The sequence below is a fragment of the Cinclus cinclus genome, chromosome 1 (genome assembly GCF_963662255.1).
Source record: "Cinclus cinclus chromosome 1, bCinCin1.1, whole genome shotgun sequence".
Lineage (NCBI taxonomy): Eukaryota > Metazoa > Chordata > Aves > Passeriformes > Cinclidae > Cinclus > Cinclus cinclus.
In genome coordinates, this window is record NC_085046.1 from 112822633 (window position 1) to 112894721 (window position 72089).

At 38.1% G+C, this 72089-nt stretch overlaps 2 protein-coding genes across 8 annotated transcripts; one reads left to right on the forward strand and one right to left on the reverse strand.

The window, feature by feature from the left end:
- Positions 1 to 1901: 1901 nt before the first annotated feature.
- Positions 1902 to 46738, reverse strand: LOC134041933 (transcription elongation factor A protein 1). Of its 6 annotated transcripts, XM_062489003.1 has the most exons (17): positions 46670 to 46738; positions 46224 to 46255; positions 43125 to 43190; positions 41559 to 41606; positions 40660 to 40730; positions 39990 to 40063; positions 39171 to 39272; positions 38387 to 38563; positions 22184 to 22246; positions 17651 to 17756; positions 9808 to 9895; positions 8651 to 8799; positions 6782 to 6838; positions 5741 to 5895; positions 4253 to 4399; positions 3264 to 3335; positions 1902 to 2211 (listed from the first exon to the last, which is right to left on the reverse strand). In XM_062489003.1, exons 1-17 carry the CDS (start codon positions 46736 to 46738, stop codon positions 2203 to 2205), a joined length of 1485 nt encoding a protein of 494 aa, XP_062344987.1. In that variant the 3' UTR covers positions 1902 to 2202. The 6 variants fall into 6 exon arrangements, with proteins under 6 accessions (XP_062344987.1, XP_062344995.1, XP_062345009.1 ...); XM_062489011.1 differs by lacking the exons at positions 1902 to 2211; positions 38387 to 38563; positions 39171 to 39272; ... (4 more) ...; positions 46224 to 46255; positions 46670 to 46738 and adding an exon at positions 28087 to 28176 and having other exon boundaries at positions 3159 to 3335; XM_062489025.1 differs by lacking the exons at positions 1902 to 2211; positions 3264 to 3335; positions 4253 to 4399; ... (4 more) ...; positions 17651 to 17756; positions 22184 to 22246 and adding an exon at positions 36193 to 37005 and having other exon boundaries at positions 38387 to 38521.
- A 2928-nt stretch (positions 46739 to 49666) lies between these two features.
- MRPL15 (mitochondrial ribosomal protein L15) lies at positions 49667 to 57910 on the forward strand. Of its 2 annotated transcripts, XM_062501740.1 has the most exons (6): positions 49667 to 49769; positions 50679 to 50836; positions 53193 to 53358; positions 53819 to 53942; positions 55231 to 55611; positions 57020 to 57910. In XM_062501740.1, the coding sequence occupies exons 1-5, from the start codon at positions 49671 to 49673 to the stop codon at positions 55566 to 55568; spliced, it is 885 nt and encodes a 294-aa protein (XP_062357724.1). In that variant the 5' UTR covers positions 49667 to 49670; the 3' UTR covers positions 55569 to 55611; positions 57020 to 57910. The 2 variants fall into 2 exon arrangements, with proteins under 2 accessions (XP_062357724.1, XP_062357715.1); XM_062501731.1 differs by lacking the exon at positions 57020 to 57910 and having other exon boundaries at positions 55231 to 56994.
- The last annotated feature ends 14179 nt before the right edge of the window (positions 57911 to 72089 follow it).

Sequence of the window (72089 nt, forward strand, 5' to 3'; positions counted from 1 at the left end):
TGGATCTAGTTGTTGCACTCCATCTTTCACTGGGCAAAAGAAACAGTTCTTTTTACCATGGGGCAGAAGAGAGAAGGATGAAGGCTGCTACTCAGCCATCAAGTATCATCAGGTGAAATCACATTTTATTTCAACTCCTACTTGGATACACTTGCATCACAGGAAGTGCTACCACCTTTCTGGTTCTTTTAATAAACTCCAGATATAATCTGGTGACTACAGGAAAAAACCTACTACATATTCTCAAAACATATTTCTTCTAAGTGTCACATTCAAGCACAAAGATTAAAGGACACACAGTGTGAGGAAGGTTATTCAAACCAACCAGTGCCTGCCCTGCATAATATATGCTGTGAACAGCTGTGGAAATTCAGGTCTACTTGGCATCCAATTTGCTGTCATTTTTAACACAAATTTTTGGACTTGTTCTTTTAGAAAGGTCCCCAAACAAAACACTCTAATTGATAGTAAACATCTGTAATTGGTTTGTTGTCCTCAACAACTTGAAAAAAATTATTTTACATCTTTTAATAACTCTCAGGATGCAATCCTGCCAATGGACTTACAGGCTAAAAATTAACCCACACTGCTAGTAGAAAAAATATCTTCTAAAGGGCATTACTATAAGTTAAAATGTTTATATGTTAAAAGCTATGCAAGAAAACTTAAAAGCCAGGCAATTTTCTGCCTAAAAAAATAGTCTGTAGCAAAACTTCTTCTATTTTAGTAATTCTTCCCTTCACCAGCAAAGCCACGCTTCCTTGCATAAGCTGACTGGAAAAGCTTGCTGTATAAAGTATTAACCAAACACTCATTGTCTCTCAAAGTACAAGTGACTTCACACTACTTCCAACTCGTTTGTCATGGTTGCCATCATCACACAAAAAAAACATTCAACATAGAAAAACTTGGTTTTCCTTTACATTCAAGGAATTTATTCTGCAGGAGCTGTGCATACTCTTCCCATCCCCTCATGAATAATTTATACAGTGCCAAAATAGACCTCCTCAGCCCCAAACTCCAACAAATTAAGAAATATAAAATTAGATATAATGAAAGAATTTAATCTTTTCTACAGATGTTGACATGTTTTTCCTTGAAAACACATTTGTAAATATTTCTAAACATGCACTGTTAAAAAGCAAACTCTAAAAAAGCAGCTTTTACATAATTTCTCGTACGGAAAAGATTGTAACTTTAATAATTTATTCCCACTTGCAGCTCTGTGATTGACACTGGATACCCTACATCTCAAAAATAATTTCATGAACAAAATCAATGCCATTTAAATGAAGGGAGTATAGTAATACCTCCCCAGCCAGTTTAATGTAATGAATTGTTTAGCTGGTGTTATTAGGATAGCCTACAACACAATGCCTTTGCTTATTTACAAAGTCTAAACCCAAGCTGGTAGCCAAGCACATTAAGCAAGACTGAACACTCAAATCAGATTTAATCACTATTTTAAGACATTCTTAGAAATAATGCCTACTGATAGAACATAAAATACATGCTTTGGGCAATAAAATATATTGTATTGATCAAAGCTGGTTACATAAACAAGCTTAACCAACCATTGCAAAAGAGTTCATCATGTCCACTAATAAATATTCAAACCCCATGATTGCAAATTTAGTCCTAGTCCAGAAGGAGCACATACAAACTAGAGAGTTAATTAAATTGTGTTTTAGTTAACAACTGACTTTAATGTTATGAGGAACTTATATACCTTTTCTGCTTGCAAAGCAAAGTGAACACAGTAGAGAGAAGCAAACTTCATTCTTACAACTGAGCAAATGCTGAGAGGCAAAATGCACACAGGAGGAGCGTGTATATTTCAGACCACAAAAAATAAAGTACATTATTCACATAGTTAGAAAAAAACAAGACAATTACCAAAATGTTTAACTGGTAAAAGTTTAATGTCAACTTACTTATAAAAATGAAAAAATATTTTAAAATTCACCATACAATTGAGCAACCTGGCCCTACTGACTACCAGCTATAGGAAGGCATTTAAGGAAATGATGGTTGTGCCAAAACAAAGGCTAACTTGAGGCATGTATGCTGCTTTGAAATAAAAAGAAAAGAAAAACCAAAAAGCCCTCTCATTTGCAGGAAGCTAGATGCTTAGCCTAGTTTTTAAAGCTAATTACAAAATCCTCGTTCATACTGGTCCAGATGTCTTGACAATTTCTTCTTCTAACAGAACTGTCAAAAGAAAAGAATTTTTTATGAGATCTTCACACAGCTTAGTTCTAAATCTTTGCAAGAAGAAACAGAAATACAACACCATACATAGGATATGGAAATTACTAATTAAAGAATTTGCTTATATTTCAACCATTCCTTCAGGCATCTGTATACAGACACTTCTGTAACTGCTACCTTACAAAAGGTTTAAGGACAAATGTACTTTTTCCGACACTGCAAACAATTCCATCAAACAATTTCTAAGCTTTCTATATTATTTAGAGCACATATTTGAACAATATGCACCAATAAATTTTGTAAAACAAGATGCATAAAATACTTTTTTAAGCAGCAGTCTTAATGCATACCGTGGCACGGCCCTGCAGAGCTGCAGTGTTCTTAACATAGAAAAATAACAGAATGAGTTTATCACGCTTCCTATGGCATGCGATCACACCTTAAACTGTAAATTTACAAGCCTTCCTTTCAGTGTTTCTCTGTTTTATTGAACTACCAGTGTTTCTCAGAAGCTTTATAAATTCCTGTTTCCCAAACTTAAAAAAAAAAAAGATTCAATCAAGTTATCACTGCCCTACACTTCCTGGCACAGGAATACAGCAGCAGTCATCTTTTTTATTGCTTCTTCTTTTCAGAATAGCAAAAAACCAGAAAAAACAGTAACAACAAAAGGTCTAAAAAAGGCCTGTTACACTCACCTAGGCAGAGATTAAAAGCAGTTAAAAAACTTCGGGTGAAAAATGAGAAAACACAGTGACTAGCTTGTCACCACTTCATATGGCAAAGCAGCATTGTGACTAAATGTCGCAAGGACTGCACCCTGACTTCTCTCCCCCTTTGCCACCAATCTACACGAGAGAGGTCACACTTTCAGTCAAAAATACATTTCTAATTTAAAGATATTTTACAATCTCAACATGTAATATCATTAATGGGTTAAGAAGTAACTAAAAGTCAACAGAAAGTGGTTTGCCACATTTACTGTAAACCCAAATTAACCACAGAGGCTGGCTGCCTGCTATCAAATACGCAGAGCAGTCTAACAGTCTTACCTTCCATCTGTTTCCACATTCATTACAGACAACAAACGTTGTCATGGGTTCATCAGCACTGCGGGTTTGAACCTTTGGCAAAGGCAAGAGCCAGAGCAGAAAAGGAAAATTAGTATCTGCAATTTTTGTTAGTGTGTGTTCAATGTAACTGTTTTAATCAAAGTTAAACATTAAGGAAACAAATTTGCATAAAAATACAAATTAACTTTAGGTATCAACTGAAACTGGGCTTTTTGTCTCGCTATAAAGCCATTATAAACTTGGACTTTGAGAGATTTAGTAGCACTAAAATACCAATTTCTGCATTGAAACTGTGTACGTACTTCTAGGAGCAGACTCTGCACTAAAAGTACAATGCCCAGTACAGCTTCACATACATTTACCAATGCAAAGGCTTCAAAGTCTCATGACTGAAAAACACCTTGCCATTTAAAACATCTGATAAACAATATAAAATAAAAATGCAGCTGATCCTACGATGAAAATTACATTCCCTGAAGCACTGTTAAGCAAATTAAAGCACCCTTTCTGCAGTTGTAGGAATGACTGCAAATCAAGGTCTAGTGTTAGTTAAATGGTACATTACATACGTTAAAAAAATACATGTGTATATACACACATAAAATTTCTTCTATTTAGTCCCTCTGTAAAAATAAGCTTACACACATTAAAACAGTGTCTCTCCTCCACATAAAACTCTTATGAATATGACGTATTAAGAATTAGCAAAATTTCAACATTGCAAATAAACTGAAGTTTCAGTCTATACAGAAACTCAGCTTGGATCTACATAAAATTTTTGGCAAATAAATACAACAAACTTGCTTTAATTAAGCACAACTAAGTAGATCCAGCTATCTTCATGTTTTGTAATTTGTCAGCATTTTGCTAAAAGTTCATTTTGCAATTTCAGTGTTTTTTCTCTGACAATCCTTACATAGGACTTAAGGTTTGAAAAAGGAAAATGAAGAGCCTGAGTAACCACGCACCTGGGTGTATGTACAGTTCTTCTTTTTGCACTTGCCACATGTAAACAGATCAGTTTGAGTACCTCCTGTTTTAGCCATCTGGTGCTCTCTGATAGCTTCTTTGGTCAGATTTTTGCGCATTTCTTTCAGCTCATCACTTGCCATTTCCTGTAAAGGACAAAGAGCAGACGGAGTTTACTAGAGAGTTTTAGCTTTAAAACAAGTTATCAGTGTGTGAGCCAATACAATTTTTTATTTAGAATCCATGAGCAACAGCTCTGTTGAAGGGCAATGTAATTCCACACATTTTTAATTTTACAAGACTTAAGTTGGGCTATTTCACAGCACAGAAGCTACAAGAACTTAAAAATGTTCTCTTTTTTACACAGATAGGAAAAAAAGTACAACAGTAAACATCTAGAAACATTTCTATGCAAACAGACTTCTGAAGTTCAGAAATGTAAGCGAGGCAAGGTGGAAGACTTAAAATTCCTCTGAAGAGGCAAAAAAGATGCTCTCCCTAGGTCAGATATTTGGATAATTATCTCATTGACCTACATAACATTTGTTATAGGAAAAGATTTACATTATTTTGACTACTTCCAGATTTGTCCTGATAAACACAGTACAGCTGTAACTTCCCATGTCACCAGAAATCATATAAACTTAGTTTCTAAACACTAACCAAAGTGTTCAGAATCACCCATTTTCCTTTTTCTTTAAAATAGTTTTAGTGCACAAGATCTCCACAAGGTCAAGTGCGCACTGCAAAACCAACTAGTTACATTTTTTCAATACAGTTTTATTTGCCATCCCATGTAGATGTGGAATGAAAATCTTGTTATCAATGTTGTTTCACTTCAGAAGTAATCTTAACACTAAGGGGGTTTTAGCCATTGACATTTTAATCCAAAACATTAATCAAACAAAGAATGTGCCCTGGACAGGGCAAAATATATGTTTGTGCACATGTACATAAATATGTAGAACAAAGAAAATCAAAATACATACTGAAGGTACAATTTGCTTTTTTTACGCATTCTTTCACTGGCCTCTGTTTGCACTAACCTTTATGTAAAGCTATAGCAAAAAAAAAAAAAAACAACAACAAAAAAGAATCACCACAACTTTCTTCTGAACACGATTTGCATTAGTTGACCATAAGTAATTTCTCTCAGTCTCCAAGACACTTCTTTATACCTCATTTGAGGGGGCAGAATCTAATACATAGAAGCAGAACTACAGAACTCAAACAAAATGAGCTTTCATTTTTCTCTCCCATAACACCTAATTTTTCATTTGACTTTCTAGATCTATTTTGACTTGTGAAGACACTTTCATGCCCTTTCATACCCCAACACAGCCCTGTAACTCAGATTCTGCAAGCCACAAAAATGCCACAGTCTTTTAGAAGTATGGCAGCTTACATAAATTACTTTTATGGCTAATAAATACAGGCCAGGATGGAAGTCCAAGAGGGAAATAGTTCAAGACCTGTGCTTTACTTACCTCTGCTGTCATTTTAGCAAATTTGTCAGGAGGAATGTTTCCACATAATACATTTTTCCTTAGGTTAGGGTTCTTTGCATCCTTGAGATTTGCTATCCTACTTCGTACCCTATTTTTGTATTTCATATCAGTGTTTTTTAATTCTTGAAAAATAGGTGCTTTGGATTTAAGGAACAAAACATGGATAAGTAAAACAGAGTAAAACATTAACAAGCAAAACAGAGCATTAGGAAGGATTCATTCTGGGGGGGCAAGTTCTAAACCAATGAACTTCTCCACTGACCATCATGTCTTCCCCCCTATCCCAACCAACAGGTACCTTCCTGTTCAACACAGCAGAATTCCCAACCTTCTGCAGCCTAATCAGAGTTTAGCAGTAATAATTTTAGTTAGGGTCAGTGAAATATGAATTTTTGAGTACTAGGACCTCAACTGTAAATGTGAAAAGTCCCCCATAAGTTTATGTTCAGTTTCTTGACCTCATCCTGAGAATTAATTCATTTCTGAACCAAATATTCAAACAATGACAGCTCACTAACACAGGTTTTTTTTTGCTAAAAAAAAAAGAAGCCCAGACCTCTGTTCTGGAACTATTCAAACACTGCTACCAGAACCACCCTTTTTAGAACTGCAAATTCACTTAGAAATAAAGTTGCAGAAAATTAAATAAAGACATTAGAAAATTATTAAGATGGTTAACAAGAAAATATTTTTAAATAGCATAGAAAAGCCCAGCATTTTATATATGAATGTTTCAGTAAGATATAATATTGCTGCTACAAGGAAAACTTATTGAGCTGAAAAATAACCCCACACAATCAGTTACATGCATTCCTACATATTTTAAGGCAAATCATTTAGGATGGGTTGGTTTTTTAAACACTAAATTTATGTACTGATGTGTTGAACACAGTTGCCACTTTTGTTTTATATGAAATAAAAAAACACTCAATATATAGGTCAAGTTAAATAATTTGAAAATTACAGCATTTTTTAAAGATACTCCTATTCTGGAGAACACAGATATACAACAAAGGATATCTTCTTCAATCTGAGAACCCAGCTCTTCTTCATCAGCACCAATAGCGATGTAATCATCTGAGGAAAAAAATTGTAAAATATTAGCAACCTGACACTGTGTTCTATATCCCTGAGATCCCTATAGTTCCAGAACTCTGAAACTCAGAAAATTATATGACACCTGTAGCAAATCTCCTTTTTGTATATGCAATTTAAATTTACTGTGTACTTAACCTTTCAAAATTTATTACTTGGAAGAACACAAATAAGTGAAAGACGCAGAAGTTAAAAAGAGTTAAACGCATTTAAAAACCAAAACCTTCGGACATCTAGTTGTAAACACAAATAGAAACAAAAAAACATTGCTGTACAGAAAAATCTAAAATATTCCAATAGGCTTGGCATCTCTCCCATGTCCACAGCCTGTGCACAGAACAGATTATTGTAAAAGGGAAACATTTTATATTGTGTTTAATCAATTGTTTTAGTCCACACAATACAAGAATAAACAAATTATTGTTTTGCATGCAAGGAAGAGCAAGATTTCATTAGAAACATTGTAATTAAATAACAAACTATCTTATTGGACTTTTTAAAATGCAAAGCAGAGATGTGTCATGAAATATGTCAATTAGAAGAAATAGACCACAGAAGTCTTGAAGGCAAGACAAAACTGTCTCCAGATAACTGTTTACTGTTTCTGACCAAAATGCTTCCTCACAAAGACATTGACCTTTCCAAGACAGCTTAAGAACATTAAGAAATTACATACAGTGTCTGCCTCCTCATTTCAATATGGGTGTATTTCAGTGAGTAATCCAAACATCAACTTTCACCTCATGCCAAAGGCCATAAAACAAGAAAATAACCTCGTTTTTTCAACTCATGGACCACCAGTTTACATATGCTGTAGAAAGCAACATAGCAAAAACGTTTTTGGAAAACTATCTAATATGAAGACTACATAGAATTATGAATAGTAAGATGCTGTATGTGATTGTCTGGTCCCAAAAGAAGTCTATGAACTATATACCCAGATGACCACAAATTCATGGTCTTTAGTCAGCCTTGCTCATTGTCTATACCTGAATATATATGAATTAAATGAAAGAATAAAAAATTGAAGAGAGTAAACATGGATGATTCAGAAGTCTGCTTACACTGGGCCAAGTTACGCTAAGCTAAGAGAAGAAAAACAGAAGCTGGGTCATAATTTTGATACTGAGAAGGATGCATCAGAAAAAAATCAGGTAATTCTGAAAAGTCCAGATTTCAGTTTGCTCCTTACCTAGCAAATCATTCCATTTGTCAGTTTAAAGACACCCAAGTGTATATGAGAGATAAAAAGAAAAAAAGCCCAGAACAGTCAAAGAATTTACAGACACCCAAAATGCATGAGGTTAAGAGCAATGCAAGACTCTCTTATTGCAGGTTATCTTGATGAAATGTCAAGAATATATCAAAACAGAAAGGCAGCCTTCAATAACAAAAATCTGAAGGTTCCCAGGACCTCTTCTGTAAGAAAGGCAGCCTTGTATATAGTCACACCCTCTCAGTCAAAAAGTCTGAGACAACAAAAAAGAGCAGCCTCCACAAGAAGATTCAAATGAAGCATTAAGGAGGCAGTAACATTCCTGAAAAGAAGTTCCCCTGTTGGCAAGATATCAGATGAACTGAGCGACAAAATGTCCTCAATTAGCAGCAAGGAAAATGCATTTTGTAACATTCCCATGCTGTCAAGGTTGCTCATTACTTGCACCTTGGGTGAACTGGTTAATGGGTCTACACACACAATTTTTTCTACCCACTAGGGCACAAAATAGATCAGGAAAGACAGAAATAGAGAAGAAGGAAATAGTTAAACTTGAAAACATAGTCTATAAAGCTCACCTCCTGTTCTGAGAGCTGCAGAGAGCATTTCTCTACATTTCACTCGTACAGAGTCTGAAGTGCTTGGAGCCCGGGGAAAAGATGGGATGAAAGAATTTGAGGGAGCACTACCCTCCTCCTTTCTGCTGCTGGAATTGCTACTTGAACTGCTAAAAAAAGGCAAAATGAAAACCAATATTAATGTTTTTTTCCCCCTTCTTCAAATAACTCTGTTTCTGGGCAAAATATGGGTCTTTTGCTACATCCATTTGATGGTATTCCAAAATAAGAACACAGGCCACCGTTTAAAAGGTATTTATAGCTCTAGAATCAATACAATCTTTAAAGTGTCTTTATACTATTCACTAGGGTATTCCACACAATAGAGACACAGCAGGTATTTCATTCCATTATGTGGCACATAAGCTTTAATTCTCAGTTCTTTACATTAACACGAAATCTTTTTTTCCTCCCACGGAACTTTAAGAAACAGTGACAATATATCACACCAACATTCACTCTGCAGCGAATGCCTTGCATTCAATCTGCTTACTGTATTGAAGGGGTGCCATGGTCACAAAACCTCTCCACAAATTATGTAGTTTTACAAACTGTAAACCAAGTTTTCAGCTTCCATCTGGACATATAGTTAGAGGTTAAACTTCAATTTTAAAATGGCTGCTGAAAAGAGACCACTAAACTCAAAAATGTATAGAAGAAATGGGCTTGGAAGCACTCTTTTGTAAATGTCCTTCAGCTCCTGTAGTGACATTAATGTAGGCTCCTTTTTCTGGTAACATATTTTGTGTTTAGCAAAAAAAGTGCAGAATGTTTATTAAACATAAAAACTAACACGCAAAAGAACCATATGCAATTACCAGAAAGCAGAGACTGAAAGTTGTTTTACAGTTCTCAAAACTGGGTTCTAGTACAGAGACAGGACAGAGTATTTGACAGACCCAGCAGATGGAATAAACAATAAACTTGTCTGGCCATATCTTCACCTAGGTCTTTCCTTTTTTTTCATGTCAACAGCAGCACAGTTTACTTCCCCAATAACACTGTTTCTTGTACAACTCTGTCTTTCAGAAAAGAACATGGCAGCTGTCTAATATGACAAATTCGGACCAAATAGTTTAATGTTAATTTATACTGAAATTATTTGCACAGCCATTAACCTCTCTTCTCTGGCTTCAGGGCTGTTTTGTGAGGAAGAAGCAGGCTCCTTTTTCTTTTCTTCAGAATCTTTATCAGTTGAAGGTCCATCTGGAAATACAAAACATGAGAAAATCTCTTCTACCCAGAAATAGTAACTGATTTAAAGCAATGGTAAAATAGAATGATTTCTCCTGAACCAGTTGGAAATGCTATCAGCTCCCACACTCATTGACCTTCTCTTGCAGTACAGCCTTCCACTTCCCAACTCCTTCCCAATACAGGAAATGCAAAACATGACAACACTTCAGATCCTTCAAGTCAAATCCAGCATCTGCTTAAACTGGCAGTGAAGACATGATGGAAACACAGACTTTTATGATTTATTTTTTCCAACACTCCTGCATTAGGTAGACAGTAACTTTCTAGGTATTGCATCACATCTCTGGAATTTGTCTTCCATGCTTTATACACTTAAGTTCCTACTACATACATGCCATCATTTTTAATTTAATTGTGGAAGACACCATGGTTAGCAAAGTAATTTTTGCATTTTTGAAGGAGTTCTCCAGACACACAGGATTTCCTATGATAGCTCTTAAATTATTTGCCTCAGTATTTAAATATATTACAGTCTGCCGTTCCCATACAGGTTATGTTTCACTATGATTTTATAAAAAACAATGACAAAAGTCTTTATGGAAAAGAGCAATCACAACATTTAACTCTAGCACAGCAAGAATGCATACACCCTTCTACTGTAAAGAGGATTTCAGAATGGCTAAATTGAGAGCCTGCTTTGATTTGTTCTCTAGTAAGGCTGGCTCTCTACTGCCTACAGAGAAAGCCTAGTGAGATTGCCAACGCTGATTGACAGATTTCATGAATTCCTCTTTCCAAGCCCTTATAAAGCTGCTATTACACTTCTAAATTCATACACTGTATTATTGAAATAAGTATATATTACAAAATTTAAAATTAATTTTAAAAAGAACAAGAAAAGGAGGGAAATCTGCTAAGGCTCAGTCTTGCAAACAAAGATGTCCTGAACTAAGTATGTCAATGCTTGTTCAAGCATCTAAAAGTATCCTTATTTCCAGAGGGACTCCATCCCTGTGCTTTTTAGGGGATCCTGGTTGTATGTAACACACAAATTTGGGTCTCTTCAAACACCAAGCTTTTAAATTTTACTTTTATAGAGTAGAAAATAACTGTACTGGCTTTCTTGTTATAGGAACAATAAGTGGAACATGAGTTTGATCCTTTCCTTAACCTGTGGGTTAAGGAATTTATCCAGTCGAATACCACTTGATTAGAAAATCATCCTAACAGAAGAGCAGAGACAGCAGTACTGGATCAGACCAGGCACCAATCTACTATCCTGTCTCCAGCTGCACCTATAAAGAGATGCACACGAAACAGTACAGGAACCAGAAAAGCTTAAGAAGATACTTCCCCAGAGTATTCCCCCAGCCTTCAAGAGCTCACCCATTGTTTGCAATATTGTATTCAATCCTTGATAAATTTTGTTTAAGGAAAAAAAAAAGATAATTAAACACAGATGATGCACTCAGGCTGACTGTCTTTATTAAGCTGCAGATGTTATTAAAAATATCCTAATAAAGATACCAATTTAACACCTTTTAGAAAAAATAATTTCACTAAGAAAGCCAACAGGACTATAAACTGAATGGATCACGAGTCCTCTGCTATGACAACTGAAGTGCACTAAGAGAAAGAAAACAACTCCCATTTTTAACATGCATACTTACTCTCTCTATGGCAACAACTGATTACATGATATAATCTTCAAAGACGTTCCAAATATGCATGCAATCTCATTTCACTTCATAATGTTTTAAGTACATGCTCATTTTTGTCAGGGGCTTTAAGACAAACCAGTAGATCAAACAGGTTGTGCAAAGCAGGAGCTCTGCTTCAGCCCATTCACCTACACATTTTTTTCTGACATGCAAGTTGTCAAATTCAGGTCTGATCTGTGTATCCCCTGCTTATGATGCACCATACACACCACAGTGGCATAGTTGGCATCCAGTGTTTTATCAAAGACTTCCATTTAGCCCAGCACCATTTTACCAAGGGCAGGCACCTGCCAACACCCCAATGGCTTCTATCCCCTGTGGAGGGCAGGGTATACACAAGGCACACGGATAAAAGCACAGCTCCTCCTATAGCTGCAAACCAGTCTATGCAAGGATGTCTCAAACCAAGGTCAGACTTGAGCAGCTGAGACTGGACATCTTCAGCAAGTATGTTTTCTAAACTACAATTTCTTTAATCACTTAAGAGTTTAGATATTTTTGCTTAATCTAGTTTCAGAAAGCTGAAAACAAATTTAATATTATCCCAAGTGTTTAAGTCACTCTTATGGATCATAAATTGGAAAGCACTAGAAGAGGTGCTTTCCATCTTTAAACTCACATAGAAATAAGGATGTCTTGTTTTCCTGAAATACTGTACTGACAAAAGAGGAGAGTGCAATTAACAGCCTGCTAGGCAGCATTTCATCTATCCACTGGGGAAAGAAAAATTATCCTTGATAAATTGAAAGTCCCTTCTAATTCGCTTATTTTTCATTCAATGACCAGACTCTAATAGAAAGGAACAATGACATGTAATGGGAATTATGAACAACCAGAAATTCTAACAAAGTGAGGAGGAAAAAAATGGCCCTTCTGTGAAATGTCTTTAAAAACTCCTGTGTGATTCACCTCAGGAAGTCTATAGAAGATTATAAATATTTATATAATACAAACTACAAGTTGTGCAGTTTCTTTTTGCAACTCCATACAGCTATTCAAACTTACCATTTTTTCCTTCAGAAATAAATGGATACTGTCACCAATTTTAGGACTGAAAACTGTAACTTCGCAGTTTTAGCTACTTCATCTTCAGGCAGCCATAAAAAATATCTCAATGTTTTGGGTTTTTATAAGAGAAGTTAATTTATGTTAATTTATATTAACAGCTCTTCTTTAAAATACAAATAATATGGTAGTAACAAGAATAGACTATTATTAGCCATTGGAATAAAACATTCAAAGTTTATCAACTGCACTGCAGCTTCTACCTGGGACTGGCAATTAATTTGAAAGATACTTGGAGCTTCTCCAGTGAAAAATCTCTCCAGGGTCAAATAAGACATAACAGTAGTTTGCGTTATCAAACCAAAAATTTTAATGTAATAAGATACAGCCAGATAACAATTAATCTGAATGTTAGAAGCCATTAATAGTTTTCTCCTATATTTTTCTAACTATATTGCAAGCCAATGCTAGACATCTGCTAGTTACAAGAAAAAATTAGAAAATATAAAATGCAGTGTTATTAATTTATAAATCTAACTTAAAATTAAGAAAAATATTAAAGTAAAAAAAAAAATTCCAGAAACATTCATGAAAGGTGGCAGTTATTACCTGGAAGCACATGAAAATTTAATTTAGTGGGATATCTTGTGTTGCCTACTCAGGAATCACCACCAGAACTTGGGAAGTTTTCTGAGTATTCAGTTTAAATAAGTTAAAGGAAACAGATAAGAGAACAGGTATCAAATTACATAGTAATTAATTTAACAATGACCTTCATACTCAATAATTGTTTAAGCTCATTTTCCAGACTCTGACCAAATAATCTTGAGATGCACAAGCAGCTACACTTGTCAGCAATTCCTCTACAAGACGTAGTGAAGCACGAAGGTAAGATCAGTAAAGTCTCTGCAGCAGTAGCACTGGGAGGAGGAATATCTAAAAATCCATAAATAAACAAACAATGTTTGCTATTTTTAAAGACTTTTGTATTACCAGTGACAAAAGACCATGACACATGGACTTATTCACTCTATGTGTTTTTCTCTTACATAGTATAACACATTGCATCTTCTTATCTCTCCACTGATTAGCTTAACAAATTACAGACCTACTAACAGTACATGAACAGTTCCAAATATACACTTGACAGTAGGTGATTTCTACAGCTCATACTCGATATGAAAATGAAACTACTGAAATTATTTTTGCACTTGATTCTGCTTAATGTCTTATCAAGTCATGTACTCTTCTTATCAATAGGAAATAATACTTGTAAATGCTATCAGACTCTAATTTAAGAACTTGTCTTGCCAGGAACTTTTTTTCTTTTTGAATGAAGAGAGTAGGTTTTGAGATGCCCTTGAACAACTTCACTTATGACAGTATTAACCTACCTGTAAGATAGTCCTAGACTGCACCTGCTGGCTCCAGGAGAATCAAATCCAGGTTTGAAATAACAAAGGATTTTGTGAGCAAAGTAATCTTTTAAAAATATTTATGTGATGCCTGACTGGTGTTATTAACACTTCAACACTCTTTTAAAATAAAATTACTCAGGCATGCTCTTCTTTGAAATAGGCATTTCAAAATGTTTGTGGCCTCACTTTTAGTTTTCAATACTGGCAACAGATGATCACTTAATGTTAAGAATATTGTGTCGTGATTCTGCATTTTTAGTTCAGTATATAAAGTTACTGAAGGAAAGTTTACTTAGAGGTCTGGACATTCTTTCTCACTGTATACTCTCCCGTTCAGCAAGTAATTATTTATTATGAGGGTTATATTCCTTAAGGAATTTTTGTTGCCTTTCTAACATAGGAAACACTCCTGACAACCTAAACAAGTGTGCATAGATTCATTATCTGCACAGCATACTCTGTATACTCAGCTACTCAGCAAAACAGTCATTATTTGTAAATCCCATGTTATAACTGAGCAGCAGTTTATTCTGAGAGCTGAATTTAGCTCCTTATGCAAATTGTGTCCATGTCTGCTGTGTAGCTTAACTTTCAGAAAGTATCTGAACGGGACCTTGCACTGTGGCTCACCCAGTGAGTCACTTCAGACAATGGTCACAGGCCCACTGCTGCACAGCTTATGACCCCTCCAAAAAACCACTGGTAACATGGGAAGGCTCGAGTCAAGCCACAAAGATCTGGTGATTCACAGCTCACTTTGATTTGTTCTCATGTTTCCCATGCATTCCTAAAAACTAAATTCTGATAGCATTGAACTGAAACATTACATGCAGCCTGAACAGTCAACAATTCTTGCCTAAATTCAAAATGTCATTTATAAAAATAACTCACAAAGACTTCAGAGCTCTGAGTACAATGCTTGGTACGATTAACAGCTGTCCGCTTCTGCTGCCATCTCTGCTCCATACCATTTTACATGCACTATAAACAGCATAATGGAAACTGATTTCTCAAGCAGCTCAACATAGGGTATTTCGTATTCTTCCAAGAAAGTCAAAACTAATGATAAAACAGAATAAGAGTACTTTGTAAGATTCCCACCCATACTTATACCCTATCTTTCACAGTTATGAAACTTTACGTTCTAATGAGTTACTGAGCAGAGATAAAAGAGGCAAGACATTTGCCTTACTATGCTTTATTATCAGATCCACACTGCAACCAAGGAAAATTTAACTACCCAAATTTTGACTATAAGCAGTGCTGTATTTTCACAATTAATTTGATTTTATGTAGTAAGTGCATTGTCACAACTATACTGGAGCTGGCACAATAATGTACACACAATAATAACTGTTCCACAACAAAAACTAGCACATGAACAAAGGTCACATACCCACTGCCTCAAGAAGTATTCAGGTCTGATAAATACCAAGTATTTCTTATTTGCTTTCCAGTTCCTTACATGTCTGACTTCACCTCATGCAAAAAAGCCTTAGGCAGAGTCTCCCAACTGTGTTAAAAGAATCTGAATCTAGCAAACTACAAAAGGGGAAGGTCCACCTTGCCCCAGATATCTGTTACTGCTACAATCCCTGTGCAGGAAACAGTAACTGCAAAAAGGCCAGACTGAAAAGTGACAGTTGAAATTGAAGCCAGAAGAAATGAACAAAACAATTTGTTTCCAAATGGTCAGTTCCCAGCTCTGGTCTTCTGGACAGCCACTCCAGCACTAGTTGTAACACAGGAGGGAGCAAAGAGGCACCTGTGCAGAAGGCAAGTCAGGACTGCTCCTTTGCACAGCAGCCTACACCCAGATTGACCTGCTGTGACCTTCAGGCACTGCATCCTTACCCAGATTTTGACAGCATAGAAACCCTCCAGGAAGGAGTAACACTCCCCATGTTTCACAGTGTTGGAATACTTAAACACTAGTAAACTTTAAGTAATGACATATTAACATAATTTTGACTGACTTAAGGTGTTACAAAATTAAGACAATTATTTTAATGTCTTAACAAACAAGTGGCAAATCCCTTTGTCACAGCAATAACCAGGCAGATCTCCCACTCCCCAAAGAGAGGAGCATCTGAGCACACTCCCAATGAGAATTCTGCTGGAAATGAGAGTATCTCCTCTACTATGCTGTCTAAGCTAAGCTGCGGTATTAAAAATTTGAACTTCCAAGAAAAAAAATCAACTCTCAGCAAATGCTGATAGGATTTTGTTTTTGAAACTTAGACTAGTAACCGTTAATAACTTGAAAGTTAAATCACTCAATCCAGCAGCTACTTTTAGAAGTCTTTAGAGTAACCGACGCTAATATGCAAGTCAATTACTCCACTTATATACCTTACCACTTTTATATACTGATATAATAAAGTTGGACTTCTACATTTAAGTTTAAAAATAAAAAGTACATTATTTTCACTATTTACGAGTTAACTCTGATCAGATCCTACACTAAGATCCTGTATATGCATTTTTATTATAAAGGTCATAATGAATTTTAAGGTATTTTATCAGCATGTCTAGTATTATCTAATTTTAACTACTCAGACTAACATTATTCGTAGGTAGGTTAAAAGTCTTTTAGGTAGTTCAAAAAAGTTTGCTCTAGAGGCTGCTGTTTCTAGAGCATCAAAGTTTATGGTTCTCACAAATTGTCCATTTCTACAAACAGAGTATTTTCTACATAATTTACAAGACAGTAATAAAGTATCTGATAAAACACTTCACAATTGATAAAAATGAGGCTGAGTTCAAATGATAGGGGACTCACACTTTCCTAATAATTGGCATATTTTTCCAGACAGAATGGCAAATATTTAAATCATAACGTAAACTGTTTAATGTTTTCTATTTTAAAATTTTAAGCTTCAAGAATCTTAATTTACCTAAACTTACATACAAAGAAACAGAGTGCACCACAGTATATGAAAAAAAAAATCTGGACACATTTTGAGATTTAAGTGTTTTTCAGCTATATTAAGTACTACCAAATACTCTTGAACAAAACACTAGCAGAAAGGTTTTAAGGGTATTAATTGCTTTAAGGGAAATTAAACAAAAAGTATTAAGTCAATTAGTGAGCTGTTTAAAATTTTGAAGATTTTAGAAAGTACAGCTCTGTTTCTCACTACCAGCAGGTTCTTCTAGTAGATTTTAGCATAATTTTTACTGTTTTTTTCTCTTCAGAAATCACTTCATAACCAAACTTCAAAGCCTGCACACATGAGATTTTGCACCAGTTCTTCTGAGTACTTGTTATATTTGACAAAGAAAATGGTCAAGAAGAGGTATGTTAGTGTACAGTGCTGCCGTACAGTCACTCCAGCTCAACTGCAGGCAATGAGACTTCAGAAATGAATCACGTCAGAGAAGCTGATTTCCTACTGCCTGCCAGCCCCAGTAAAATATATTAACTCTTTCTCTGCATACAGTCTCATAGTAATAGCCTGGTGACAGTCAAAGAGTAAAAAACCAATTACACCAGTGCAGGAAATTTCAACATTCATACAAAAGCACAAATATGCCTAAAGCAAGGCAGTGTCAATGATGAGCACCAAGGCTACACAGAATTAAAACATGCAAGAGCAGGGACTTTTCTGCTACCATACCTAACAGCTTCTTCCAAGACTTGATAAGAGATTTTGCTAAAGATGTAACCTCTTCATCTGTACTTTGCTTGCGTATTGCATTCACTGACATTCCAATTCTGGTAGACTGCAAAAGAAATAGAAATACACATTATCACAAGTGACATAAAGACAATTTAATTTGTACTTGGACATTAATTTTTACAGTATCTTTCTTCCGTTTTCTTTTGTGGTGGGTTTGTTTCCTTTTTTCTGAGTATCATGAGTATCAGGACAAAATATTACAAGTCTTTATAAATATTATTTTAACAACATGGACATTTTAAAAAGAAATACAACAGTACTACCATCTGTTTTTATCACAAAAAGTTTGGGGAGGGGTGGGCAGCGATGGTGGGTACAAGGATTAAGGACTGTATTTATATTTCAGCGCTATAAGAAGCTTGCTAACTTCTTGACTGACATCATACTCTTAGAATTCCCATTTAGTGGCGGTGGTAGAAAAAGCTGCAATACCAGCTGGGAGCAAGCATGTTTTAGGTATCTAAAAATGTTGGTGATACCAAGATTCTTTAGAATCCTTAGCACAGAGAGTTCTGACTTTAGATAGAAGCAGAACTCTCTGTGTTTAAGATTTTAAAGAATGAGCTATCCTATCTTTCTTCTGAAAAGGCTGAGACTGTGACAAGCTTTAAGCCTTTGCCACTACTGCCACCTACAGAGTGAATATGAGAGCAAGTTACAATTCACACCTTTCAAGACTCAGAAGATGAGTACATAAATTTAGCTCAACAGTAACATTTTAGCAGATTTATGGCTAATGTGTTCATGTAACAAAGGAGAAAATTTCCACCCTTTTAGTGTCACAAGAAGAGAAAAGCATTTAACAATACAAATAAGGATTTTATTATCTTTCTGCATTTTAACTGATGACTAAATTCTTTTATTTGTTGTTAAGATGCTCAGTTTTGTTGCATTACCATTTACAGGACCCACTAAATATAAATTACTCTACTTTTACAATAGATCATCATAAACTTCCTTCTTCTTAAAAGAAAAACTGAAATCTTTGTGACTTGCTAAAAGTGGAAATTATTTGTTCCTGTAAATTACTTCTTACAACCCAAACAACACTTTCTGAGGCACCATGGATGTGCTAAATGACTGGAAACATACTGAAATAGTCCATAGCTATTTCAGCCAAGGAAACACATCAAATAGCCTCAGGCCTGAACATCACCTCTAAACATGTATTTTGGATTAAAGAAAACTGATGGTTACTCACCTGTAACTAAAGTGTTGTTCCAAGACGGACTCTGCTCACTCACATTAATGGTACTGGCCATTTCTCTTGATATTTTGAACACTTAAATCTCAACATTATGTTCAGACAATAAAGAATAACATGTCCTTGAAAATCCATAAAATACCATATCTGGATGAGAAAAATGTATCTACCAAAAAACCTAACCCTCCATTAATACCAGGGCACAACAGCCTATGCTCATTAGCAAAGGGAAAACACACAAACCTACAGACTAACTTAAGTAAGTGAAACCCATAAACTCAAGTAAAACTCAAAACTAACTAGAAAGATTTCTTCTTCTGCTCATGCAAGAGAGACAATTTATGGAAACTGTCCGGACTGCCAGCTCTTAAAGCAGTACATAAAAACAACTCATTTGTTTGCTCTTAGAGAGCACAGGATCAGGTCCACCTGAAGAGAGGGAGTAATGATCTATTAATTCAGCTGCCTGCTAAATTAATATGTGCCTGCTAACTGGCAGAGATAGTCACACAAGATCAATGTTATATTCTCTAAATGACTATGTTTTAGTTACAAAGCAGTATTTGAAATTTCCTTAGTCTTCCTGTCTGTAGAGCTGTTCTTGTGATTGCCATTTTTAAGGGAAAAACCACAGTCTTTTCATTCTTCCCACTTTAAATTCTAGAGCACTTTTCATCTGCTTCCAGAGTAAAGACAGTCAAAGACAGCATAAGACAGCTGATTTCACCCTGAAGCATTGCAGCTTTCACCAGCAGCCCTCAGTAGATGCGAGCAGCAGTGAACATAAGTAACCTATGACTGAACCCAAAGTAAAGCACACGGTGGCACCAGGTGCTCTCTAAACCAGACCAAATGCAAAAATGTAAGGAATGCAGCTGGGGAGGAAGAGCAACCACCAAAGCAAGCAGAGGTGCTACCAACTTTAAACTGTAAGGGTATGAGGATAGAGAATTGGTGAGCACTCGGACCAAAGCAGAGCCAAACCAACCACTGAAGAACAACTCCCTCTGGGTACCCAGGTCTCACAGCTTGCCTGCCAGTGAACTGGCCTGAAGCCATTAACACGGGCTGCACACCACAGCCTAGTTCTACACATGTGTCTGTAATTTCCTGCAAAATCTGCTTGTTAAAATAAAGCCTGACTGTCTCACTCACTGTTTAGCTGTGCACTAACCACAATTAGCACCAGGGACATGATGCCTTTAATGCTGTGAAGCTGCAGAACAGATTTGCAAGTCAGACCACTGGATAAATCATGTGAGGAAGCCTACTGGCTCCCTGCCTAGCTGAGCAAGGATCAGCTTGCTTACATAAAACGCATCAAATGTAACACAGTGGTATTACTTAGTAATCACTTCAGCTTTCTGTGAAAATAAATGTGGCATGAAAGACACAGGACATCAGCACAAGCCCAGACTACTAATATGCACCTTCCTTTTGCACATACCTGTAAAACTAATCAGAGGACCCCATAATTTCAGGTTGAAGTACCAGTGGTATTACATGAAAAATCATCACTTCTCTTATTACATAGGAATAACAGAGCTAGCAGAGCTTTTCCCAATGTAGCTAGCTTTCAAAACTTCTTAAAAATGGGTATGGAAGTATGCTTTTCACTTATTTTCTGCATTTCATCAATTCAAACACATTTGTCAGAATTCTTGATCTACACAGAAGAAGACAGTGCCTCCACTATCTCATGACCATCAACCTTCTTGACAATGGCACACAAATGATCCACCACCAGAGCAATGACTACAACTGCCTCACATTTCAACACTCACTGAGTCCACCATTGCTTAAGCAAATTTGGGAGGCCAACAAAGAAAGTTTATGTGAGACTTTACATACTTATCAAACTCTCAAGGTAAAAAAAAAGGTAAATTTGTGTCCAAATATGTTGCTAAATGCAAAAACAGTGGAATTGTTTTGAATACAGTGATAGATATTTATTAAAAGCTTCCTAACTAAGGTACAGTCAATGTACTATGCAAGAATATCCCAAAGTACTTGAATTTCCAGAGCACTTGCAGAGAGACTTTTAATTCCAAAGGCAAAAGAACATTATGACACTTAATGCAAAACATAATTTGCATTAAGACCTGCACAAAGAAACTCCAAAGAATGTTGTTAACCAGAGGGGTTTTCTGGGTTTTGTTCTAGTTTTGCATAGGGTATTTTTTTCTGGGGTTTTATTTTCTTTTTAAAGAAGAAGGTTGGACATAGGGGGTCAAAGTATCAGAGTTGTACCAGCATTCATGCATGAAAATGACACCTTAAAATTCCTCTTTTCTGTCAGAAATAGTATTAGTAACAACTTATTAAGTACATTCTGCAAGTATATAGGATGCATGAATCAAAAATGTAATTGCTTCTGGCACCTTTAAAATTTGAACTTTGTAGCTAATTCTTTATGTGACCATTAATTGCCCCTTAGAAAAAAGTTACTTTTCAGTCTTCTCCAGTTTAAGTGGCTACTACAGTAAGCCAGGTGTCAGATTTAACTCTGACATTCAAAAATTTTCACAGATAGGAAATATCTGGCTAGTTTGGAAAAAACATTGCTCACTGATGAATTACATGACAAGCTCTGAAACTTGACATATAAGGAAAGTTGACCAAGTTTATTTTTTGAATTAATTTACAAATAATTTATGAAATATTGTTAAAGATGTAAATCTAACAACATCAGGAGAGTATGCATGCAACTGGGACAGACTGTACCCCTCCATCACTCCAGCCCAGAAGAGTAAAAGAAGGGTATGATTACCTTAAGAAATGCATTACCCAGAGTAAGGGAGTGGGGAATGTGGAGTGTGTGTCAAATACAACTTGTCTAAAAGGTTTCTCCTCCCTTACAAGGCAAAACCAGAACTAACTACATAAGAAAAGATAGTATCAGCTGTAATCAGGTGCATTCTCCTTCAGGAGGAAGGAAACACAGCGCATTTGTGTTACAGTAAAAATGTAAGATTCTACATCCAGTAAATTTGTAAGCAGCTCTTCTCCTTTCTCCATCACAAAATTCACTACTCTCAATTTAATCAGAAAGGTAAGCTTTAATAGTTTGCTACTGGAAGAAAATACTTAAGGTAAGAGTGCTAAATCAGGTGAAGTGAAACTAGATTACCATGTAGCAAAACCAATGCTTTCAAGGACTTTGGACCTAGGAATCTAATAGTGTAACCTTCTTTCAAATCTGCTGGCTCCACCTTTTTTGTTAGGAAGTTAACATATGCAACAAAACAACAGTAAGAAAATCATACCTGTAGTAACTCAAGGGTCATGGGAATATTCTTAAGCTCCTTCAACAAATCAAGAGCTCCAGCCTAAAAAAAGATAAGAAAATAAAGTCAACTTAGTAGCAATCGGGAACTTCAAATATAATGTCAACAACATAATCTTATCTGCCTTCAGGGTCACACAGTGGGTTCAAACCACCAGTTCTCAACTTACCCACAGAACGACAACAAGAAATGCTCCACTTCACAAACTCCAAGCATTAACAGGCCTTAACTTGGAAATCAAAGTATTCACTCAAAGACTAGGGGAGTTTTACCACATGTAACTCAAATGACAGTCAAAGCATTCTGCCAATTACTCATTAACCAACACACATCTTCAAGGGTGTTTCGCTTAATAGCATCAGAAACAATCCAGACAATAGTAGCAATTTTCAGTTCAGAACAACCACATCAGTTTTAGAACAAGAACCTGGAGCTGAGAAGCTCTGTGCAGTTCATCAATAATGCATATATATACATATATATATGTCTAAAAAACATACACAGACATCATTCTTAACCGTATTTGTGGTGATGTGGTAAAGCTGTACTTCACAGGTTTTTCCTTTTCCCCTGCCTAAGACCACTAGGAAAGGTACTAACTAATTCTGTGTAAGCAGCTTTCTAGATAGATTATTCAAGTTCAGAGATTGTACTATTAGATGTTAACAAAGTCTATACCCAGCTACTCTAACAATTCACTCCTTAGCAATACAGGCCTTACTTTAAAAAAGTTTGCATAAATGTGAGCTCTGTAATTCTCTTTAACCTCTCCTTTAACCTTGATGATTTACCAACTCTACTTCAGCAAAGTTCTGTGCATGTGGGCTGTCAGCCTACACAAACCTTCCAAAGGCTGAGATGATTTGGCTGTTATTCAAGTGCATGTGGTGTTGAACCTGAAAGCTATGTACAGAAGGGAGGCAACAACTGCCTGTGCATCCAAGAGGCCATTCAGTTCACTTAGGCTCAGTTCATAACCTTTTCTTTTCTTTTTTTTTTTTTTTAATTCATGAGGTTTGGAAATAAATCCCACAAGATTTCCATTTGCAAATCTGCAGAATTTGATTTACTTTTCTTTCCTTACCTCTCAACTCAACCTATTTTATTTTGCTTTTTGTTCAAATTCTCCCTAATCAACTTCTAATATAACACCTGTTGCAAGGAAACTTAAAATATTCTGCTACATCTGCTATCTTACACTTTACCACTAAAGATAAAATAACCACCAGGAGGTTGAGAAAGATGGAAGTGGAACTCTGGTGTCACATCCAAAAATCCTCTGCTTTGGACACCTTCAAATGTCTGCTGCAACCTTTGTTTTCCAAACACTGCTGACCCAAATAAACCTCCAAACCCAAACAGTTCACCAAACCCCACCTTACACAAATTCAATTAACATATAAAGTTAATATTTTACTATTTTGCCATGATAGCAAAAGTCTCATTTAACTTTTATTCATGATATACAAAACTTCTCCAGTCTTAACCACAGAATTTTAGCAGCAATGATGCAAGACTGAGAAATGTCACAATGTTTTCAGGTGCTAAATTGAGTTGGCATACTAAACCATATATTTCTCTCAATAGCCATAAGCGTGGTTTCTTCTATGCAAACACAGATCCAAATAAAGCAGGTTAATTATCTTCACTGCTACAAAACAAAATTAAATTCAAGAAAATTTTCTTAGCCAAAACAAAACTAATAACAGAAGTCAATGTGCCATTTTAAAAAATATTATCTGATAATACCTCCAAACCAATTAAGTTATTAGCACACTGTACACAGCAAGTAATTTCAAAATAAACACATCTTTATGTAGTCTGCAAATTTAGTATGGAAGTAACACTGTAATGCAAAGTAGCACTCTCGTCATCTCATTTCAGAAATACAGTTTAGTCAAAATTTCTTTGCCTGTTATACCCCTTCCCAACTGCAAATTTGAAAACAAATTTAGTATCCCCAGAGTAAATGTTTTCCAATGCTAGAAACTTGCAACACAGCAGGTTAACAAACCATGCAACTATTAAAAAAAGCACAACATAAAACAAACAAACAAAAAACAAAAAAACAAAAACCCCATAATCCAACAAAATGCCAAAAACAAAAAGCAAAAGCAAAAAAGCCAAACCCAACCAAAAAAAACAACAGGTTAACAGATGTCATCTATATTTTATGCTGTTTTCTGTACCAAATTACCAAAACTGATAATGCACTAATCCTTTCTAAGCCTTCATTTCTCTAATCAATTATACTGAGTACCAAGAATTAGATGCTTTAAAATTAAATTTAAATTGGTTTTAAACTCATACCAGCTAAAGAGTTTTTCATAACCACTTTTCTTAGCATAAAGTCAAATGCTCTCTGTATCTCAAAATTAGTGTGGAAGTTGCACAGTATAATATGCAATTACTTTTCTCCTAATGTAAGACTTCTATGTTCAACACCCCGCCTCCCCCCAACCATTAAGACCATTGCTATAAATCCTCTTTTAGAGGCATTTCTATAATTTTAGAGAAAATGAAAGACAATACTCCATTCTGGCTGACTGGCTTTCAATTTACCTTGTCACTTAAATTAACAGAAGTCAGCTTCATACAGATCCTGTAGATTGCTCCTCTCAGCTTCTTTCAGTTGGTCAGATCACAACTGCTCAGAATGGTACTCTATAGTCATATTTTAAAGCTGAGCTTCAGGCAACAGAAATTGGAGTACATTTTTGAAGACAGCAGAGCTATCCAGCTATAAATTTGTTATACTTAAATACATTTAATAACATAGACAATTTTATTTTCTTCTCTAAACTTACTCAAGCATTCTTGATTTTTTTTTAATCCATTGGTGCAACCTTTGTTTTCATACCTATTAATTACAGCAGCTTAATGAGAGAAAGGCGTACTTACATACAACAGAAGCTCAAAGGAAGGCACTACAGGTTTTAATCCAATCACAGTTCTGAAGGAGTAGTATCTATTTCAATTTGAAGCAACAGCAGAAATACATATTGCACAGTGCATTAAATTCTAAATCATATTATTTTCTCCTTCAAAACAAAATAACTACATGTATCATTTCAGTAAAATAGTTATGAAATCTGCACAGCTACAATTAAATCCTTAGTCAAGGCAAATCACCAAGTCTGACTCAGAAAGAGTGTCTGCATGGCCTGCCCTTTTAACTCATCAAAAGAAATGCCACAGAGTGCTTTGCCACAAGCTGGAGTCACCTTTTGTATGAGATGAAACATTTCTTGTCATCTGACTCTTGACAACTTCAGAGTGAGCAAGTATCTATCAAAGCTTTTTCCTCTTTCTTTTATTATTAATGCATCTCATCAAATCATTCTCATTCAAAGACACAGACCAAGTATCTGTTCTTGGTGAGTAAAAATGGAGAAAGGAACACAAGAGATTGTCAGGAGCATCATTATTCAGTGGCTACTTGTGTAAGCATGCATTTCTCAATTCTTCTTCACCTCTGTGAGACAATAAAGTACCTCTTCACAGGGACTACCTTAATAATTTTGCTAAAGTTAGCATTTTAACTGCAGGGCAGAATTAGGTAGGAAATCACTTTGTGCAATTAAAGAAATACTTTGTAAATGACAAAGACTAGTAAGAAAAACACAGAGACATCTGGTTTGAAAACTAATGTACATCTCTCCTTAGATACAGCTAAGGTTTTTATCATGCAACACATTTGTGTTTTGTCAGATCTGTCAGATCTCCACTCTTGGCCACAGTGGCAGCTCACTGAGAAGAGAACAACCTAACAATGGAGCCACTTATTGTAGTAAGGAACCAGAGTTAAGCTCTGTTTCAACACAGTACAAAAGCCCAACACCTGTGGTGCTCTCACTCCTCGGACAGAGGTGAAAATGAAGGTCCAGCTTCAGCTCCAGCCAGGCATAGCCTGGCCCAGCTGGGCCCGATGTGTTCAGCCATGTCAGACCTATGCTGACCCCAAGGAAGTCACCACACCTCTCCCCAGAGCTCTGAAAGTTAATTATGTTAAACATGCCTAAGTGTACACATGCCATGAGTGAGAACACATATTCCCACCTACAATTAGGAATTTCATCCATACTCCTAAGCCTCTGAGATCACAGAGAAATACCAGTGGTAACCTGCAGCATGCCTGGTATGGCTACTCTCCAGGATCAACAATCGTTCTCATATTACCTGAGAGCTGTCCTTTTCTTTCTGTTATCAGAAGTTTTACAAATAAAATTGAGCTGGCTGTCCTTTATCATTCTCATGACTGTGATATTTAAACATTTCAGTCAGTAAGTTTTCACCCTTTCAACACCCTGTAGGAAAGAGCCACTATTTCAGCATTAGAGAAAATGAGACAGCAAATGCTTTTGTGCATAAATACATGGAGAACAGAAATAAAAACAAAGAGAGAAAATTAATGGAATTAATAAATGCCAGTTATAAAATATTATTTCCTCTAAACAAGGGTCTTGCTGCTACAATGTATCATTTGAAAGTTCAAACATATCAGAGCTAAAATATGCCATATTACAGAACCTCAAGGATTGAAGCATGGCTTGAACTTACAGTGAATTTGTTTGTATTCTGAACTAAACAAATCTCATTGGTTTAATACAATCAGTATTTCTATAAATATGCAAATATTATTAATAATGCTCTTTATACTGTCCAGTATTAAGCAATAACAAAACTATTTCTAAAAGTGGAATTCCACAGTGTTGAGTTCTGAACTATTAATGTTACTAGGCTTTTAATGCACTATCATAACACATAGAAAAAAACCCTTAACTTTATGTACACAATACTACCTTTCAGGAAGAACAACAATCACATATACACAAGCACAAATTTCCAGAGAATAACAATGTGCCCACCCGATAAAGAAGCACTTAACAGAATTTACAACTAACTGACATGTTATTTTATGTATAACCATGATCAGTTATCTGGCTGTTGCTCTACACTCTGATTTTACTTACTTTGATGTGTTTGTAGGCACTGTCTAAACACCATTATGTTATCTGAGATCCGTATGAAGGGCATACATGACAACAACACTTGAGTTAAGCCAATTGAATCCTACCTAACTATATTTTTCCTCCATTTTGAGGCACAAGTTATTTTCCAGATTAATAAATACAATTAGAAGTGTTTAAGATTAAGAGGAGGAAAGAGAAGAGGGGAAAGAGGGGCAAGAGGGGAAAAAAGAGGGAAAAGGGGGAAAAGAAGGAAAATAGGAGAAAGAAGGAAAAGAGAGGGAAGAGAGAGGGAAAAAGAGAAGGAAAAAAAGAGAAGGAAAAAAGAGAAGGAAAAAAGAGGAAAAACTCACACTCCCCAGCAGTTTGTGAAGTTTACCCACTCAACTCTGGCCTTGCCACAGCTGGGTTGGGTTCTTCACTCGTATCTTACTTTTGACACGCCACCTAGAACTCCAGCTTTCACACCTAAAGGCGACACCGCCACGTACAGCGGGCCACCTCCGCAGGCGCTCTCCTCGCGGTGACAGGTTTTGCCCCTCGCAAGGCCAACACCGCGGTTTCAGCGCGCAGGAAGCGGAGGGCGCAGCCGCTCCCAGCTCGGGCCGGCGACCGGGCGGGAACCTCCTCTCGGCCGAAGGCGCCGGAGCGAGGGCGGCGGGGCCGCCCCGCCGGGGACCAGAACCGGCTGCCGGCCCCTCTCCTCCGGCGGGGCCGGGGGGAGGCGCCGCAGCCCCGCGGGGCGGCGAGGGAAGCGCCGAGGCCGCCGGGCAGCGCGGGGAAACGCGGCGGCGGGAAGGGACAGGCCCCGCGCCCGCGGGAAGGAGGGAGCGCGGGGCCGGCCGGGGCCGCGCCGGGACCCGCGGCACCGCCGCCGACCCGCCTCCCGCCCCCTCCCCTCCCGGCGCTCACCGCGTTCTTCTTCTGCACCATCTTGTCCATCTTCTTGGCGATGCGGATGATCTCGTCCTCCGTGGCCATGGCGGCGGCGGCCCGGGCGGCGCCAGGCAGCGCGCGTCGAGCGCCGGCCGCAGGAGCCAGGCAGCGCTGCCGCTCGCCGAGAGCAGGGGCGGGGCCGCAGCCGCTGGCGGGCCGCGCTCGCCCCACAAACTGCCCCAAACCCGGCAAAAGTTCAGCGAGATGACTGACCTCTGACAGCCTTCCCTGGGCACCGCACCCAGTCTGACCGAGTTCAAGAAGCGTTTGGACAACGCTCTTCAGGCCCGTGGTGTCATTCTTGGGGTGTCCTGCTCGGGGCCAGGAGTGGGACTCCGTGATCCTTTTGGATCCTTTCCAAATCAGGATAGTCTGTGATTCTGTCACCCTCTTACCCTCTCCATCTCCCCGCAGTGCTGCTAACGCTGCCTCCTCTCCGCACCCGCTAACACGGTGCGAACCACTGCGCCCGGAATCCCCTTCCTTCTTTCCTTCGGCTGGCAGGAGGATCAGAATTACTGCAGAAACTTGATTTTTATTAGCGTCAAACGGATGGGGGAAAGCCCCTGTCCCCTCTAACAGAAAACGCTTTTATACATACATTTTTTTAAGAGGCTTAAGATTAACTTTTATATAAAATGGAGTGAGGTTTTCAAATTGCAACTTCAGAGTGGAGTTTGGAAGGTGCAAGTTCCGAGGTGGTACCAGGGAGCTGGAGATAAACTTGGGCATTGGCCAAGCACCACACTGTGAGGTGCTACTGGACTTCTAACTCTTAGATCTAGTTTAAATCTTGTGTGCGTTCCAGTGGGACATATCACATTTATAAAGTTTGACATACGAATATTACACATCACGACCAATGGAATTCTTTTAATCAGCTGAGTTAGATGCCTTCTGACTGTGATTTTTTGATTGAGAACAGCATCATGAAACCATTTTTGCTGTAAAATAGGAATGTTTACTTCACAAAAACAGTAGGCACATCTGAAGGTTACAGGAAGATTATCCCTTCCTAAGATCCACAAAGGTGCTTATAAAGCCACTCAAATCCATTATTAGTAAGAAGCTGAATGCTGTGGATGCCCCAGCTGTGAACCAAGGACTGTAAAATAAGGACATTTTGGAGAATAGGCAAGGCAGACCTTTTCCTCCAACAACACCCAAGGAAGCCATTATAGCAAGAACTATCAACACACTTGTCTGTCATGCCCTGGGCAGCAAGACTGTCCTGTGTTTTGAAGCTAAATAGAGACAAGTGGGTTTTGGGCACTTCTACATTCTGCTCAATGGATACAATGGTCAACTCTAAGGCCTGCACATATTAGAAGCAATTAATATTATTTGGGATTAGGATCTTCCCCCAGGTTAGATGTGGGCCATGAACTGGATAAGTATACAGAAATTTGCTGCTTTTTTTGTTTGTTCCGCCCAACAGGGGGTAAAAACACCTGCTGAAGAAAAACACAAGAACAAAGAAAAATTTTTTTTAAGGAAAATAATGCCTTTTCATTCTGGACCAGATTTTGGAGAGACAGAAATAAAATAATGCTGCTTCTCACATTTAATTGATCGTGCCAGTTCAGGTTTAATTCCATCTTGTCTAGATTTAGTTACCTAGTACCTGTAATAATCAAACATTGGTATTTAACCTGATGCTAACCTCAAATGAAGTTTAGTATCGTTGCTCCCCACAATTACATCAAATCAATGATAAAAACAAACACACAGGGTGTTGGCAGCTCAGAGCTATTGCTAAGTACAGGATCAACAAGCTTGTTCATGTTCTACAGTAGGTGCAAGCTAGGTCAGGGACAACACAATCACAAAACTAGAAATCTCAAATCCATCAGTTTGGTTAGTTTACATGTATTTAAACTCTGGAATAAAGTTATCCACGCATTTCTAAAATTTTTTTTAAAAATACAGTTCAACACCTACTTCACTGGGAATGCAAGGAAAGAGTTCAAATTGAGATTAAATATATTAATATCCAAAATGTATCAGGTGAGAAACTGACAATTACAAATTAAATCCCATAAGAGCACTTATAAAAGGCAAAGCACATCACACTTATTTAAGGTCTAATCTTTAAAAAGTAGCATCAGAGAAATATTTCAGTAGGGAAATCAAAGAATAATCAGATAGCAATGCCTCTCCTTTAATATTTTTGCAAGTAGATGCATTGAAAGAAAACGTAATACAGCTCACATTATATTGTATGCTACAATACCAGAATGGTATCAATTAACTGAACCAGTACCAACCAAATTCTTTTTATCAGCTGCTCCACCAACTTCAGGACAGCAAATCTTTATCAAAAAGGAAGACACCACACTCCATATACTTGTTTTCTTTTAGATGGCTCTAAACCAAGCAGCTTTGTACAGCACCAATCTCTTCTATAACATGTCACTCCAAGTCCAAAGAAGAGTAGGAGTGAGAAAAGCTATCTAACTGGCCTTCTCCATTCTGTTTAGCATATTTCTCCTAAATTAACATATTAGAAAGAAGAAATAAAACACTGTTCGTTACACTGCATTTACCTGTTATGGCACATCCTCACCATTCTTTTGCAACATTCTCTAAAGGATATTGCACACCTGCTCATGCAGAAAGCCTGTGTCCAACTCTCATTTGCTGGACCATGGGGCCTTCTACATTACTAAGACTTAGCAGGCAGAGATGACTCTTCCTGAAAGACTGCACTTATGAAATAATGTCGATTTTTACTGACTAGTCTCATTTGATATGAGAACAGCATCTTCAGAAATTTGGGGCAGGAGGGGCAACACAGTAGCATATTTACTACTACAGAACTTGAAGTAAAAAATCTCTGAACTGCTATCAAGGCACTTAAAATCCTACATTTTCAGGACTGATATTTTGTATGGAAAAAGCTCCTCTAATCAGGTGGAAACACAACTGTGCAGAAGAATAATATTCACAGCATTGCAAAAGGTTTTATGTAACCATGTTCTGGCTATTAACCCTCTCCTCTTTATTTGAACCCTGAGTGCGATGTCTTAGATCTTGCAAAACAGAATATCAGCTGGTCTGAATCAGCCAAGTGGTCCACAACTTTTGCAGAAGAAGAGGAGATGAGTCCAATCACAGACACATAAGGGGAGCTATAGCAAATGAAAGGTCCAATTTCTCATAACAAGATTTGGTTCAAAAACTTCTGAAATAGCAATAAACATCTTGATTCGTTGTTCTGTAGCGATACAGCAGATGGGTTGGATTTTTTAACTTACTTTTTCAAAATGTTATTTACATTTTCAAAGTATCTTCACCTTTTTCAACTTAGAAGCAGTAACTTCAGGCACTTAAATATAAAAAAAATAAACTAATGTTTTCGGGTTTTTGCTTCTTTTTTAGTCTCTAGAGTTTTTAAGTCTGTTAGACGTCTCTATTTTGTGGCAATTTCATCTATTTTTTCAATATAGACTTAAAAAAATTAAGCCTTTTAAAGATCCCCTCTAGTAATTTAAAATACTGCAACACAGCTAGCAAATTATTTCAAGTACAAACTACTTTAAGAGTTTGCTTGTATTCACAACTGAGGAACATTCAGACTCCATCTGCTCCATCTGTTAACACAGAGAAGTAGATCTTTAAAACAAACCTTAGACAAGGGAAATCTATCTTCTCCTTAAAAGCTAAACCTCCCACTTAGATGCCTGAAGCAAGTTCATTAGACTTCAGCAAGCTGGCTGGAAATTTTAAGTTTTACTACTTTTGCAGATGAAAAAGGAGGCAATGGGTTGCTCTTTCTAGTAACTGGTCCTAAAAGAAAAACATTATCTACCGGTTCACTTTGTGGATGTCCATTAAATTATACAAGTGCTTTGTTTAAATCAACTTTAATCAGCTACATCAAAGGTACCTGTTCAACTCAAACAGAATTAATAAAATCTGTTATCCCAAAGGCAAATGTGGTAAGATGAGAGTGGCAAGCAATGAAAAGGAAGAAAAAAGAAGGGGGGTGAAAGGAAGGGGGAATCTGTTCTAGCTATTAATCTTCAAAGAGTCACATTTTCAATTGAACCAACAGACATTCTGAAAACTTACTGAGTCACGTTCTTCACTTACACCACTTTCATACTATGTTTGATAAAGTTTAGTACACTACATTGTCTTCTTTTGGGAGTTTATAACTATGCCAGTTTTAGGCAATTTTTCTCCTCACAGTTATCTTATCAGGGATGCCAGGACTGGAAGTAAATACAAACTGAACATTACTCAATTTTTTTTTCAAAAAATATCAACTGGCAGATTACTCTGTGTAATATTGCATCTTTACTGTTACTTGCTATTCTTAGACTCTTGATTTGCCACAACATATTCACGTAGAACACTGCATCTACCACACATTCCAATATATTCGTGAAATTCCTCACTGTATGCTGCACTGACTTTTTTTTTTTTTTTTTGATATTGCAGTCTGTGGAGACAAGTGGCCTTTTAATTGCTTTAAGCTGCTTGAAGGGGGAAGTCTGCCTTTACCACACATATACCCCACTCCCTCTCTTCCCAGATAATCCCACATTTTCTCTAGAGTGCCCTGCACTATGTATAGCACTGATCACCCTGAGATATTAAACTAAATAACACATGCAACCCCTGACCTGAAAATTGTTTCTTTAACAAATCTGTTTAAGTGGTGTGTACGCCAAACCTTAATCAACTGCAAAGCCTTTCCAACAACACAAAACGCCCAGAGAAAAGTGCAGCAGTACAGAGTGAGAAGACTTTGGTTCTTCAGTGTCCTAGAAAATACCTTAATTTCTTTTATCTTTCAAAATCATTGCAAATTCCAAGAAAACAAGTTAAAGTAAAATTAACCCAGAATATGAAAATCACCCTCCAATCATACTTCAACAAAGTAGCAAAACCTAACTTGGTAAGTAATTTCTTTTCAGTAACTACAAATCATTGTTCTTCTGTATTATAGTATGCATACATTACCATGCAATACATTTTCAAGGAGCCTCTGGAGTGCCATATTTCACAGCACATAAAAACTCAACTTCCTTCAGGTAAGTATGGAAAAAAATCTTTAGTACTTGCTCAAATACTGATTGAAATTTATTTCATGATGATTAAAATGGGAAACTTTTACATTTTCCTTACTACAGAAATAATTTCCAAAGTTAAGATTTCTTATTGTAAATAAAATTAGCAAAATAAATTACATTTTAGATGTTTATAATCAATATAAATGGCTTATATTTCCTAACACAAGAAGTAACTGTTCAGTATTTGTCTATAAAATTTAAGAGACACAGGCCTTGTACATATGGCTTTGCTGACACCTTAATTTGCCCTCAGTCATAGCCATCAACCAAAACAGTGCCTCTGCATAAAAGATGCATCCAAATTATTTCAATGAAGTGCAGTATACTCCATTAGAGAGAACATGTTTTAATTAACAGTTCTAATACCAGTTACAGTGTACAGTACTTTTACCAATCTACTGTGTTGTAATTATACAAGATAAGACAAAGAGACCAAATCATACAGTCCCCACCACAGTATATACCTTGTTGAACTTTTACGTTAAGAACAGCTGGAAGATTTGGCTTATAATATGCAATTCAACATGTTTATTCAAAAGTGGGCAACATATCCCAACAAGAAGTCAGACTTCTGACAACACAAAACTGCAGTCCAATTTAAGTACCATTTTGAAATTAAGAACACATTAAGGAGTTAGATAACCATTGAAACAAACTGATTGGCAAGCAAGGTATTTTCTTATAAATGCTTTTACAGGTTTGATAGACATCATCTCCATTGGTAGAAAGTCTAACATTACAAAAAATAAACATTATTGGACAGTTTCAAATTGTAGTTTATGAGGCTAGGACAACATTCATATTTAGAACACTGACAGTCCATTTTAACAGACTTCTCCATTTTAATAGAATACTATGAAAACTCCCCCATCAGACAGAGCTATTATTCAGCCTCAAGTACATGCATCCTACAACAACGCTAGCATCAAATCACTTCAGGTAGTGAAGTTCAGCTACAAGACCATACACAAAGCTTTCAAACCAGCTGGGAAATTACAAAAGACAGGAGCTCAACATACACATTGTAATATGTGTGGACATACAGACTTGAAGTTTCCTCTGGTTTCTGGGCTATTTAAGAACTGCTAATTACAATATAAATATACACTCCTGAAGAAAAAAAATGAAGAGGAGAATTCTTCCTAGAATACAGAAATTCAAAGTGAGTCAAAACATTTACTTATATTGACTTTGGTAACAAAGCTCTCTGTAGATAAAGCAAGCAGCAAAACAACCATATGAAAAATAATCTTGTTGTGATAGGTGAATGTTTGAACAAAGTTAACACATGAAAAGCATTTTCGGAAAAACATCTGAAAGCATCGTGACAGTGACAGTTGAAGCTGACTTGGATTACAATGCCTAAGTATCAGAATGTGACCACAAACTGTATACCAAGTTGAAGAAAGTGTTATAAAGCTAACACAGAAGAAAGCTAGGGCAGATCTCATTTTAACATCTTAGAAATACTTTTTTAAAACTAATACTTGGAGAAGGAAAAATATGTGAAATGAGCACACAGTCAATCAGAAATTAAGAGTTATCAACAAATACACAAACAGAACATTAAAATAATGAAAGAAAAATTAAAAGCTTGTGCAAGAAATTTGGAAACACACCAATACTCAGGGAATTAAAATAAATCTAAAAACTAGGACAAAAATAACATACAGTTTGCTTACCAAGACTGCAATTCAGTAGAACTGCAAAATCAGCTAATGCAATTTGGGAATGACTCCAAGCTAGGACATAATGTTTTCTCAAGAGAACTTTGGCACAACTACAGTAAGAATATTATGGTTTCTTCTGTGAACTAAATTAACTGAAAGACAAATTGGCAGATCTATAGAAGAGAGTGACTGAGAGAAATTACTAATTACATTTCAAAGTTAATAAAAATGCCCTCTTAACTACACAGATGGACCATCTAAAACTGTTTCATTACCATTTAGGAAAAAAACCCCTCCTTTTCAGTTTTACATATTAAGAGTGTTTAATAATCCAGAGAAACTGAATTAGAAAAGAAGCAGCTGCCTAAAAATTAAATGCAACATTAAAAAAAAAAACACTGAAAACTGGTAACTCAAGACTAGGTAAACAGGTCAGATCTCTTGCAGCAGCAGTGTTAAAGGAGAGATACAAAGGTGCAATTCCTCACATATGTATTTGTACTGGCAGATACCTGATGTAAATCCACATACACTATAAGAGGGCCCCTGGGAGAGGAAAAGTACCTTAAAAGGCAGGTGTGAAGCACAGTACTGACATGACAAATACATCCAAAATAGAAATTCTTTGACTGAAAGTATATTACAGGATAGAACACTGTTATGCAGCAAATTACACAGTAAAAATGTAGTGCATTGTTTTAAACATTCCTAGTGTGGTGACAGCCTCTGAATGCTACAGAACAGCTGTTTCCAGCAGTAAATTATGGCTCTTAACTGAAAAAAGCTCTTGAGTGTGCATCAACTCCTGCAAACCAGCGCATTCTACAATTTTAAGGTTCTGAAAGAAGAAACATTCTGTATCTTGTGAATTTACTCTTTTTTTCCAGAATAGGTCTTCAAATTCCTAGACTATACTGATCTGCAGAAATGTAGAAGGATAGGTTAGAAAATAAAATGCCTTGTCCCTATTCAGAAAAAAATAAAATCAAGTCTCAACATGTAACAAGAGAAAGTGTTATATGGTATCATCTTAAAGTATCACTTTAAAGTTTAGGTAAATTCTATCCCAATTGCACTTATATTTCTAGTAAAAAATAACTCAAATAAGTGTGTGTTACACATGACAGTTCAACAATACACAGAACTATGCAGCTGCACTATTTTCAGATATTTACTCCAAAGCACAAGGAAAAAAAAATCAAAACAATATTCTGCTCATGTGAAATACATAAACAAATGAAAACTACAACTAAAGCATCAGATGAATACTCAGTATGAAAACAAGAAGTTTCTAAATGAAACTCTAATTAATCCTATGCACTTCTTCAGAATTCTGTTCCAAGTCAACATTTGCAATGAGTTTAAAAGAAAAAGGACAATAAATGACAAACAGCATTCCTCCTCCTAGGGAGGAATAAGTCCCTTTAGAATTTCCACAGTATTCATCTATATGAATATTTTAAAATGGAGGTGATTTAAATGTAAGAAATACCTTTGCTGACTTCTAGCCATTATAGAACAACTCTTCTTATCTGTTAAACAACTAATATATAATCCTTAAATCTTTATCCTTGGTACCATTTATTCCACCATCATATGCCCACTACGTTATATGTTCTGTACTTTATGCCCACTATCTTTTATATTGTGTTCATTATGCATTCATTACATAAAAGAAATGTTGTCATATGTTTGCAGTGAGTATTAAGAACAAATCATGTCTCAAGTAAAACTAAACTGGTCACATCTATGTTGCTCACTTAAATTTAGTTTTTTATTACTTGTACAAATAGTTTGAAATTCTGCAATCAAGAAAAAAAATAATTAGACATCTTAAAACAGTTACATTCTGTTATTGTTACCTAGTTCCCTCATTCACATCTTTCTCATCGCTGGGTGATAAATACTAAAAAGATTACAATTTCTTGTACATTTGTATTATTTAACTTTCATTGTAAGTATAAATTTGCAACACAGTAGTAACACTGCAGGTATAGAAGTAATGTTTCCTATCAGGCATATGAAAAGATTTATCACTCTACCACAGTTGATGCTGGTGTATTTATTTAGAAGGCTTCTCACGGATCAGATCAGTCTACGGGAGGTAAATGTTTGTCTATGAACTGTTTTACATCCATCATCTCCTGTTTAAAGATAAAAGTATGTATTAGTTGAAGTCCTCTATTACTACATAATCACCTACAGTAAATCATGCTTTAATATTTGAGTTATAATAAGCAGCTGGGCTAGAAATATTGAGCAATTAGTTACTTGATTACCACTCTGCACACAAATCAAGGCTGATAACTTCACAGCACTATGCACTCAGAAGAGGCTAAAATACAAGAAAAAATAAGCAAGGACTACTTTTTCTTCTCCCTCTTACGTTGAACAGGCAAGCTACATATTGATCATCAAGTGATCTTGATAGCACCAGGCTGATTAAGTACAGGGCTTCAATGTAGCTACAGCCATAGCTTCCTGTATGCTCTAAACTTTTACAAGTTATCAGCAGCATGAAAAGCAGGCAACTCCTCCTCCTAAAAATTCAGTTTCATTTCAATGCTTCTTTCCTTAAGGACAAGCAATACAGCAATACTGAGAAACTAATCCATAGTAATCTTTTTTTTAATTAATTCACTGTTGTAAGAAAGATCACATTACTAATGTATTTGTGTAACAACTCTGCAATATTACAGCTAAGTGCAATGCTACAAATGTTACAAAGATGTTGTTCAAAGGTACAGCTCCCACAAGATGCAACAATCTAAATTAACAATGTTACTGCTGCTTGACAAATGGCAACTCTGTTCTTTGCCTTCTCTTTGATTTCTTGCTCCTCACTTTGTGGGAGTTCTGATGCTCCAGCTCCCTACAGCTGCAAACACTGAAGGCTGCAGCTCTTGGCATTTTAGCAAATTCAAATGATTCAAGGAAGTTTCTGATCTGTCCCAGAGCCTGTACAAGGAGGAAGTGAGTGCCACAAGGTCATGAGCAGAGGGAGTCCACCCTTTCCTGGCAGCAGGAAGTTATTACATCAGCTCAGCTGTCTGCTGAGCCAGAACCAAAAAAACAGGTTCTGAGGCTGCCTCTTCCAGAGTGTCAGCCCTCCCTCCCTATTCCTTCGATGTTTCCCGCCACAGAACTGCCAGGATTCTTCTCTCCAAAATACCATCTTGGATTTATGCTATGAGAATTTGTTTTTAATTAGTTTTTTAACTAAGCAAATAATGAAAATCTGGGGAAAAGAGCATTTTATAGCCAAGTTTCCTAGTCCTTAAAACACATTATTTTGAGGAAGTTCTCACTAGTCATATAAACTTTTGCTTTGGATGCTTTTTTAGCCCAGAATTCAGTTCCTCACCAAAATAACTAGCATGAAGCACTCATTAATTAAAAAAAAAAAAAAACCAAAACCAACTGAACAAAAACTAACCCCTCCCCCCAAAAAAAGCCTATAAATATTAGGTTTGAGGGAAAAAAATTAACTATACCAGATAAAACAGGGTGTATTAAGAAAATTACCTCAAGAGATGAACTATGCATCATGCCAGAGTAAGTCTTGAAGGTTACATTGGCTGGATTTATCATAGTCTTCAGCTTCTCAACAGTGAGGGAACCAAACATTATAGGAACCAGGGGATCACAGTCCCCATGGCACTGAAGAACAGCAATATCCTTGTTGACACCACTGCTAGGGCCCTGGGAGGGGTGGGATTATACAGGAGAAGAGAAGAAATAGACACTAAGTGGAAATAAGGCTGACACCTTTGAAATAAAATAACCTCATAACACTATACCCTGTGGCATGACAAACAAATGGAATTCTGAGGGGAAATAGTACAATGTATAGTCAGCAAGCAGCTCCTTATGAAGTAAGCTCTACCTGACAACACATTAAGCTCAAAGACCTGCAAATAAAATTTTGGTAAAAAAAGTTTGATAACAGAAAGTCATAATTTCCGGCCAAGTAAAAAACCTGAAACTTTACTCAAACACGCAGTCTCTAATAAGATAGTGCCTTGCAGATGGAACAAATGGCAGACAGAAAATTAACCTTCAAGGATAATTTGTCATACTCTCTACATTTTCTAGTAGTGTAATTTTAAGTGAAATATCTACTGAGTGTTTCTTCATCTTCCTTACTTAACAAAATCTAAAATTTTAGGGCTCTATTTTAAAAACTTTCAAATGATCAAACAACAGTCATCGTCTGGTAATAACAACAACCACTAATTCTTGCACAAGATTCAATCTTCAGATATACTCATTCCCCAAGTGCAATCCATTTTAGGGAAGAAACCAATACCTGAGGAAAAGAGGCCCGTAGAGGAAGCCAACAGCTGAGGGCTATGACACCTGCTAGTTTTTGATGTGTTGTAAGAGCTGTATACAATGATAAAGCACCTCCCTAAAATAAAGAGATATAAGTATTAGAATAATGACAGTAAAGTTCTTTTTAATGTTTGCTTCAAATCTCTGATTTTGCCTTTAAAAGTCTTTTCCTATTGCAATCGATTGTTCTTTAGAGACAACAACTAAAATCAGAATTTATTTACATTTGTTAAGCTTTCTCCCTTTCCCTCCAAGTCCGTGTGATCAATTCAGAAGTAAGCCAGCAAATTTACTCTAACAGTTGTCAAAAAAATAACAAAACCAAAGACTAGTACTCACAACAGTATTATCACTACTTTAATATCTAATTTATTTGCATGTGGACTGGGGGAGTTGATGCACAGACCAATTAATCTACTAGCCTACCTACCATGGATGCCTTACAAATATGAAGTAAAAGATTTCCCAAATAAATCCTGACCACTAAATATCTACCAAATTCAAGTAAAAATACTAGCAAAATTTTCAAACAAAGCTACGTAGGTTATGTGCATAAAGATTTTAAACAGACCATTTACGTATATTTTTTAAGTATGCATGTTCATTTTCTAGTGAACAGTAATTATTTGCATAAAAACAAAAAACTTCATTTGTTGAAACAAAGGCACCTTAAAATTTCAGAGGCATCTAACATCAACGGATTTCAATTTAAGTGTCTAGGTTTCCCAAGTTAATAAAGCTAGGTTACTTCCCTGGAAAAAAAAGACAATGGTTCTTTCCAACCATACTTTACCTGAGAAAAGCCTCCCAGAATAATTCTATTAGAAGGAATTCCGTTTTTTACTTCTTGATCTATCAGTGCTTTAACTGCAACATAAATAAAGGCCAATCATTAAAATCCACTCCATTCTCTAGGAAGTCCAGAAGAGGAAAGATGCCTTCTTCCTGGCATCAAGAGAAAGGTAGCAAAAGGAAAATCTAGGCTGCTAAACATTAAAAGTACCAGAAGATCTAGAGCACAGTCAGACATTTTGGTGCCACTGTATCATTTCCAAAGAAAAATGTGCAAATAGGTCTTGCAAAAACACTAGTGCTGGGAAGATGGTATCCTCTTCCAAGTAACAGCAACATAACTAGATGTTAACACTGCTCTGACCTGCTGCACTACCCAAAAGCTCTTAAAAAAACACAATACTTGTTCCCATATTTCAGAGTATGAAGTGTTCATATTGCTGAATTACTCTACTTACTAATAATGCTAAAAAATAAACTAACAATAAACAATCCAGCTAAACTTTGGTCAGTGATAATACTAGATACGTATATTCTTCTCCCAGAAGAAATACTGTCTTGGGAAAACTTGATTCAGATTGATAGCTTATTTTCAAGAATACCTGGAAGTACTTTTAAGACATTAAAAATGCTCCTAAGTATTTATAAGTAAGTACACTAAGTAAGTATACCATTCTCTGCCGCCTGCTTGATCCCAGCTTCATCTTCCTGTGAATCTGGAGAAAGTCCAATGATATCAAACCTTACAAAAACATCAACAAGAGCATTACTCATTAGAGCAACCATTCCACTTCCTTAATACACAAATAATATAACTTGGATGTTTTCCAGACAAAAATGTTAGCTGTCATATTGTTTAGTACCAACTACCCATACATCACAACAAACTGCACAATCTGTGAATGTGGCTTAAAAGACCAGATCTAGTCAACAAGGCTTTTCTGAGTTTTGACATCTTCTGTAATTCACTGCAGCTTAAGCAGTACAGTTTTGATATTTGCTCAAAAAATATTAGCAGGAACTTTGCTGCATGTACAAATTAAAATATGGTTTGAAGAAATACTAGAAAAACAAACACAAGTTACTTTAGGAAATGGGAGGGGAAAGCCCAAAATCCAGCAAAACTGAAGACTGGTTTAAGATCTTTGAAATCTACCATATTCTTCTTGTTCTCTATTCAGAATGGAAGTTCTAAAGAGCAGTTGCTACATATCCTACTGACCCCCCATATATTACTCACTAGTAGCAATAATATTTCCACTCCAAGTCTCTACTATGAATTCAGACACAATGCATACTACAGACCATACCTGTAAAATAAAATGGGGTTTTGTTCTAAAATATGCAGATTAGTCCTGAGGAATAATCACTACCACAGGTATAAAAGGATAATTAGAGTGTGCTTGTGACAGCCCTTTCATAAAAACAGAACTAAAGCAAAAAGGTTTTTACACTTGCAAGTAATTAAAACCAGATACCCAGGTTGTTCATGATTTTAAATTAAGAACAATGAGTTCATAGCCCCAGACATAATTTGATTAGAACCATCTGCATTTGAACAAATACTTACCATGATGGCATAGACATGTTCATGTTCAAAGAAACAGGCATAACTGGCCTAGAAATGAGAATGAACACTCCTGACATAAGATATATACTGAAATTCAACAATGCAGATGCAGTAACATCATGAAATTACATATCCTTTAACTCTTACTTCTAAGGAGTAATTAAAATTAGCTGCTTTGCAGCATTTGTTGAAGAAACTCTTGAAACCTCCCAGCCCAAACACATTTAATATTCAGGGCTGAATTGCCACTCTCTATGGAAAGCAAGCAAAATGTTAATGGGCTGCTTTAAATGTGCGTGTGTGCGAGTACATATATCTCATACATGCACGTTTTAATATATATATATTATTTACTTATTTGTAATTAGGACTTATTTATCACAGTTCCATCCACAGGTTGAGTGGATTAAGGCACCTTATACAGCAGCATTACCAGGAAGCAGCCAAAAGCAGCACGTGGTGGAGCCTGGCCACGTATGCTTCTGTCAACAGCTGACTCTGCTTAGGCAGTGCCTGCCTTCCCTGCTGGACTCCTTCCCACCCCTGTGGCACAGCACTGTGTACTGCTGTGTGCCATCTTTTCAGCCACAGCAAGACAGCTTCAATGGACTGTGCCACGGATCAAATCTGGCTTTAGTGTTAATCTATAGGAACTAAGCAGCATAAGTTCTGTAGGGAAGAACTGAAAGAAGACAAAGGGCAAGCAAAGAAAACAGCAGATATCACTAAGCTCCTTTGGTATGGTTCAGTAGAGCTTGGCCACATGGTAAGACAAATGAATAAACCACAGTTCAGTAATTCACCAAAACATTGCTTCCTTCTCTCTCTATCATCTCTGCTCCATGTCTGCCAAGATGACTGGAGCAAGAGACAATCTGAATTTTGTGTTAAAATACATCAAGATTATACTTTATTTGTTTTTCTACCATCAATAGTAGATAGATGTTAGTGCCTTATTTACTGATGCCTGACCGTGCTTAGAAGTATTTCACTTCTCAAATTGCAAAGTTCAAATTGCATTATTTGCTGAAAATATCCATATCCTGTCAATTTTTAAATTTCTTTATAACCCATAGTAAGTTTCAAGCTACTATACCCACACACAAATTTAAGTAGGTGTAGCTAATGCAAATTATGTGTAATGGTAAGTAAAATACAAAGAAAAAAATAATATCCTTGGTAAAACTGTTTTTGACAAAAGACTGTTAGGGGGAAAAAAAAGAAACCAACAAGCAACTCAATCCACTGGAAAAAAAAGTCACAATAATATAACTTTGTAGCTAAAACTTTCCAAATATGTTTTGAATCTGAATAAGCACCAGAATCGAAGTACAAATAAAAATGCAGTTTTGCCCCAAAGTAAATCACATAGAATTCCCTGAAAACAAAAAACATTTAATAGCATCAACAGTATTTTAGAATGGGATTTTATACAAAAAAATAAACAAAACACAGAGATAACCAGATAGCATCTCACTTCTGAGATGTCTCTCTGACATCTGTTCAAGGGCCTTAACAGATGATGTCTCTACAGAAAAAGGGAAAACAAGAAAGTTACAAACTTACGCATGCGGGCAAATGTATTTCACATGGGGGCTTTTGATACCAGCAAGCGCTTCTGACCACCCATGCCTGTTAACAAAAACATATTTCATTGCATTTATGTTTTGGCTTAGCTCTTATTTCTGACTTGGTTTATCAGCACAGACCAAGTATGAAACATGTTGAATTAGATCAATATAAACACAGTTCTAGAAAATGTTTACATCAACAACAGCATACTATGAATGTAGTACTAAACTTAGAAGGTTTGTTCAGCCCTTGAATGTTTGTGGCATACATACAGTCAGGAAGACTTGATCTAATTTTGCTGCCATAGTTGTGCCACAGCTACAGAAATATCACTTTGTCTCCAGGCAAAGCCCATTCTGTATCTGTCTGGCTTTATTAATTTGTGTGCCGCAACAGATGAACACAGGTATCCTGCTTCCAGGCAGTTCAGAGGCTGCTTTGCTGCTCCTGCAGAGTTAAGACAGCTTCTCTGACAGTCAATCTGGCATTCTGAAACCCACATTTCTTGACATGGGACAGCAGCAAACTGACACTAACAAACTAAGCTAACTCCCCGTGGAGCCAACCCAATCAATCAGCCCTCTTAACTTCAGCTCAGCTTGCATGCTCTTGGATTCAGGCAGTCCTGAACAACAGATTGCAGTAGCTTTTTAATTTCAAGCAGATACTGTGTATGAACACCCATAACAAAACAAGATCTGCACAGCAGGTCAGTTAATGAGATTCCTCCAAACCTGAACACGGGAGAGCGTAAAGTCAAGACTCACTCCAGGCCTCATCTAGACAGGAACTGACTTCGACCCAAATCTGAACCCATGCACAACCACTGCACGTGCCTGCACTTGGCTTTGCAGAACACTCAATAGCACCTGTATTTCCTGATTCTTCTCATCATTTAGTATTCCTAACTCACCCACTCAATTAGATACTGGAAATTTGGTTCTAAGCAGGAAACACCTTTAACAAATTTGTCAGTGATACAGTTGAACTAATCAGACCAACAGCAGACCAGTCATAAAAGCATGTTTGGTTTAGTTTAAATATCATCCTGAAAAGTTAATTAATATATGCTACCTGAAGTTGAAGGCATTTCCAACACACTGACATCACAGACATTTGAAGCACTAACTGTATCTCAGCCTACTTCTTATCAGTACTTTTAGATATATTATTAATGAATTGCAGGAAGTATGGTTTGTACAATATTTACAGTATCACAGAAGGTTGAATAAGAATCTAAAAGAGAAAGCTAAGAAAAAAGCTAAGAAAAAAAGAGTTGTATAAGAATTTAGGGACATTTTTTAGCCAATTACAAAGAGTAATTTGACAAATTTGGAAAGTAACATTGTATACATATTAATGCGGACTCCTTAGAACAATTCTCTATGTTCCACGTTTATTTCAGACTTTGACAAGTATGTTAAGTTCCATTTATAAAGGAGCTAAGACAGAAAAAGCATGTAACCTCTCTTAGACACTTTCCAGAGTAAGAAAAATACAGCTGGTAAACAGAAATGATCAATTTAAAAATTCATGTAAAGTGGAACAGGTCAGTTTAAACTGGGGGAAGTTATAGAATTGTTAATAGGTTTGCTTCAGACAATTTTTTAGGTCACTACTACAGCTTTCACTTGAAAAAAAAAAAAAACACAATCAGCAGGATGTCAAGGGCCGTCTATCTAATCTAATCTGCAGCAGACTAAAAGAAGAAATACACCTAAATCTCTGTGTCTCCACAGACATGTCACATCATGTCAAATGCAGATATTCCAGTGGGCTCAGTGCGTTTGCAAGATTGAGACTGTGAATTGGCTCTGACACTGAAATGGAATGCCACCTTATCTAGGGAATACAATTTAGGTTAAAGAGAAAGTCTCTATTTTTTACCCCTTGCCAAAACTAACATGAAGCTGATTTGCATGGACTCAAATTCCAAAAGCTCAGAAGATTCTGCAATCACTTGCTGAACATTTGGTGCCAAGATGCAGGCAGTACTGCTGCCTCAGCTGCATCCTACCAGCAGAAAGGAAGAGGGGTAATGCAAACAAGGTGCTGTGTAAGTGCAACAAATCAGAGCAAAAACCTCCACTTGTAGAATACTGCCAAGTGCATGGACTTTTTTAACTTACTAAATGCCCAGGTTACGCAAGTTTTAACTCTGACAACTAACTGTCATTAGTTCTTTGGAAAAAATAACAACAAGTTTCAACCTAGAGGCAACATTCAAGTTCCAGATAACAACAAAAAAAATTCTTAAAAAATATTATGTAATTTTGGCCACAAGGGAGCACAATAGACAAAGCATTCATGCTACTTATTCTCAGTATCTAAGTGCCAATTCTTTTAAAGTCTTCCACTGAAAAGGCTTCAACACTCCTTTAACTTCTTAATTCAATGGCTGTAATGAATGTACGTTTATTTCTAGGCACACACAAGCTTCAAACAGAAACATTACACCAGAGCTAGAATGCCCTCCAGAAATTCCCTACTCTTTCCATTTCTACTCCAACATGAGAATAACAAGAAGAAGGCAACAGGGCATTACATATTTTATTTGGGTGGGCTTTTTTGGAGTCTGAAGACTGTATTTCAGAGACAGAAATCTGTAGACATTAGGCGACTACTTTGGAGTTTGCTTATATAGATCAAAGAGGTCTGAATTTTAGTGTAAGTACGACATATTGATGAAGAAACCACGGACTAACTGCAGCTATTGGCAAACCAACAATCCACAAGTCTGGAATAAAAAAGAACTCTAAATTTAGACAAACACAGGAATAACCAGAAACCCACTCTCAGGAAAGTAAATGATCAGAAAACCACAGACTCCTTCTTCTACGAAGTTTGTCTCAGGAGCAAAAGAGATCATGCTCAGACCAAATAAGTTTTTGAGGACTTGTTAGAAAACTTTAATTTAATAGTTGCCACCATCATTGCAGGACACATGAAGTTTTATCTGTTGTTGGCCACTGCCTTCAGCAAAGGGCAAAATAAGAATCCTAAGAACATTTTAACAGCTCACATACTTAAAATATGCAGATTATATTTGAAAGTATAATAGCTACTGAGTATGCAATAGATCAGAATACTCACCCGGTATCTCCTAATCCGTGAAGAAAAATGACCTGAGGGAAATAAAACAACAGCAACAAAAAAAGACAACAAAGGTGGAGTTTTAGGATCGCTAAACAACCAAACGCACCTCGCCCACGAGCCCCAGGCGCCCATCCAAGGTCAGGCACAGCTCGGAGCACGGCACCACTTTCTCCCAAGAAAACTCCGCTTCGCTCACTTCCCCTCCCCGGCCCCGCGGCCATCAGCGGCCATCAGCGGCCGCTCCCCGCGGGCACCGCTGACCTTCCAGGTGCCGAGCCCGGCCCGCCTCTGGCAGGGAAGGACCGGGAGAAACGCGCCCGGGCCGGGCCGCCCGCCATCCCCCTCAGCCGGCGGCGCGGCCGCGCCTCGCCCCCCGCCCGCGCCCGCCTCGCCAACAAAGCGGGGCGGCGGCGTTCCCTGCCCGCGCCCCCGCCCGCACTCACGGCGGCCGTCGCCTTCCTTGCGGCCGGGACGATGGCTGGGAGAGGAGCCGACATGTTGTTGCCGCACATGCACCGGGCTGCGGGGCGGCCGGCGGGACACGGGCCAGCGGCGGGGAGGCGGCGCGGGAGGGCTGCGGGAGCCGGGTAGGAGGGGCGCGGGCGGGCTCCTGGTGCTGTGCTGTAAGACCCGGGGGGGGGGGGAAGGAAATTACGGTATTCTTAAATAGGTAAAATAGAAAAGGCTAAGTCACGGGGAGGCAGAAAAACCAGCACAAATACAGCAAACAGCACGGCTGGACGGGGCTCATCTGTCCTCATCGGGTCAGATGCCTTCACCACCGAATTAAGCCTCTTGGCTCACAGGTCACGGATTCTTACTCGTCTTGAAATGTGTTAGGCTATTCAGGCACTCTGGTTGAAGTTACTGGATCATTCCAGTCCATTCCAAGTACTTAGACCAACTCTGAATATGTATGGCAAACACATTTCTATCAAAACGGAATACTTTGTTCTTTGTCTTCTGTTCCATACATCTTTGTCAGATATTTACTCCCAGGAAATCAATATGCTCATTGTATTTGCCGGCTGGTAAGTGGCTGGCATGGGTGCTTATTTGGCAGCTCCAAAAACAGCTGAACGCACACTATACTTCTTTCACATCCTCCCCACTGCTGCGTTCCATACCAAACAGGGACATTTTTTTCACAAAGCTTTTGCTCATCGACATCACCAGGATTGGCTGCATATAATTTATTGGAGGAGCCTTTATGCCAGCTGTGGAACACTGAATACACATCCTCTTTTGCCCTGATTGTTAGGCTGCTTTGATACATATCTGATGCTAGGGCATCCCTGTTATTACTAAAATTTGATTATTTTCACTGGTAACATTGTGTGGTTTGATTTGTCTCTAATTTAGCATGCGCTCCTGCCTCATGTACTGTACCAAATTCAAGTCTGTTAAGAAAATATGGTTTATGCGTTAAAAATTCTTCAAATATTAGGAGCTTCACATGATGTCAGGTGTCTATTAAGCGTGCCAAACTTGACCCTTGCTTTAGATAATCTTTTTGGGACATGAACAAAATTTTGTTTTCCCTCTCTTCTCTTCTATTTACCATGTAAATGTCACTTCCATAAGGTGAGCTGCTGCTGAACCTCCAGCCTAAGAAGTAACAGTCTGCTAAGAAACAGAACAAGATTTTAATGTTTTTGTCAGTAGAGCTGCAATGATTTACTTGAATTCCGGGTTGCTGCCATCATGGCTCTGGGGCCACTGGGGAAACGTGAGCTCTGCATGGATTGGGCATGGGCCAGTCTGCTGGTTACAGACTCCAAGTGTTCAAAAAACAGACCTTTACAAATCCCAAAGGAATTGCTGAAAACATCTGAGCTGTGAACCTTTAAAAAAATGGTGCATGGGCCATCCCTTCAGAGTGAGATATCTATCTTAGGTATGGTACTTTTCTACCCGATTTGAAATTTCTGTTTAAAGCAGTGAGAGTTTTACAAGGCAAAGTATGCTCTAAATTACGCAGTTTTCCCTGCCCTAAAGGCTAAAATGGACTTATCTAAGTTGTTTGTCCATGGCAGCATCTTGTGTACTGTTACAGTGTAATTTTTCTTAGTTTTTTTGAAGGGGGTAAGAAGCTACAGAGATTTCATACAGATATTCATACAATACTCACAGATTTCTGCAGCATGATTTCCATTTTACCTCAATTTGATCTCAGGGCTGGCAGAGCTGCTATCTGATCCCCTGCCCAGTCTGAAGCAGACATTCAACATGGAAGAAGGTACTGTCAAATATAAGTTTTGGGAAAGCAAGATAGTACACTGAGGAGTATCAGCTTTCACAACGGGAACTGTTCTTTCTGCTCTGTAACTCCACAATGGCAGCTTCTACAACTCAGTTCTTCACTGCACTGAGCCTGCACCCTGCACACCCTTCTCACCAGATCAACATACTGATGGAAACTACTGCATGGTTTCCCAGTAGGTACACATTTAAATTTAAAAGACTGAAGTAATACATGTGGTCAAGCACTACAGCAGTATTAGGAACATACCTGTCTTGGTCTTGACCATGGTAATTTTCTTCCCAATGCCTGGAGAGGGGCTCTGGTTTGGATTTGTGCTGAACACAGAAATGGTAATATAGAGGTTTTTGTTATTGCTGAGCAGGGCTCACACAGAGCCAAGACCCTCTCTGCTTTTCAGGCTGCCATACTCATAAGAAGACTGGGTGCATGGGAGGGTGGGAGGAGACAGAGACAGGACAGGTGATTCCAGTCACCAAAGGGATATTCCAGACTGTATGACATCATGCATAAAGTGGGGGAAAGAAGGAGGAGGGATGCTCTGGGTGATGGTGTTTGTCTTCCCAAATAACCATTGCACATGATGGGGCCCTGCTCTCCTGGAGATGGCTGAACACCTGCCTACGCATGGTAAAAAGTTAATTAATTCCTTTTTTTGCTTTGCTTGGATATGCAGCTTTTGCTTTCCCTATTAATCTGTCTTTATCTCAACCCACGAGTCCTCTACCTTTTATCCTCCCAGTTCTCTCCCTGATCCCAATGGCGGGGTGGAGGGTGAGCCTGTGTGAGGCTTGGTTGATGTCTGGGGTTTAGCCACCACACTCTCCAACCGCAATGGATGTTTCCAGCACCTGCGCGGGCCGCAGCTGAGCAAGGTCCGCTGCACCACCGGCCACTCGGCTTCAGATGCAGCCTGATGGTTTTAGAAACTCGGCTTAGTAACGCTTGGCTGAGGTCTCAGTAATGAAATGTTTCCAGCAAGTGCTGGACAACGAAACGTAACGAGCTCCCTTTCCTCAACCATTGGAATTCCGAGCTCCGGCACCACTAAAGCACTGGGCCGGCCCCGCCGGCGGCTGCGCGACACCGCTGGGAAGCCGCGGCCGGTGCGGTTTACGGCGCTGCCGTAAAGCGCCGCGGCCGGGCGCGATCCCCACGGGCGCCCTTGGCAGGGAGCGGCCATGAGCGGGAGCGGCGCGAACCGGGCCTTGGAGCTGCTGCGCTCTCTGCCCAGGGTCAGCCTGGCCAACCTGAGGCCCAACCCCGGCTCCAAAAAGCGGGTGAGTGCCTGCAGTCTGCCGGGTGGGCCCTGGCGGCGGGATTGTGCCCTGGCAGCGTCCCGGCGTGGTTTGTCCCCAGGGTTGTCAGAAGGACATCGTCCTGGCACGGCCTGGAGAGCGGCCTGGCCAGAATAGGCGTGGAAAGGCAGAGGAGTGGGTGGCACTGCTGTGTATGTGTGTGTGTGTGTTTGTGTGTGTTTGTGTGTGTGTTGGTCCGCTGCTTGCCCTTTGCGTGCCTTGTGGTCCATGTGTGTGGCCATCCCCGCAGAGAGCTGGGCGATGAGTGATGCTAGCTGAACCTCAGGGCCTTTGCTGGGGCTGGAGGGGAACGGTAAAGGGTTTTTATCTCCAGACGTTTATGGGATGGAATAATATGTTTGGAAACGGAAGATTAGAAGGAAAGGGAATGTGATGCCAGCAAACATTCTTGTTACTATTTCTCGAAAACAAACCTGTGATCTGTCTCCTTATGAAGGGGTAGAGAAATTATGAAAAGAAACCAGGGAGAAACTCTTGTGGTTTAGCGGGAATATTAGTGAACAGGGAGATGAGATTCAAAGGCTGAAACCATAGGAACAGAAAAAGAATAGCGAGCAGAACTCTCCTAAAAATGCTGACGACTCCCTAAAGCTAGTAAATAGTACAGAATTCAAGTGCAGTTTTGTGCTAGACTTGACCATCTGCCACCAAAGGAAGCTGCCTTGTTCTCACACTATTTGTGGTGCAAGCCTAAAGTTTGCTCTGCCAAAATCACATTAACTGCTTTTCTATTTTCCCACTTAGATCTGTAACTTAATTTCCCCCCAAGATTCAGCATTTTGCTCAGTTGTTTCTATCTCTGAAATCTAATGTTGTATAGGTACTGGTCTCTGGAACAGTTGTCTAAATGTATCATTGATTGTTTTGAAGGAAAGAAGACGTGGCCGTGGAAGATACGGAGGTAGGAAGTGTGGCCGAGGTCACAAAGGAGAAAGACAAAGAGGGAATCGCCCCAGACTAGGCTTTGAGGGTGGTCAAACTCCATTTTATTTGGCCATACCAAAATACGGATTTAATGAGGGACATAGGTAAGTTTCTAGAAGTTTACTTGGAAATTAATCACTGTCTGCTTTTCTTGATATTTCTCCTGAAGCAAGAATCTAATATGTCAAAACAGGCCTGACTGAAAAAGTTCAGCTTCCCAAATTCCTCTCAGGTTGTTAGCTGCCTTACCAGAAGAATCTCCCCATTTCTTGTGAGATTATTCTTTTAATTAATTATTTCCTGAGTTACACATCTGCTTATTTTCTCTCTTCTTAAAATCCTTCATGTGTAGCAGGCTACCCTTCTTCTTCTTCCAGCTGAGTGAATTTGTCCTCTGAAACTATTCCTTCATTCCTGCTTGTTTTTGTTTTTGCCTCATAAACCAGTGAACTGACTGGGAACAGTCCCAGTAACTGGAGTGAGATGTTGGGCATGGAAGTGTAATCCAAACCTTTGCTTTGTTGTTTCTCCTCACTGTATTCACCAGAAGCTCTGATCTGCTGGCAGCTGAACAATTCTGCTTCTCGTCATGCTTCTACCTTTTCAGCCCTCTGAGATTGTGGTGTTTGTCTGTCTGTGCCGTGCCTGTTCCGTCTAGGATCCTAACAAGCTTTTTAATACCAAATCTGCTGGATGAGGCATTAAATCAGCTTTCACCATTGTTCTCCTTGGGCATTTTGCCTTGTTTTTTTTTTGCCTCCCATTGTACTTTTTTGTGTCATGTCCTCATTCCACTTTTTTAATGCTTAAGGTTATTCTAACATTCTTTTCTCCAGTCACTGTTCTTACCTGGAGAGATATATGTCAGCATTTTCCAGATTTCCTTCACTTATATTGATAATTAAAAAAAATTAGACTTTTTTCTTTTTTTAAGTTGGATTTGTTTCATCAGATAGCATTTGTGTTACCTGGGTCAGCAATCATTTTGTTGCTTTTTGATCTGGTCTTGCAAACTTCTGTGTGCATACAAGGCTGTTGCAGGCAGTAATAACAAAAGCCTGCTACGCCGAGCAGACAATGAGGATGAAAAGACTAATGTGTATTTTTGAGTTGTTAGACTTGATTTCATGTTCCATTTCCTGATACCACTTCACCAGATAGCTGAGCACTTCTATATTTCCATTCTTAATGTATGCAGTGGAACTTACAGGCTTGTCACAGTTGTTAAAATGTTTCCTCTGAATCCTAAATTTTGAAATGTGACTCAAGTTCTACTTCCAGGTACTGTTATTTCCTCCTGTTTGCTAAATTATTATAAGAATAAACAAGAAGCACTTTTAGTAGCTGAAGGTAGAGTGTAAATCCACATTCCTGCAAAGGAAATGCTGCAGAATGCAGATACTCAGTTTCTTATGTTGATAATGGTCACAAGTTCATGAATAATCAACAGCAAAAATCCAGCCTCTTGCTGGGACAAGAGATTATTAGGATCTTGCTGTTTTTAACAACATCTGACAGCATGTGAAAACAAAAAAAAAGTACTCTGTGGTTTCAATGTTTGCAGAGTTTCAGTGTCAGGCTACTGTAAATGTTCCTGCGGTGACCACTGTAAGTGCACTCAGCTACGCTGTTGGGCAGAGGGGAGCATGCTGAACAATGTCTCTGCCTGTTTATCTTCACCTCACTCCTGCCTCCACTTCGTGAACTTTTTCTTTGTAAAGGGCTGTCTGACAACACAAATTCTTGTTACTTGTCTTTTGTATGTGGCTTGCTAGTAACAGATCAGCTGCTTCCCAGTTTTGAGCTGCCACTCAGACTTCCGATAGCAGCCATCTAACGGACTGTAGGAGAAAGTTTTGGGTATCAGCATAAGCAGTGTGCATAGACAGGAATATACTTTTGCATTGGAAAACTGTGCTAGGGATTGATTTGTACAGTAAAGTTAGAACTTGAGAAAAAACAAAAGTAGGTTCTGCTGAAGCCAATGGCTGTTGACAAAAGATTCCAGCTCCCTTTGGGGAATGTGGGTTAATGCATATTGTCTCAATATTTCTTTTCCTTGATGGTGTTTTGAGGGAGATTCCTTTCAATACTTTAAGATGTTGGATACAGTGGTAATGGATCAGAAAAGCTTTTTGTATGTAGCTGTGCATGTACAGAATTTTGCAGATAGTCTTCGACTAAGTTTGTGTGGGAGGAGATGTTCAGTTTTTTGACTGTCTATCAGCAAAGCACCCAAGGTGGATTCACTTTGAAAGTGGTAGTTATTTACAGTCTTGTTGGTTTGCCAAGAAATGTTGACACCATATTGTCTTGGTATTTTTTTTTTTGTTTCAGGAGCCGATAAAAACCAGAGTATTTCAGTTGACCAGTTACTACTAAAACTTCAGTTTTGTAAATTTGTCTTTGTTTTGTTCGGGTTGTTTGTTTTTATGGTTTTTTTTTTCTTCCTCTCCCCAGCCTCAGACGTCAGTACCAACCTCTGAGTCTCCAGAGGCTGCAGTACCTGATTGATTTGGGCAGAGTTGACCCCACACAGCCGATTGACCTAACTCAGCTCACTAATGCCAGAGGTGTAACAGTGCAGCCTCTCAAGAGGGATTACGGTGTCCAGCTCGTGGAGGAGGTATGCAGACAACACACTTGGTACTTCAGGCTGTCATTCCCGTGGTTTGGAAGCATCTTGGATTCTCCAGATTAGTTTGCTGTGGGGTTTTTGTGGATCATAAATCCACTAGAGGGCGCTGTGTGTCAGCAGAAAAAGAAACAACTTGGGAGGATGTCTTCATACCCAAGGGACTGCAGAAATGAGAGTTAAGGAGTACATAACAAAAGGCCGAAGAAGTGTTTTACAACAGAAAACTAAAATGTGCTGTAAAAAAGTATGAATGTTTTGGAAATTGAAAGAATTTTTTTATTCAACCCAAGTGACTGAGAGCAATTTGGTTGCCTATCTTGGTACAGGGAACAGACAGTTCATAATATTTTGTGGGATTTAATGATCCTTACAAGTTTTCAGAGGAGAATAAATGTATGTCTTAAAATACTCATTTTAATGTTACTGTAATATGTGTTGAAATTTACAGGGTGCTGATATTTTTGCAGCAAAAGTAAATATTGAAGTGCAGAGGGCATCTGAATTAGCAATTGCAGCCATAGAAAAAAATGGAGGCGTAGTAACAACATCGTTCTATGACCCAAGGAGCTTGGGTAAGAACTTCTAATTTCTGCCTTTTTGTTTTTTTAATAACGTGCAAAGGTTAGATGATCCAAACCAAAGTTTCAAACACAGTTCTTAGTAGAAAGTTACCATCTTCTAAAAGCTTCAGAAACAGTTACATCTGTATGTATAGAATCACAGAATACTTTGCGTTGGGAGGGACCTTAAAGATGATCTAGTTCCAACCCCCAGTGATGAATGATAATGCATCCTTAATTTTGCATTTTTTTAAGCATTCACCTGTTTAGTTCTTCCAGTGTTGGTGGTTGTATACCAGTCAACCAGTTAAGGAAATCTGAATAGCTTTGTAAATAGAGAAACTAAAAATATTGTTTTGCTGAATTTTTGTCTTCTGTTTCCCATGTTTAATAGCACTAAGAAAACTCAGGAAAAAATAGATTTAAAAAACACTGTGGATGTTTATATTTTTAAATTAAAATGCTTTTCCACTTAAAGTGAGGAAGTAAGTTACAGAAGCTCAGAATCATTCCAGTTAAAATGGCTATTGTTTTCAGAACACTTTCACTGAAGAATGAGGCTTTGCTTTGCTTGAGGCTGCATCCTGCCTAACATTCATTCATGCAGTTTTTATTGACAATAATGCAGCTTTCATGTGTGAATGAGGCTGAGAAGAAGAGGAATAGACATTTTTAGTGTGCAAAATATGTTACCCTGGAGTGATACAAATTCTAGGATTTTTTTTTTAATTATTGCATAAAATAATTAAAATAATAAGGTTAAAAGGTTCTGGAATATAATTTGTCAAAATCAGTCAAATTTGAGGAAGAGAAGATAGTCCTAGAAAGGGCTAAATAGGTGCATGTGCCGAAGAGAAGATAGTCCTAGAAAGGGCTAAATAGGTGCATGTGCCATTGATACTTTATTTAAAATACTTACAGAAGCACTAAATTTGACATTACTTGGTATACTGTGTAAATAGCCATGCAAATGCATTGCTTCAGACTTGGAAATAGTAATTTAAATAGGCTTAGTTATGGTTATCTTTTCCAAATAGGGATTCTAAATGTATTAGAAGTAGCAGCTCCTCTAGATTGGCACTAGAAATATCAGTTAAAACAGAGTTAAGTGTGGTTAAGTGAAACTTGCAAATCACTATCTCGTTCTGAACAAAAATATTCTTGAGATTTGATTTTTCGTTTGGTACATTTTTATGTGAATGTAGTAATTAATTTAGTACAAAATGAGAAGGTGTCTTTTAATATCTTTAAAATCTGTTATGAGATGTATTCACTAATCTTCTCTCATGTTTGCCCACAGAAATTTTATGCAAGCCAGTAGTATTTTTCCTCCGTGGCAAACCTATCCCAAAGCGAATGCTCCCACCTGAAGATCTTGTCCGTTACTACACAGATCCCAGGAATCGGGGCTACCTGGCAGATCCATCTAAGGTTGCAGAAGCCAGGCTGGAACTTGCCAAGAAATATGGTTATGTGTTACCAGACATAACTAAGGATGAACTCTTTAAGATGCTAAGTGCACGCAAGGATCCTAGACAGATATTTTTTGGTCTTGCTCCAGGATGGATCATAAACCTGGCAGACAAGAAAATTCTAAAACCAACTGATGAGAGTTTGTTGAAATACTACAGCTCATGAATTCAGGACTGGACACAATTGCAGGTGTACAGGAAACATCTGGGTATGAAATAATGGATAGAAGTAGTGTGTGTCTGTTTGTTTTTAGGACTCCTATTATACTAGAAAAAACATTTTTTTCTTCATGTAGTTTTCTGGTGTAGCTCTCAACTTTTTTATTGTCATAATAGAGTGTGTCAGAAGTCTTAATATTTGAAAACAATGTGGAGTCTTGACATAAAATGTGGGCACTTTCTTTTCCAATGGTTTGCCAGTTATTTTTTCAAACAAAAGGTTTTGGTGTTGCATTTGTTTCAGAGGATAATTCCAAAGAGTCATTTGATCTAATACTTAGTTTATATTTCCCCTTCTCAATTTAAAATTGGAAACATGACTGTACAAAACTAAAACTAGTTTACAGTCGTATTGCATGAAATTATAAGTTCTAGAAAATGTGTCTTCAATAGCTCTAAGAGGTATTTTTGGTTGGGGGAAAAATAAAAAGAACCAGAAAAAGTACTAAAGATTGCAATAACCTCTTCGGTTCCATAGCTATGTTTTTGATTTTGCCGTTGCCATCAGTAGCACTAGAGCTTGAGAGATCTTGATTTTCCTTTTATTTCTTCATATGTAATTGAGGAAGACAGAGTGTGCAGTTTAACTTTCTATCTAAAATTTGGGCTGAGGGGAAAGATAGCTGTCTTAATTCAATGGATTTTATTATTCAAACAGAATTTAAAACTTGTCCTGATGCAAATGTAATCTTCTTAATAAAAATGCATAGCTGAATCCAGAATAAAGGATGGGGATGTGATTATGAAGGATGGGGTTGTGATGAACAAAGTCCACAGTTAGAATTCAGTTTTCAGCTTGATCACAGATTGCGTGTGTGGCAGTGGACAAATGAATTTTGATGTTGTGAAAAGTTATGAACAAATTGTGTTTATGGGAAACACTATTTTAATCACACCAACTTAAGTCTTGAAAAATATTTTTCAACCAAGGTTTGTTATATCAGTCTCTCCAGAATACGGTGTTATTACTATGCAAGAGTATTGTAGGTTTTATGTGGAAACTTAGGATTGGGCATTTGAGACAGTGAACCAGACAGTAAAGAAGGATGAAAGGGGAGACCACGATAATGTATCACAATGTGCCCTGACTGCTCAGAAGTTAATGAGCTGCTTCGTAATTACATGGTTTAATGGCAGCTGAATTTGGCTTTAAAATAGTTATAATTTGATAATAAGAGTCCAGGAAGCAGTCCAGGAGACCAGAAGTCATCTTGCTTTCCAATTTTCATGTGCCTTTGGAAATGCTACTTAGAGTTTCCTGTAGCTGCCAAACCATCCCATCTCATAGGGAAAGTCCTCTGTGTGCTAGAGGACTCCTCTTTCTCCTGTATGACATCTGTGTTTTGCTGGTATGCCTCAATGGGGGAGGATTTAAGAAGAATCTTCTTTTTCTTTCAGACAATAAAATGAAGTGGATGAACTTTCGTTGGTGTTTGTCAACCAGCCCAGATTTTTCCTTCACTCAACAGCCTGCCTTTTCAATTAATATGACCATATGTAATCACAGAACGAAGTAAAACATGTCTTCTCATTCTGATTAAATAATCTGAAATTAAGACATTAAGAATACAAAGTCACTAAATTTTGACAACTTACTCTTCCACTTCTATTGTTCCCTGTTAATGTGTGTTAAATGCTATCAGTATTGGTCATTCCCTGATTTGGGGTTTAAGTATAGGTGAAACATAGCAAAACAACAGCAATATAAAATTGGACTATGAATAGCAGGAATTTTGTTTTAGTGGCATTAGCATTCATATTCTGAAAGGTGCCCAACACTTTTTTGGCACATTAAGAATAATACTGTGTGCCAAAAAAAGTACACTTGGTGTTAACTTGAATGTGAAGTAAATAACTTTCTCACTTTAGATGTATCCTGTTCTGCATCCTGATGATTGTTGGTTTGGAACCTTAAATGACAAGCAATACTTCTTTATTTTTCTTTTTTTTTTCAAGTTTTTGTTATTACAATAACTTTACAATAACAATATTACTACTGCCTCCATTTGGGAAGGAGTTGGAGAGGGGGAAGAGTATTTATTGCCTTCCCTCATTTGTGCCATAATGTTTCTGTTTTTATGAATCAATTCACAATTGTATTTTGTGGAGGTGGTGGTACTCAACAGGAAAGCTACTAAACTGGAAGTGAAGAAGGAAGTTAGTCATATTAGTGAAGACCAGAAGACAAAAGTGTTTATGTATCATTGTGTATTTTGGGGAGGAGAAGACGGGGGGAAGGCAAGTTTGTTTCCATTTCTGCTCTTTGTATTAAAATGAACAAGTTGCTCTCAGCAATTTTTTTTCTGAATCAACTTATTTGATACACACACGCGTGCACACGCTGGTTTCTGTAGGTTTCTAAATGGTTTTCAGGTGAAAGGGTAACTTGGATAAAATGATAACACTGAAAGAAAGAATGAAAACAGGAAACAGATGTCTGGTGACGTCGAGGGATTGGATAGCACTTATTCAGTGAACGATGTCTTAGTCACAAGGCAGCTGTATCCTGGCTCTGATACTACAACGCTACAAATACCTTGGAGCCAAAACATCCACGTTCCACAAAATCCGGTCATTCTATTTTATATAGGTGATCTTTTATCATCTTATAATTGGAGAGGGCAAAAAAGGGCTATATGTTCCTTTATTTAAAATATGCAAGGCTTGTCTTTTCTCTCTTCTGTTAACAGTAGCAAGTATTTTGTATTAGTTGTTAGAATTTTTATTTACTAGTGCAAAAAGTCACAAGGCTATAGAGGATTTCCTGTTCATTTTATCTCATCAGGAACACAAGTCTCCTAGCAACCAAATATAGAATTATCAAAAGCACAAGTAAGTTATTGACAAGGTTTCTAATAAATCCATAATAAATAGTGTCCCAAAGGACTGTTGTTCATATGTCAGGCTTACTGGTGCAAGACTAAGCCAATGCTGACATCCAAAGCCATTCTCGTTACGTGGGTATATGGACCGTGTTTTCATATTATAAGATAAAGGATTGTCTTGGATCTCCTGTTTTGACAGGGGTTTTTCATATGCAACAACGTGTGACACAACAAGATGTACCCAGTCTGCTGTAGGTGGAAAAGTATAGGGTAGCTGAGGAAAAGGAACTTTTATTTGTGTCACAAAATGCTGAAGCCATGTAAATTTTTATCAGCAACATCATACTTCTGAATGATTACTTGATAAAATGGATTACAGATGTGAGACTGCAATCTAAACAACGGTCTGTAAAAAAAATACCTTGTTTCATACTGTGCTAATTAGAAATCACCTTTTTCTTCAGGACAGATTCTACTGACTGCAGCCAGTCAATCTAATACTTACAGGTGGCTGACTGCAGACTTGAAGTGGTTTAAACTATGGGTTTTCCCTTCTCTCCTATGTACAATATTGATAACATGGCTTCATTATACTTAAAATATAATTTGTGTTTAACAGTCAAAAGTTGACTGTACAATCTACTGATCACCAAAAAGGAATAAATTAAATCAATGGCCCTGATCTGAATCTTCACTGGCAGTGTGCCAGCATTGTTTTGATATAGCAGCATAATTGATGTTAGTCCTCCAGGAAGTCATGTAAAAGTGATCAATTACAAAGATAGTTTCTCATTGCTATTTTACTATTTTCTACTATTATTTCTACTTTCTGTTATTTTCTATATTAAAACCTTAAATGCTAATGCAAAACTAATTTTGCACTGTTTAACACTCAGGAGTTCTGCGAGCAATTTGAAATTATTTCACAAGTCCCATATTTTAAATATTTAACTGTTATGTATATGTATATCTAAAACAAGAAACATTCTCTGTGTATCCAAAATGTCCAGTTTAATATTCTATATGCAGTTTTATGTATTAAAATTTTCTTAAAATGTGATCAGACTGGAATAGTTTTACATAACTCACAATCTGCACTTCAGTTTAAGGTTATGATTTAGTCTATGAAAGGAAAGGTCCAAGTGTGACAGGGTTCTTGCCCATTAGAGGAAAAGTATGAACTTCTCAAACTCCATAATCTCCCACCCAGGTGGCTCATCTTGGTCTTTTGTAGCAGAAATATACGGCATTGTCTGAAGAGGTATGGTTTCTCAGTGGAAGCAAACTATCCTCAGATGAATTCTGTCTCCTGTGCTTAATATTCCCTCTGAAGCATCTGCATCTTCCCAAGGTCTCTTCTCACCTTTCCCATTGTAGTGGTGGGAACTAGAGGGCTCAGTCATTCTCACAGTGTCATCCTGTCTGGCCTACTCTGGGTTTGAAAATCTGCTTGTTTTATGTGCCTCTGGAGCAGGAAAAGTGTTGATCATTCCTGCATCTGTTTATATGGGGGGGTTGGGGGTGTTGGCTTGAGTTTCCTGGACTGGTGTTGCTTTTGTTGTTAAAAATGTCAACAGCAATGTTGTTTACTTGTTAACCTTGTAGATTCCAAGCCACGTGCCAAGCAACTTGGAGGGCCCTTTGTGCAATGGATTTGGTGTTTGTCAGTCAACGAACACTCCTAGAAGAGTGCCTGTGCACTTAAATCAGAATTGCACACACTAGATACCAGTATGAAAGGATAGGCAATTTTACATTCAGTGGACCAGCGCCCAAATCTGTCTCTCCTTGCACTTTTATTCAGCCTCTGTAAGATTCAATCTGTCTCATGGTAGCATGGTCCAGTCTGGGCTTTAGTCTATAAATATGGGAAGGTTAGTCCATCTTTAGCCTGAACATCTTCCATTTTTTATTCCTTGGGCAGGTAATGATAGCTAGAAGTTTGTGGACATAGAGTGGCCTATGAAAAATAAGTTAATGTGTAAATTTACAGTAAACTGGTTCTCTAGGGGGTTTTGTGATGCTGGTGTAATTTGCTCCCTGTGTGGAGTACCTTAAATTAAGAAAATAAATTCACTTTATATCTGACAAGGGAGATGCATTTTAGTTGAACATAGCTGTGGTTCAGTGCTTCAAAATTGGAATCCAAGTTCCTTATGAAGTTATTATAGTGAAGTGTTGATTTAAAAATTAACATAAGTCTACATTTACATTGCTCACATGTAAGCCGTACTTCAAGCTCCTCTCATAGGAGTCTCGCTGCTTTTGTAGTAATGCAGTTGATACAGTCAGTATCTAGAGCCTAGACAAAAGTCATTATCAGCTTGGAGCAGACATCCCAGCAATTCGGTGGCACTCTAGACTCCACTGACTATGACAGGAGTTGTAACATAGCACTCTTGTAGGCACCCTAAATTTCAGCATCTGGACCTGAATCCCACTCTTTTTTTTCAGTGACCCAAGATGCTTTTAGTTAATGGTTGGAATTCCTCCACAGGATCAACAACATATAACCAGTGTGTGTTGCTTAGCTTGCCATTGGGAACTTGTGAAACCCGATGTGGTTGTATTTGTCTTTGAAAATAAGCATGCTTTTAGAGGCTATATTGGTGCCACAAGAGGTGAGATGCTTGCAAAGACTGTTATTTTAAAGCTATTGGAGACAGCAGCTTCTCCAGGATACAGAAATTGGTGGCATCCCCACCCAGCAGCCTCTGACTTTCAAGGTGGATGACTCCCAGTTCCCAGACCTGCACTGGTATTTCCACTCAAAATTTGCCTGCCTGCCTTCTTTGACCCTTGTGTAATACATGTCGTTGTTTGTGCCAGTTCTAATGTATGTGTTTACTCTATAGGTGAAGCACAGAAATTAAACTCACTTCTATTTGCAAAAGAAAAAAATGGGAGAGCAGGATGGTGCATCTCTTGAGGTATCTGCTTCACAAGTGCTGCTTGTAATGGCTAGAGAAGGTGACTGAGATGTTGTTTAAACACAGATATTGTCTCACTGCTGAGAAGATGCATCCAGTATGTTTCATAGGGTACCCCCTACAGCTACTGTGATGGCTTGTGATGTTCATGTAAAACACAGATTTGGTACTGATGTGCTTGGTTTTTGTGCACGGGCAGTCATTTAACCCCTTTTTCTTTTTTTGTTTTCCTTTTTTTTAATTCTTTTTAATTTTTCTTGGCAAGGTCATTGCACTTATTGCAGCAGGCATTCTGAGTATGGGCCATGTACTAGGCTTGAAACTGTTCCAGACAAAATATTATTCTACTGATTTTATGTTGTACTGGAGTGATGTGATGTTGCTGCTGCCCTGACTTTTAGGTAAAATGTCTGAGCTAATTGTGACTTTGTTGTTGGGCTTTGTTGTTATTGTTGTTTTTGGAAGGCTCCAGCCTTTCCAAGTTAAAGACAGGTGTTTGCTGTGGGATGACCATGAAATGAAATACCACAGTGAGGATATGATTGTGTAGTAAAATTCTACCTGGGTCAGTTTTTCTGCATTCATTTTTATGTCTCTGAGGGGACTGAAGCACTGGGGTGCTCTGATTTTGTGTTTGATGTAGGAAAGCTTATCTGTCCATTAAGAGAACCTAAGAAGAAAATGGGAGGTAAAAACCTGTCAAGTAATTTTTGCTGCATCTTGTGAAAACTGCACGTTATTCCAATTCCAGTTGTTGTTCTTGACTGAGCTGGATGGCTTTGCTTATGGCGTACAGGGAAACTACAATGGCAGCAGACCACCATGGGTTCTGACATGCACCTATGGTACTATAGCAGGCTGGGGCCAAAATAAAAATAATTTTGGAGACCTGGGAATGTGAGAATCAAGGTATGAAAATCCACCTGAAGAGATTCCAAAGTCAGAAATGTATGAGTATTCTGCAACACCACTGCATGTTTAATTATTCTTTGTTTTTGCTGACTATACTGTTACAAACTGTAAGTAGTCAAGAAATTATTTAAAGAATATGCATTTTAGGTTTTCTTTGTTGTCCTTAAGAGTTTTCAGCTCTGCAGGAATCTTGTTTCCAAGCATTGTTCCTATATCCAACAAGACTAGAAGCAAATTTAAGAAGTGGGAGCCAGCATTTTCATGTGATGGCAGTGTTCCAGAAACTGGTGCTCTAGGATAAACAGTAAATACTGTGAGGCTTGCAAAACACTTACTCATTCATTGCTAATACCCTGCTGATATTTTCATTGTTAGAGAGCACAATTTCTCTGCTGTCTCTGCAGGTGACATCCAGTCACATCTCCTCAGCATGAAACCTGTCTTTGTTTCCAGCATCCAAACCTAAGGGTAACAGATATTATATTACCAGGTACACAAGCACCCCGCACAAACATCCTTCTCCATCTGCTCCTCTTCCCTAATTACGAGACTGCTAAGGTAATTTTTAGTGCTGAGTGTTGCATCTGCTTAGTGAGGAGAGGGAGAAGGTCCGGTGTCCTCCTGGTAGAGGCAAGGCTGACACCTAGTGACCAGACCTATTTATTCCTGTGGGAATTCACTGTGCTCCGGTTCAGTCGTTACTCACTCTTTTCTAGGTCTGGACGGTTTAAACTTCAAGGTGAATAGTTAGTTTATTTCATCGTCATTTTTGGCCTTTGTTTTCATTGTCTCTACTCTTCTGAAGATGGAGTTCAGCTAGCTTGCAGGCTTGCTCTTGCCTGACGTAGAGGATTTTGCCTATAGTCTCCTGGGAGCTGTTCATGCCAGCTGTGCTGAGCAAACCGAGGTGGCTGATTGCAATCAACAATAGGTTCAGAACATCGTGCTTTTTGACTTTTACTTAATAAAATCATGGCTGACTGCGGTATTTGTATTATTTTTGCTCATCCTGTGTTAAGGAATCCAAAATCAAATGTAGTGGGATATTCTGTGTTGCAGAATTTTCTTCCTGCAGGTGTCTGCTGACCAGAGGTAGCATCATAACATCAGGCTGCCACCTGGAAAGCACTACCTGCTCCATCCTCATTGCAGGTGCTGCTGGAAATGCTCTGAGTTCTAGGCCTTAGCAAACTGCATATTAATGAGAAAGAGTAAAATCTAGCTAAAAGACTCTTACACTTTCTTTGGTTATGTAGATTAGCATTTCAGGAGTATAACATATTGATGATAATTGCTTTTAACCTTTACCAAAAGGAGTAGATTTATCAGTTTAGGAAAACAGTCCCCCAGCCTGAACCAAAGGACTTATCTCCCATGATGACTCCAAAAGTAGAATGCAGAGGGTCTCAGTGCTTGCCCACGCTAATGGATTTCACACAAATCCCTGTAGTGAAACCCTAAAAAAGCCTTCTTGGAGCAGTCCTTGGGACTGGAGGAATATTTTGTCTTTTAAATGTCTCTTGTCATTTAAATGAATTATTTGAAATAAGGTTGATACAGCATGACCAGCGCTGTGTTTGACTTCACAAAGAGTTAGAGCTCAATGTTTTTCTGTGCCTGAAAGGAAATTTTGATTCTTCCTGAGTGAAATAACTAGGAACTTGCACAAGCCCTGCGTTGTTGAATGGAAAAGGCAAGCATTTTTTCCTTCAGATAATCTTTTATGTCTCGCTGAGAACTTTATGTATGGCTCTGATTCTGTATCTGTGGCATGTTTCTAATTAGCCCATGAAAATATGCTCTGTATTTTAAAATCTACTGATTTTTCCTCTGCTAACTATTGTTGATAGGATGAGCCTCTGGAGAGAAGGCTAGCATATTCCGAAGGCAAATTCCCCTTCGCAGTGCTGTGACACTAGGAATGAGAATAGCAAAACTGCTAGAACACATGCATATACTAAAGAATTTTTTTCCCCTCTCTGAAAACTGATGGTCCAATTCTATGTCTCAAAATCATCACCCAGTACTTTTTCCCTGAGGTGAAAGTTTTCTCACTTGTGCTTGCAGCCATCTTTGGTGTCTCTCACAAATGAGATTAGAAAGCTGTTAACTTGCATGGTCATTTTGAATATTTATTGTTAAAAGTCACATAACCTGACTTCTAAACTTAATTTTAATTAATTAATTAATCTGAACAAGAGACACAGAACAGGTAAACATGGCTTTGACCAGGGTTAAGTAATAGACTTCAAATTACTCATATTGAAAGAAAAATACTGGGAACTCTGAAAACCTGAAGGCCTTAAATGTGATCCGCAAGTTCATAAGGAATTCTTTATATAATAATTACCTTTATAATTACCTTTTTTTTTGTGGGTAATGGAAGTTATGTTAATTGGTCAGACTAAGCCAATTGTTTTCATTATTTCACATCCCAAGTGCAGGATTCCTGTCTTTGTTCAGAGCAAAAGGGAAAAATGTTCTTCTCTAGTATCAAATAAGTAGGCACAAAAAAAGCAGGGTATCTGTTAGGGCTCCATCTCTATGTACTGGTAGACATCACCTGTGGAAAACCCATTTAGAGCCTCAGTCTTTGTCAGCCCTGTGCTCTTGCACTGGTAGCAGTAATACCAAAGTAGCAAGTGCCCAAGGGTAGATCCAGGTCCATATGTCTGCTCCAAAATAACATTTGGTGTGGAACTTCAGCAGTGCAGACATGGGAGCATATGCAGGCAGAGCCAACGTGTGCTGATTTTGGTTGGGATAGAATTAATTTTCTTCACAGTGGCTTGTATTAGGCTCTGTTTTGGATTTGTGCTGAACACAGTGATGATAATAGCCAGATGTTTTTGTTACTCCCTTTTCTGCTTTTTCTGCTTTTTTCATCCCTTTTCATGCTGGTGAGGATACTGGGAATGCATGGGAGGCTGGGAGGAGATACAGCCAGGACAGGTGATCCCAACCAACCAAAGGGATATTCCAGGCCATGTGACATCATGTTTAGTATATAGAGTGGGGGGAAGGAGGGAACGTTTGGAGTGATGTTGCTTGTCTTCCCAAGTCACTGCTCACTGTGATGGGGCACTGCTTTCCTGGAGATGGCTGAACACCTGACAGCCCATGGGAAGCACTGAATCAATTATTTGTTTTCCTTTGCTTCTGTGTATAGCTTTTTCTTTCCCTATTAATGTCTTTATCTTAACCCACAAGTTCTTTTTTATCCTTCAAGTCTTTCCCCAATCCCACTGGTTGAGGCAGTGAGTGAGTGGCTGCATGGGGCTTGGCTGCTGGCTGAGGTTAAACCATGACACAAGGAAAATCACTCAGAGAAATCCCCCTGTGCTCAAAACTCCTGAAACCTATTTTGTGTGGTGATTCCAGTCCTCCAGCATTGTTCCAGCCTGGAGAAGGCAGCACACAGAGAACCTTGTGACCCAGGCAGATGCTCCCATGTTCTCTCCACTGCTGTGACCTGGATTGAGAATAGCCTGTTTCTTTCCTGCCCTAGAACTCTGGGTTGAACTGCTTTGTGACAGGACTGGGAGCTGAAGGGTTGATCTGCCTCCTGGCCTAACACAGGGTTTTGGAAGAGACCTCTGACAGAACTCACCTGCAAGACCCCACTATCAGCTGCCACATGGCAATGGGGGAAGAATTGACTTTTCTTTCTTTGTTCAGTGTCAGACCCAGTCAGGATAGTCACTGGCCTAGTTCTGCATGCTCATAAGACCAGCTGCCATCATACTAAAGCAGAGAATGATCTTTCAGACTCACATGCCTCTGTCAGAACTCTTCATGCAGTCATGTAAGAACCAACAAGTAACGCAGGTAGCTCTGTGGCTCTTCTGATTGTATTGTACCCAAAATTTTCAGAGCTTTATTGCTGCTTCTGACTATCCAAGGGGTCAGGCCACTTATATTTCCTTTTATAAAATAAGCTTAACCACCACTTCACTTGGATTTTTGGCTGTATTTTATTTTATTGATAATGTTACTGAATTCATCATACACTTGCAAATATGAAGCAAAATGGAATTTCCTAATTTCATTCATGGCTGAAATTGAAGTTAAATGAAAGTTAAAGCTCAGTCTACTTATTTGATCTTAGTTTTTTCTTCTTGTGGCTCAGGATGTGTGCCCACTGCACATTACCTTGTATTTTACACAGCTGTGTTCTAAGAATACCAACTGATGAAACCACAGGTAGAAGAATTTGTGATGTTGAGATTGTTGGCTTTTTTTTTTTAAAACCACCAGGAAATACATAATTCTACACTGAAAAAATGTTTTGTGCCTCTGTCCACTAATACTCCTTATCAGAAGTCAACTTCTTGTGATAATTTCTGCAGAGAGAGTTAGCTGACTCCTTTTTGAAAAAGCAATTTTTGAAAATTCCTAATTCTGCTTTCCTATAAAAGCTTATCAACTAGTCCAAATAAAGACATACTGGTAAAGCTCAGGCTCATGCATTAAGCTATGCTATACAGTGTTACTTAAATAATTATTTAACTTCTATGGTCATTGGAGAATGAATTAATTTCTTTTTGTATGTCTGATCAACTTATTCAAATTATTAACATGAATGGAAAACTCTCACTCAAATAAATAGGTCACAGGTCTATTATGAAAGAAAAAGTTGTTATGACATGGAGAGATATGACTGAGTCCCACAGGACACAGGTCATCCTGACTCATGGCATGTTTTTATTTTGATTAACCTATCTGTACTAATTTGTTCAGATCAATTAGATTACATATCTTTGAGGTTTTTTCACATCCAATCTGAAAACAAATGTGTCCCTTATTTACTGTGAAAATACTGTAGTTTGTTGTCCCTTGACTGATAATCAAAATCCAATCAGCAAGCTACTCCCTGACTACTACTTTGTTCTGGTAGAGATCACAGTGTACATAAACCACTGATTTCATCAAACTGCAGCCTGGAGGCTGAAAATGTCTCATCCTTGTATTAATCTTAAAGAGTTTTCAAGTAAAACTTTGACCTGGATACCTGGCAGTCTATAGAATTTCTGGGACGTTGCTAACTAGTATTCCATTGCTCACAGAGCTTGGAAGGCACAGATAGCAAGAGCTGGCCATGTTGGCTTTGCCACTATTTCATAGACAGCAGAGCTTTCAGTTGCAGGCCTGCCTGGGAAGGAGGGAAATATGCTTTGAGAATTAATAATGATGTCAGCTGACATTCCTAGAATATGTCAGCTTCGTTTAATATCCACTTGCAGTCAGAAGCTGATTCCCTTAATCAGGTTCAGGGAATGATACAGTCAAGTGTTCCTGTGTTTTAATACGATTTCCTAAGGAAAAATGTTGTGCAGGAGCACACACCTATTTGTGCATGCATTTGTCTCCCTTGACCTTTTGAAACCTTTTTAACTGTTTCAGTTCTGCTTTATGGAGAAGTAGAAGCATTAAAGAGGGAGAAGTCCTACAAGCCCCGTGAAGACAAGTGGAAGACTGGGAGTGCAGGCTCACATGTCCCCCACAGATCAGGGCTTAAAAGTGAGTTCTTTTCCTCTCACCAGACACCATTTCACCAGACAGCAAACACAGTCTCCCAGACTTCAGCTGGAGAATCCAGGCTTTAGCAGGGGTGCTGCTCCTAAACCATGGTGGAGGGCACATCTGCTGCCCTTGGTGCTGTTGGAAAAATACACACACAAAGGTATTCACTGGAAAGGGGAAGGATGAAATCAGATCCACAAAATATCCCATCGAAAGTAAAATAGAAACATTGCTCCCCCAAGTATTTTACAGTCATAATACTGCTCGTAACAATAGTAAGAACTACTCTTTCAGCTGTGCTGTGATTTATACAAACTTTAACACCCTCTGATGCTTTTTGAAAATTTAGAGCTGTAACCTTCTGCTTTCATATCGACAGTCCTAAAATTTTTGAACATTTTGCAAGTGTATTTAACACAAATTCAGCTCTGTAAGCTGAATTTTTATATGCTGCCTTGTTCCAGTTTTGCCTCCAGTTACAAGCTGCTATGTTGGGTTTTTTTCACTTGCCACTGCTAAATAAGGGAGACACTTGTTGGTCAGTGTCAAAACAGATAGACATAAAGCACAAATCAATACGGAGAATAAAAGTTCTAATTGGTAGCTGCTATCAGTCTAGAAGATTCTCCATAAGATAATTTCCTAAATTTCTGTGAAAGGAATATTTATCCTTCTTCCTAATTTATGCCATGCGACACTTGATGGTTACTTTATTGATCACTCATACAATCAGACAAAGAATAATGTTTTACTTAAACTGATGTTGCAGATGTAAACCAATTTCAAATTGCCTCAAAAAGAAAATCTTTCTCTTAATGCTAATAGTCTACTTTATGGGAGGAACCAGCTTCTTTTCCTCTCTGGAACTGGGAAAATGTACCTGCCTGTGTGACTCGGTAGGAAGTGAGAAGGGAGCTAACTGAGCTGTGCATGGGGCTAGCAGGGTCAACATGTTTCACTGCTGGAGAAAGAGACTGGCTGGTAATTCCTGGCATCTGCCATGGGGATCTAGCCACCAAAATATGTTTATTGCTAAAACACCAACCCAAATGATGTAGAGCAGCCAGCTGCCCTGTGGGGCTGTGTCTGACCTGGATGTCTTCCGCAGCTGCAAGGGCCAGGAGTGAGGAAGGTGGCAGCAGCAGTCTCCAGTCTGTAGACATGTTTGTTCTTCCTTGTAGGGTTTGTGCCATTGGTGGATAAAGTGGTCAAGTGTGTTGCTTTCTGACACTGATTAAAAAATAGGTTGCTCTTGTTTGGAAATGGCAAGAGAAAAAATGTGCGGACTGGAGACGGATACAAAGCAGCGTGAAAAGATTCAATTCAGAGGGCTGAATTTGAGTTCAATTCGCTTGGAATAGCTTTGCCAGTCGCGGTGGGGATCTGCAGGGCTCTGCGAGCGCAGCAGCGCCGGTGGCTGTGGGCAGGGAGATGCGCGCAGAGCTATGCAGTGAGAGGTACACCCATCACCTCCACTGCCTTACAAAAAAATTATAATTAAGGCTGAAGCGCGTTCGTTTGGCCTTTTTTTTTTTCCTTCCCGGAATGAGGATGCAAGCCCTGGGGAGGAGGAGAGCGGTGTCTCGGCCGCTGGGGGGAGATGTTCCCCCGGGCACCCCGGGATCCGGGAGAGCCGCGGGCTCCGCGTCCTGCTCCGGCTCTGCCATCAAAAGCTGCTGCTTTGAGGAGGGACTGCTCGGGGGGCTCCGAAGCAGGAATACTTCAAAATGTGTTTTGCACCACAGCAAAACGGTGGGAAATGTCCCCTAGAAGTTTGGGGGTTTTTTTGTGTTTTTTTTTTTCCTCTAACGAATTACCCGGGAAAGCTTTTAACGCTCTCAGTCACGCGTGGAGATTAATGAAGCAAACAGCTTTGGCGGGAAGGAAAGGAGAGTTTTGAAAGATAGTGGTTAGTAAATGAGAAAGCTGCCATTATATTACCTTTACATTTCCTGGTGTTAAAAGCTGTAATCCTTGAGGATATCTGTAAGTAAGCAAGGACAAGATGAATACTCTACTACAATGAAATAATGAAGTGGTGGTGAACCCTTTAAGATTGCAAGGAAAAGAAGTATTACAATACAAAAAAGCAAAGGTCTCTTGTAAAGACACCTTTTCTTTCACTTAATAGATTTAAATGGTGATGGAAAGTATTCATTAAGCCTGATGTGTTTGAATCAGATTTCAAGAGGCTTAGAATTATATTAAGTTACATCACTCTTCAAACAGCCCTACTGACTGTGCTTGTGAAGTTACTGTTTGGTGGGAGTAAATTTATTCCTTTTGCTTGCAAATTAAAGAATTGAAGGTATGCTGAGACTTAATCTTCTCGGTGGGAAAACAGGACCAAGCATTCAAATAAGGAAAAAAGTGGCCTTGGAAAATCAGGCAAAATACAAATGCACAGCATTTTCATGTGCATTTCCATAACCAAAATATGGAAAACCTGTTTTGTGATGTGTAGTCCCTGTTTATAACACGATACTCTAAATATCCTACAGAAAATTATAGTTTTCACCCTAAAATCAGGTAATGTGCTGTTCTGTGAACCAAAGCACAGAACAGCCAATATAAGGATGATAAAAAGTAGGAGTAGTGTATTTCTGCTGCAGATATATGTCTGATATATAAGACGCCTCTCCAGTGTAATAGTCTGGGTAGCCACAGGAAATACGATGTACTCTGCATATATATGATGAATGATGCCTGAGAGTTTTGCTGAAGAGTTCAGTAAATGACGATTATTGTTTCAAAAGGCAGAAGTGGTTCCTGAAATTCCTGTCATCATCTCTTTGAAAAAATCAATCAGAAGAAAATGCTGAGCAGGCTAATAAGGACTTCTCAAGCTCTCCATTCTGATTAATTTCTTATGGTTTTGAGGTAACACTATGGATCAGCACATGAAATATGGCTCAGGTTAGAAGATATCATGAACCTGGTTTATGAACTAAGCTGAGATCTTACTGTTCAATTGCTTTGTTCAAGTGTAGACCAGAAAATAAAATCCTGCTTATTTCAGAACTGCCTTTGGTGTTTCCACAGGTTTTGTGATACTTTCACAGTGGATGGAGACTTAGAACAAAAGCACAAGAGCAGACTCAGCTCATTCTGGATATAAATCTTCCTCTATGCAGAGTCTCTTGTAATATAAAAAAATCCCTACTGAGGCAATCTTCTACTTATTTATTTCAGGATCACATTAACTGGTAGAGAATGTCCTAAACTTTCTTCCTAATTCCCAGTTTGACAAACTTACCGAAGTCAGAATAACCCTGGCCTCATACCTCTTCCTACAGTCTCCTGCTGAGTGTAAAATATGGCTGTCTTGTGGTTTGAATAAGGGTTTTAATGTGCCATGGGATGTCACGGTCCACAGACATGGAATACAGTGTTCTACTTGCTGAGAAACAGAAAAAAAAGCTAGCCAAACTGGTTTCTTCCTCCTGAGTACATAGTGACTGGAAATCCAATCACTGAGACTAAAAATATCAGCCTTGATCACAAAAAAAAAAAAAAGCACCTGACAGATGGATTTAGTCTTCCTTCAGCACAAACATCTATTTCCCACTAAAAGTTTGGTGAGTTCACTGGTCTTGCCTCCCAGTACATTATTGACATACTGTGGAGTAAGGTGGATGTTATTTCTTCAAATTATTCCCTCCAAGAGGGAATGGTCAGAGCTCTCATGGGAATCATACTGGTTTATAGTATGTACATAGCTGGGGAAAAAAGAAAAGTTTATCTGATCATATAGAAGGAACAACTCTTAAAACCAGGGTTCGGTGCCTCCTCACTGCAATGCTTAAGTGAGCTGCAGTGCTGACCCCATAGTTCTCACACCTCTGCCCACAGGCACAGACTGTTCTGACCAGGCTGGGCAGTGATTTCTGTGCAGATGCCAATGAATACAGAAGCACTTCAGGAGCAGCACACGAGGAGTGCAGCATCAAACATCTCCACTGCTGCTGAGCATTCCGACAGATTTCTTACTGCCTTCTTCTCCTTCCTTCTTCCTGATGCAAATGTTGCAGAGCCAAGTGAGATGGATAAGTTCTATCCAGCCTTTATGAAGACTCACATGTGAAAATGGCCACCAGCTGATGATGAGATTTTAGAAGCAAAATAAATCAGCATTACTTTGAGTCAAATTTTGACCAGTGGACTGGAAACCTCAGAAAATGCATAATGAAGAGCATGGCCACAGGCTTCATTCCTAAGTGCTCAAGCATGTAGAGAAGTTGGTGAGACAGCTTAAAGATACCTTATGGAAATCTTTGC

Excerpts from the sequence above, each read along its gene's own strand:
- LOC134041933 (XM_062489003.1), bottom strand. The coding sequence starts at position 46,738 with ATGTGCGGCAACAACATGTCGGCTCCTCTCCCAGCCATCGTCCCGGCC. Across the intron at positions 43,191-46,223 it reads CACGGATTAGGAGATACCGG|GCATGGGTGGTCAGAAGCGC; the intron begins GTGAGTATTCTG and ends TTTTGTTAACAG. Across the intron at positions 22,247-38,386 it reads TGCATAGTTCATCTCTTGAG|GCTGGAGCTCTTGATTTGTT; the intron begins GTAATTTTCTTA and ends ATCTTTTTTTAG.
- MRPL15 (XM_062501740.1), top strand. The coding sequence starts at position 49,671 with ATGAGCGGGAGCGGCGCGAACCGGGCCTTGGAGCTGCTGCGCTCTCTG. Across the intron at positions 53,359-53,818 it reads GTGTCCAGCTCGTGGAGGAG|GGTGCTGATATTTTTGCAGC; the intron begins GTATGCAGACAA and ends TGAAATTTACAG. Across the intron at positions 53,943-55,230 it reads CTATGACCCAAGGAGCTTGG|AAATTTTATGCAAGCCAGTA; the intron begins GTAAGAACTTCT and ends GTTTGCCCACAG.